Genomic DNA, 71,923 nt, shown 5'->3' with positions numbered 1-71,923 from the left:
AAGCATATATATAACATTATGTCAAAAAGATAATTATTTCCAGAAAGGCAATGCTTACATATGAAATACTCTAGTGTTTCATATAACAAGCAGTGGAATAATTGTCAATGCTGTACCTAATCAGAAAGTAACTGTCTCAGAAGGGGATAAAAGCAAAAAATTTTTTACTGGTGTCTTGAGAAAAAACATTTTTAAAAAAATATATAAATAATTTAAAAAATTATATATATATATATATATATGCACTTCAGCCTCCCTTTAGTTATTTTGGCGCATTTAATAATAGCATTTCATATTCTGTCAACATTAATCCAAACAGTTAACAGACGTTAATTGAGATCCATGGTCTCACACCTGTCATTTTGATGAGAGGTGGTGGAGTGGAAATGGAAGAAAAGCAAAGGGCCTGACGGCCAGAGAGGCGGGTGTCCCTCGGTGAACAGCATGCTGAGAGTCTGCCTGCAATGCCTTCCTGGTTCTGCCAGCTCTGGGAGCTTTACTGCAGGAGTCGCAGCTTTTGGTGTTTTCCTTGAAGATTCCCTATCTGAGGCCAAGTTATTATATTGCATTATTAGGAGACTTTCATAGTCAAAGAGACCAGCTTGGATGGGGGACTCCAAAGACTGAGAAATCAGAGTGTAAAAGAAGACAAATGCATTCTATTTCAAAACCCTGTAATTCTGAAGGACAACTTTATGTGGCCCAACGTGTGATTTCTGTGAGTGTGGGGCTGTTACGGTGGCTTCTCTGATCTGAATGGGCAGTCATGAATCTTGGCAGAGCACTAGCAGCTCCAGGTGCCTGCCTTTGACCCCATGCCACTGTGAGAGGCTGCCTGCACTGAAACTTCATGCGCCCAGCCAGGGTACGTGGGGCACCCTCCTGCGGCCATGGCTCATCTCAGGCGTTGCTACTGTGATTGCAACAAAGACCTCCCCCCCGCTGTCCTCAGAAATGTGGCAGAGCCAGGGCTGGCCAGCCTTAAGGGGCCGTGTATTTGTTCCATACAGTAAGCACAGATGAGGTGTCATTATTTCTATTATTGATTAGCTCTGTAGCTGCTCCATTAATCATTCAGGGGAATATACATTACAATTTTGCTCTGAATTTGGGAGCAGGCTCCAGACCCCATGTGTTTTCCCACCGAGACTGCCAGCCCAAGCCTGTGGGTCTTTGCTGGGTGGGTGAAGCTTTCAAGCTCCTGCTGGACCAACCCCCTGGTGACACACAGGTTGTTTGAAATCTCTTCTTAAATACTGTGCCTGTAGTGCTGGGGCACTAACCACCAGCTGTGAACGAACCTGGGGCATGGGCACTGGCATCTGAAAGAGCTCAAAGCTGTTTAAGAAGTTTGAGCTGTTTCAGCAATGGTTGCAGTGCTCCAACTGAACTCCCTGTTGAGACAGTAGCTCCTTCAACTTCTTATATATTCTTTTGCAAATGAACATCTGCCCAGCTCAAACTGTTTTCTGAAGCTTCCCTTGTGCTTCTGGAGGCAACCTGAAGCTGCAGGCACCTGGGATCCTGCCGGAGCCCTGGCTCATCTTAAGCCAGGAGGGTACTGCCATTGCAGCAGTGAGGCAGGTCAGGAGCCTTGCCAGGATGGCTTCTGTTCCAGACCTCAGGCTTGGCTCTAAATGGCAATCTAGACATGCCACAGAAAGCTGGATCTGTCTGCATTTGAAAGGTGATGCTGCAACACGGCTGGTGTAGGGCTGTGAGCTGTGATCAGGCAGCACGGCTACCTGGCGTTTTGTATCCGGCTGCAGCAATGGAGACATGTAGAATTGGTATAACATCCTTTCTTCATTTAATGGATTTGACAGAGTTGACAAAACTCCTTCTAAAAATACATGGAGCATGGCCACATGAACTACACCCCTCCCAAAGGCTAGCTGTGATCTCTGTAAGATCTGTGGTATCAGTAGAGATGACAGGTGGTACCAGGTAGCCTATAGTTGCCCTATACTTCTATATACATGTAAATCTGTAGTTGGGCTAACAGATTATAAATTAATTATATAAAAAATGTAAACACTCTATACTTTATTATTATATTATTCTAATACACTATTTATTAATTAAAATAAATACATGCACATATATATATAAAAAACAGATCGTATAAATAGTATACGGTTGGGCTAACATTATAAAAATAATGCTTGTCAGTCAGCCATAACCATTTTTAGGTGTGGATAGCAGGTATGATGTTTAGAGAACAGATGCTGCTTATGTTGAGTGAAGCTGTCTGTAAGTCTCTCCACAGTACAGATGGGCACAATCATCTGATTCAGTTGGGCTTAGGTCCATGTAATTTAGTATTGTAGAGAGAGATGAAAAGACTTTGGAGAGGGTGCTGCCTGTTAGTGGAAAGGATAAATTGGAAGTGCTGTTAAAAAGCTTTGGGTTTTACTTTTGGATACTGAGAAAGGACACTATAGAGGGAATTTACCCTGCAATCTCTGACTAGCAGAGGATTGGCCACCTGATGGAGAAAATGACAGTAAATAGGTGGTCGTTTAGTTACTGTTTTGTCAGCTGAGGTTATCTGGTTATCCAGATCCCACATGCATAGTCTTTCTGTTTCTAAAAGCTTTCCTTAAATAATGTAGCCAGGTAATCAAGCCTCACTCCAGGATAGAGCAATAGTCATATAGTTGTTTTTCTGTGGTTTATAGATTTGCCAAAATTTAAGAGTTTATATTTAAAACTTTTACTGTCAAAATGTGTGCACAATTTCTATTCTCTGAAATGATTTGGCTGTTTGCAAGAAAGAGATGACTGCCTCGCTCAAGTGTAAAAGCTCCAAACATTTTAGTACAGGTAGAGGTCTAGAGAAGGGCTGGAAAGCTGGGTGAGGAACCGGTCTGCTGTCAGGGTTTGCCCCTTAATCTCCCTGTGAAAATACCCCTGAAAGACTGTGGTTTCTGCTGTCTTATTTCATTCTGTGTGCAAGGGGCTGTGCATGCACACTCTGTGTGTGTCCACGGTGGAGAGGGACATGGGAGTGGATAAGGGATGGGTGGGAATGAGGAGGCAGGAGCAGGAGGCAGGACTGAGCTCTGCGGGCTGGGGTGGGGGCTCAGGTGGGGCTGAGCCAGAGGCATCAGGAGTCACAAGCTGCCAGGAGGGCTGAACCTGGCCAGAGGAATAGAAGAGGTCAGGGTAAGGGGTGCAAGGGTAAAAATTCACTTACTACCATTGCAGAATGGAGCTCTTTTCACTAAGAAACCAGAGTGGCCATTTCCTGTTGGCATCTTTGTGACACCTGAGCAGGGGATTATTCCTGCCTCGTCGGGCAGTCTGGGGCGGCAAGCATGCAACCTGGGAACTTCCTAGCCCCTTCCTCACTTGTCATGAGGGGTTGATTAAAGCATCAGAGGGAGACATGGGACAAGAAAAAAATAAAATCAGTTTCCAAGTTGCCTGTGCAAACCGGACTTTACTATTCTGAATGGTAGCAAGTGCAGTCTTGGGTTACCTGCTCAGACACAGCATTTTCCACAGCCTTGCGAGTAGTTCAGGGTACATGGGCCAGGGGATGTATCACAGCTACCAGGGGAAAGAGGCTGTCGCCTCCAGGACCTCTGCATTATTCACTGCAGGAACTGAGAAAGTGTGCGGTGAATAAGGTGGAACAAGGGAGTCTCCTGGGATGGGCTGTTAAATACTGCCCTGGAGAACTTGATTTTCTTCCTGATGCTGCCCAAATTTCACGGGGATTTAAATCACATCACTTCATTGACATTTTTCACAGGTGATGCCTGTGTGTTCTTCAATTTCTGGATTTCTTATCTGAGCCCTTCAGTCTGACTTGTTGAAATGAAATGAAGAACATTTTGAGTTTCCAGTGGAGACCAGGAGAGCTCTGCTTTGCTCTGGAGAAATATAATGCAATAGAATGCCAAGTTCCCTCAAAAAGTCAAACTGTAAGCGGTTCAAATGAGTTAGCCCTGTTGACATTAATATCTCTGTGCCTCTTGCCTCTTATTGTAAAATGGATGTAAGGAAGTCTCCTCATCTCACAGGACATTTGAGAGAACAAGGTCATTGCTTTTGGGAAAATGCTCATACGCTGAGGAGTACATAGGGAGATGGATAATTCTGCCTCTGCAATGGAGTTCGAGTAACTTGTAATAAGGGAGGAATTGGTGGAGCACTGAACAAAGATGGAAACAGTATAGGGAATTATCTCAGTGCTGGATGCTGTTTTGCCATTCCCACAGTGAGGAATATCAGGTGAGAAGTTATGCCTCATCTATTCTGTGTAAAAAGAGGAAGGACAGAAGTATTGTGGAGAGGATAGTGTATGACCAGGCAGTTAAAGGGTACCGCAACACACATGTGATGGAGCTAAGCTAGGTTTGCAAAGGCAGCCTTGCCTCAGAAGTCCTGTGCTCGGCACTGTCAGCTGCTCCTTGGGTTGTGGGTGTTCTGCACAACGCAGTGCTGAGCTAAAGGCACCGAAAGAAAGCTCAAGGAGGGCAACCGACAGAACGCCATGCAGTGCTGCTCACTTGCTTCTGCCAAGCAGTGCCAAGTGTCCTCTCCCTTCGGGGCTTTCTGCACTGAAATGCATTTGCCCAAAGGTGCTGGTGCACGTTAGAGATAGCAGCCACTGAGAGGTCAAGGTACTGGTAGGTACGCACATATGCGGCAGGGCTGAGCTAGAGAATTAATTTGCAATTCAAATGCAGTTACTGAGGTAGATAAATTTAATTATTTAGAGACATTCAAGCCAGATTTCTGAGTGCCACACTCATGTGTATTTGTCAAAAACGATCATTTGCTTCATTTACTCTGCAATGATTTTCATATTTTGAATTGTCACCTCAGCTCTTAAAGTTGTGATGTATGGCTGGCACCAAAATATCTAAGGAACTCCAGACAAAAAGTAAATGCTTGGGAATGTGGCTGAGGCTGTTTCTACTCCAGTATGACAACAAGCAGGCTTTATGGCTTAGTGCTTGCCTTCAGAGCTAATACACACCACCATCTGGCAGCTGTGCATGAAGAGAAAGCAGTGCATCAAAACATCAGATTATCATTGTGCCTAGGTGCGTAACCACGTGGAGGAGGCCAGGGACAGAAGCCTCAGCAGATGAATTCCCCATGAAGTAATGGGAAAATCTTGCTTGCCTTATTCACCTCGGTAATTTCACTGAGGTGAACTTGCATGAGAAAAGCAGGCAGGACCCAAGTAGGCCTGGTGAAAATACAGGAGGAGCACGCTTAAGACAGAGATCAAAATTACAATGCTTTGTTAGGGCAGAAATGGAAAGAAACTGGGAGCTGACATGCAATAAATTTTCTGAAAGCATTCAACTAATTTTACTCTTTTCAGATGCAACATTATGAACAGTACATAATTTTCAGCCCAAGCTGATCTGGCACTAGTATGTATTAGAGGCTTTTCATGTAGAGGTTTTTCAAGTGGTGCACTGCAGCTCCAGGCCCTCCATCCTCATGATTAATGTATCCTGCTTTCTGTGTATGAGAAACCTCAAGCTGCGCAGGTACATAACGGGCACGTAAACGGGAAGAATTCAAAAAGGGCTTTTCTCACAACCCCAGTGACTGAAAAATCCGGAGAATTTTGCTTATTCATTCCACCTGACCTTGTAGCTTTGGTGAACTCTATCCCTTTCTAAATAAGAAACCTGCTTGTTCTGTTTTTTGATGGATGATTCTGCTTTACTACCCAGCATTTTACAACTAATGCAGTATTTCTGGAAAGGCTCATACCGTGCAAATCAAAGATAAGCTTTTGCATCATAACCAAAAATATTATGGGACCCTGTCCTTAAAAATAATCTTTATTCACAATTTCTATTCTACCAAATTTGTTTTCTTGCCCTACCTACTGTACATCATTGTGACACATTCTTTTGCTAAAAGACTTCTAGAGGGAAATATTAAGTTTTCTTTCCTTCAATACTATGTGCTTGGGGACCTTGATTTTTAAAAGAGAGACAAATCCTTCTCTTGTTTTAGGGCCTAGATTTAGATATGTTTGACTGTATAGGCCACTCAGGAACATATCTGCATTTGTTCCCTTGCTTAGCTGTGGTCAGAATTCAAAACACACAGTACACAAGACTGTAAGTCACTCCTTCTGGCTAATTAACATGTTTGTATATTATCTGTCTTCCCATCCCAGATGAGACATATAGAGAAGCCTACAAGCCTGATGGCTCCCTACGGATTGTCATGGTTCTGGTATCTGGACTAATGTTAAAACGAAGATTCATTAGGCTTTTGCCTGACAAGATGGTCTTGAGGACATAAGGCCATTACATTTTGAGGCGTGCTCTCAAACATTAGTGTTTCTCACTCATACTGATGCATGGAGTGTAATGTGCTGATTTCCTTGTGTGCCAGCAGACAGGCAGGGTGATCAGGCAACCTGCTGGTAGTGGTGCCCACAGTGCCCCTGCCTGTCCCCTTCTCGGTGTGGAGCACCTGAGCTGATTTGGTGGAAACCATATGCCTGGGAGGAGGTGGGGCTCCTCTCCAGCAGCTGCACCATTTGGGTGGGGCAGTGCAAGGGCAGCCTGGCAGCCCGACCCCCTCCACTGGAGGGCACGGGTTGAGGGGGCTGCTGCTGTGCTCTGCCCCTATTACAGGCCAGAGCCCCAGCAGAGAGCTAAAAAGAGCTGGGAGATTGTGCGCCCACATCTGTGAGGTCAATGGGAAGGTGGGAAACAGGCATCCCCACAAACTCCAGAAACGCTTTGGCCACCTGCCAGCCCCTCCAGATTGCCATGGACCTCATCAGCTCCCTGGCTGTAGCCCCGGTGACTCGGTTTCCCCGTGTGTTTACCCACAGCCCTTGACCAACACCACCACCTGAGTTTCACCGCTGTCTGAAAGGAGACCTACTCACTCATTTGCTCTCATGATAGCGACATTCAGGTTTTGCCTAAACTACTGAGAAATCTTTGAACTGGTGCCACCAGTGAAACATGTCTCTGACTCTTATGGCACACTATTGCTACCTTGTCTGGTCCCTGTTTGCAGGTTGTCTTATCAGACCCATCAGGTGGATGGATGGAAACATTAACAGTCCAAATCATGTGGTCTCTATGATGACTCAAGCGTTTGAATACTCACTTTATGAGGTATGTTGTGGGCCTGAAGAGGATGAAATGATTGAGCAGATTTTGGTTACTCAAAAATTTTCTCAATGTCCCTTGCAAAGAGGGTGGGGGAGGCTAAGCAGGCCTGGGTGGCCGTTAACAGAAACAGCAAAATAAGAACTATTGATGGGTAGCGGAGAGGTGTTGGTTTACTCATTTATTTGATTTTCCTGTACCACTTCCTGGCTAGTTTGCATTAGGCCCAGTGTGGATTCATGAAATTTGAATGAAGTTACAATATTTTTCAGATAACAGCAGTCCTTGTGCAAAGGAAAAAAAAAAGGTAAGATGTAGTATTCAATTATGCAAGAATAGGGAGAAAGTACAGAGCAGCTGACTCAAGGCAAAAGAATGCTGCAGTGCTGCCGGTCTATCTTTTAATGATTATTTATTAAGAACAGACAATATGTGAGCTCTCCCTTTCTGGCTTCTTTTCAGCTGGATGCCATCAATAGAGGAAGGCTAACAACAGTGGTTTTGGGATAGACGTATATTAGAAGTGCGTTAGAGGTTAAAAAGAGATGGAAAAATGGTGCAGGTATGGAGAGAGTATTGTGTTTACATTTTCTGTGATGAAAACAACAGATTTTAATGCTCCTGTTCCTATTGATTCTCATTGACTTAATTGAGAAATGCATGCAGTCAGAGACACGGAGTTTGATTTTATGTGGCTAAACATTTAAGCAAAGCTGGCACTGGCTTTTCAAGGCAAAAATTCAATTACTGGGATTTTGACATCACTTTCTGTTTTCTCAGAATTATTTTAAGATATGGTATCATCCCGGCATTTTCCCAATATCCTTTTTTTTTTCTTCACCGTTTTTTCCTTTCTACTGAGGGCATCACTAAGGTATATTTTGCCTTCTTTTTCTGCTTTCTTTCCCATTCCACTTATTTCTTTGCCTCTCTTTTCCCCTTTTCTGTTAACCTCCTTTCTCTCCTTCCATACTTTCTGTTCTTGCATTTGCCCCCTTTTACCTCCACCATGCAAGCTTTCCCACATTTACGTTAATAGGTCAGCCACAAACAGTCAGCAGTCTTTTGCAGTAAAGAAAATCAGCCTTTCCATTTGTGAACAAAAATGTTCTTGATAACTTTGAGTGACTTCTTCTAGCAGTTTGAAATGGTGAAAGAGGAAGTCTGTGGTGGGCTTGTGAGGAAGATGATTCTGCAAAGGCAAATGCTGTGGTGTATATGACATTCTCCATTCTGAAAAAGTTAAAAGATGACATTCTTTAAGAAGGCATTTGATGGAGCCGAATGCATTAAACATCTAATACAGTGGGTCCTGCTCTCGAATGCTTCTTGCAACGCAAATATTTCAGAATGTTCAGTTACTGATCCCCTTAATTGTCTCCACTGACCTCACAGGGAAATTTACAGAACTACCTCCATGTAACACAATCATCAAAAGATCTGAGTACATCTGGAAAAACAACTGTAGTCCCATTTAAGCTTTCTTTCCTCTTTAAAATTGGATTGCTGAAGGACCTTGCCAGTCCTCTGCCATCTTCTGACATCCTCAGTGTGTTACACGACAGAAACAATGCCTGCTGTGTTAGCTGGTCTGGCTGGCTGGCTGGCACCCCTACATTTCATGACAGAGGTGGATTGAAAGTTCTCCACACAAGAATTTAATTCTTTGTTCCAAGAAGCAGAAGGAGAGTTCCTCCTGATGGTTCATGTGCTGTACCCTGTCATCCTCTTTGACCTGAAATGGGGGAGACTTCCAGTACAGTGGTAGTTTCCTTCAGATAAGGACTATTAAAATGGAATTAGAGACTAAGGTCATAATCCTTTTCCTACCACTTGTGTGCAAAGCAAGTGTAAACACAGACATAGTACATGGTTGGACCCAATGATCTTAAAGGTCTTTTCCAACCTAAATGATTCTATGATTCTATGATAATGGTGAATGAGAACAGCTCAGTCAAAACTATGGAAGATATGGGGGACGTAAGTGCACAAATGGGATGCCTGGAGGAGTGCTGCTTCTGTTTCCCTGGTTAATCTTGCTTCTCTTCAGCCAGCTAATTTGGAAAGTGGGAGCCCAAGAGAGTCCCTAGTTTCACACTGGCAGTAATTCCCACTGGCCAACTTAATGCAGATGCCTGCATCTAATTCAGATGCTCAAGTTAGGAGATTAATTCAGCTCGAATGAATCTTTGTGTCAAGGATAAAAGGCATCTGGTGGGACACTTGCCTCAGGTGGTCTGAATACTCAGTTGTGGAGCAAAGCAACTGCAGTGAAAACGCCCTCACCTAAAGCTGTGTTAACATAATTTTGAATAAGGAATATATGAGAGGAAGCTAATTTGCTTTTAGATATCATGCAAACAGAAAAAAATAATCAGATAAATTATTCATTGTGAATTATTTGCATAGGCCGATAGGAACTCATTAAACACCGAAAGACTGATTTGCAAGAAAGAAATGGAGACAGCCTTTAGTCTGGTATTTCTCTTCTCCTAGACTTCCAATAACTGCCTATCCAGCAAACGAATCTGTCTCTTTCTTCTGCTGTTATTCTGTACTTCCTGGACCATCCTTACTGAATGTTTTATGGCAGAGTTTTTCTGTGAGCCAAAGAGCTTGAATTTCACAGCTACATATTAAAGTGCATCAGAAAACAGTAGAAGACATCGCATTTTCCCCACTTACTTGTGGCTGAATTGCTACAAATTTTTAAATTGCCATACTTAAAAGTATTAGCTACAGATACATAAATCTCCCATTTGTTTAAAACTCATCCCAGCCTCTACAGGCCAAGAATTCAGCTTTTACAATAAGTAATATGACAAGCAATTCTAGGTGCCTCTGTTTCTGAATACCCAATCTGAGCCAATTTAAAGGGACATAGCTTGGGGCAACCTAAATCACTATACCATATTCAAGTTGGAAAATACTGGATTCTTGTAGAAAAAGGGCTGAATCAGTATCTAGGTTGTTTCCAGCAGTTTTTTGTGTAACCTGTTCTTTAAATCCTGCTAAAGGTTCTTCCACAGGCAGCCTAGGCAGCATATTCCCAGTGCATGCCTATTCTTGGAATTAGGATATGCAAATTGAATTATATTTGCTGCAAATTAAGCTGATTTTGTCTTGTCCCACCTTCAGGGGACATGAGAAACATTTGATACCTGTCTTATACATCCTTTTCATACAGAGAAGTGTTACTTTTTTTCAAATTCATCTCTCCTAGACTAAGTAGGCTTTCCTGCAGAAAGTGTATTTTCCTGATTCCTCATTCTCATTCAATTCTGTACTCTTTCCAAGTGTTATGCCCACAGCGTTCACCTGAAGACTCATCAGCTCCAAGGAGAACAGAGGAAAAAAGTCTTCCATGTCTTCTGTATGTTATTCTTCTAATAAATAGGGTGTGGGTTGTATGTGGTGGCTTTGTAGCACTGCCATAATTTTTACCGTTGGTGAAGCAGGGACAAAGTACAACCTCAGATACTCTTCTGCAGAACTGCTGTTTAATGAGTTTTTCCACATCTTGTGTTTCCACCACTGATTTCTCTTTCCTCTGTGGATTTGCTTTTTCTGAATTTCTTCCCATTCTTCCAATGGGTCAAGTGCATTTTGACTTCTGTTCTCAACCTTTGAAATTCTGCAGTCGTTCCTGGCTTAGACAGGTAATATTTTATTAATAGACTCTCCCTTCCACTATTCATGCTGGTAGTAGTGAAAATGTTGAACAGAGCTGGCCCTGCCTGGACAGCCCATGTGTGATCTCCCTTTCACGTGTCTGCTAAGGGTAACACTGAGTGCGCAAAACGTATGCGTACATACACACACGGAGTGCAAATGTGTAGCGATAGACTACAGAGATGGAGTTGAAATTTGACATGATAATTCCTATTGTGTGACAATAACTCTGGGATTTGAAAACAATTACATTTCATAGCCACTTTTTTCCCCCCCAAAATTTGACACTGTAATTTCTTTGTATTCAAGGCACAATCAAAACTGCTACCACAAAGAATACTATGATTCCGTAACCATTGAAAAAAATAATTATAAGGCCTCTCCATGTATGATTTAATTCTAGCACTCATTGTACTTACACTAGACTCACGGTACATTTTTTGTAAAAATTAGTAGTATGCTTGCCCCTTGCTCCCTCAGCAGTATTTTGGATATCAGTCGTTATATCATCTTTCTCTGTTTCTGTGGTTTAGTGAGGAACGCAGGAAGTTGTTCATTTTGCCAGAATTACAGATTGTTTTCCTTTGCCAATGGAAGTTGTATTGGCTTAAGCCGGAGGGGAATGGGCTGAGATCACCCTTTTGCAGTGGAATATCTTATGTGCATGTGTGTGAGATAAATGAGGATGAGAATAAATGAGGAAAGAGAAGGAGGATGGCAGTGCGGGCAGGCAAGATGCCAGGAAAATCTGTCTCTACAGAAAGACAGAGCTGTCTGGAAATGTGCATTGTCACTCCCAGAGGAGAGGGGGACAGTCCTGCTGGAGGTCTGTGAACCAGTGCCTTTGCGTGTCACGGAGGCTCGGTGGGACAGTTGGTGGATCCCTGGGCAAACGGGGAGGAGCCTGGCTTTCTGCAGAGCTGTGCATCACCTCCCTGTTTTTAGGGCATGCCGGAGATCTACCTTTTCTCCAACCACACGTGGAAGACTTCTCCCTTGGGCTTTGTGGCTGAGGAGAGACCCCAGGCTTTAGAAACCCTTCGGTGTTTCATTATGGCACAATGGGCCGTAAACACATTGCTGAAAAAATGCAGTCCTTTAAGCAGTGACCTAGTTAAAGCTCCTACATCTGCAGAAGTTTGGATTTCCCACCTAGGCAGCTCCTAGCTTACCCCTGGTAAGCTGTTCCTTTTCGCTCCCACTCTCTGGTAGGCTGTAGCTCTCTCTTCGCAGGTGTTATTCAATCAACCAGGCATTGCATATTCCTTGCTAGTCATTGCTTAGTCCCCCGGGCACGGACCGAGTCACTGCCTACCCACCGGCCTTGCCGGGAAGTTGCATAATGCTGCAGAGACACAATGGAGGAAGGGATATTTTTAAATGTGTGCTTTATTTTTTTTTTTAAACCTGTATAAATAAATACAAAATGACAAAGAGGTTCATGTTTACTAAACATTGCATTTGATTGTATGACATTACACAGTGTGTGTCACAATAGTTCACCTTGTAATTGTGTCCTTTTAGCTGTTGGTGCATAATTCTATAACTCATAGGATACAATTAGTCCTGAAGCTGCATCCAGCCACCGTTTTAGTGGAACCCCTGAGTGCTTACAATTGCAAGAGTGTATTAGGGGAGCGCTTGAGCCAATTGGCCAAAATTGGGGAATTTCATGAGAGGTCTGGCATAGCAAAAGAAGGAGCTAATGGGAGGGGTAGGATAGATTCTCGAGAAAAGAAAAAGCTTTGGAGCATTTTTATTTCTGATTTTCTTCCCCTTAGCGGTTAACAGAAATACATCTGAAGTAATCAAAGTCAGCAGAGATCACAGATTTGTTTAGGAATATGATTTTGTTTTCACGCTCACTGAGAGCAGGCAAATGGACAAATCTTGCATGATCAGTTTTTACCTGAAGAGTTGGTTCATATTTTGATAAGGGTAAAAATATACTCAACCACTTGATGAAATGCTAATTCTCCAAACCGCTTACCATCCTCACCCAGTGAAGGTCAACTGCCAAGGTTTTATAGACATAGTCAGGTCATGATTTGCTTGCTTGCTTGCTTCTTTAAATTGCACTCCATGTGCGTTTTCACACTCATTCTCTCTAACTCTCTTCAGAAGGCTTGAATAGAGCCATTTAACCTTCACATTTAGAGCTTATAAAAGTATTTCCTGGAAACAATTTTTGCATTCTGTTTGGTCTGTTTAAAGCAAATTGTTGTTCTCAGGTAGATTAGAATTTTCTACGGATTTCTTCCATTATTCTGTGAAATACGTATATTCCACATGTATTTCAGAAATGGGCGTAGCTGTAAAGGATGACCCTTGACTACCTGAGATCTATGATTGGCCACCTAAGTATGGTTTATATTTGCTCACTGGCTGACTTAAGGTATATTAATGGGAACTATGTCTAAAGAAACCATTATGGATTTGAATGATGTGTGAGCACCTGGGAACTGGTGACAATACATAAGCCATAGCAAGAAGTTAAAAGCTGTAGAGAGGTTTTGGACTTTGATGATATTTCCCTGACTTTATTTTTCCTGGATCAGGGGATTTTTTGGTAACATTTAGCTGATTCTGCACTCAGATCTTTGTTTCCATATGGGTACAGTGTTTCCTGTTGTTCGCTTTTGCTATTGTCTTCCTGTGAAGTGCTGCTTGCTTGCGGTTCATCTGCCCCATCTTCCCTGGCTGGTGGAGGTAGAGCTCAATAGCTTCCTTCCCTTCGGCAGCATTTTGAAATAAGCCTCGTGGGTATCTGCCTTACTGGGGAACTATTTACCACTTTACTGTACCATAGAAGAATTGTACCCAAACACAGGTAGCCCACTGCTTTGATACTGGGCATACTGCTGTTACCTGGGTCTGTGACAAGGCTGAGACATTCTAGAAGTAAGTCAGAAAATATATGTTTTTTCTCAGCTCACCTTCTGCCTCTCAACTCCTGCACAGAAGTTTTTATAAATGATTTTATGTGCTTCGAATTTGTCAGACTCAGTAAGACTTTCCTATCGGAACAAAGGTTAAAATGTGAACTTTTTTTTAAAATAAAACACGCTATTTTCTGCTGAAAATCTCAAATCCAGCAACTCTGTCCTCCTCCCCTTTCCAATGTTGTATCTCCACTGGTCAACATGTTTTGAAGCCAGCTGTTATACTCTGCTTGGACTATACTGAAACCCCATAGTTCTCCTGGCTTAGGAGTGGAATACTGAGCACCTTTTGAAAATTTGGTAGTGGAAAATGAGGCTCACAAAATCACTGGTAATTGAGCCTCATAAAATCAGCTGCCACTTAGCAAAAATAATGGGACTTTTACTTGCTATCCAATCCTCTCCTTCCTGCTGTGGCCACCTTCATTTCCAAATGTACTAACGGAGGACAGAGATGGCAGGCATGGAAAACCTTCTGGAGTGAATAAAACAGTTCACATTTAAAAAGATTTGTTTGAGCTAAACAAAGGCTCTTTCACCAAACAGTTATTTCAATAAAACCTGCAGTATGAATCTCAGATGGGCTGTGTGGCATGAAGCCAAAGGCTGAGGGCTACCAAGCACTGGAAAAGCACAAGCATAAGTATGCCTGGATGGCATCCATAGCATATCTACATTTTAGTGCATCAACAGAGTACCACAGAGGCCAATTTTTCTTATAAGCTTTTGAAAACATTACAAATATGAATGCCCTTTTTTGTATGTCTCTCTGGTGAAGGAGTAATAAAGCTTTGCCCTGCAGTGGCTTGGGTATGGGTTGTTTCCCATCGCACCTGTGCTGGCCCGTGCTCGCCTCTGTCCCCCAGGTCCTCGGTCACTTGAGTGGTGTCAGAAGGACCATCTGCCTTAAAAAGTGGACTGACTAAGTGAAACTCGGCCTTTGGCTTCAAGGGAAAGAGGAAAACAGTCGTCTGGAGTGTGACAGTCTGTGCTTTAACAAGTGTTATTAGCGATAACTCCTGTGAAGTCTATGGCGAGGTGCTGATGTAGACAAAAAGTACATCATTAAAGTATTTTTCCCATCATTTTTTCCATTTCTTCCTTACCCAGACTCCACAGTTTAAAGCTCTGTTGGTTGTAGTTGTCAATAATTTAAAACTTACCTTATTTTCAGCCTGGTGCTGGAAGAGACCACCTGAAGAGCTCTCCAGGGCTGTGAGAACATTTGGGAGTTTTTCTGTGTGGGTTTATATGAAGTTCTCTACAAAAAATGTAAGCATTTCTCACCTCAGTCAACTTTTTGTCTGCCTCAACTTTCCTGTTTTCAGTATGTGTTTGTCATTTCTACCTATGAAACATTCTCCATAAACTTATTATTTGCTTCTCACTGCAAATGTTTTGTATTCTGAGATCTTAGCTTTTGAAGCACACGCTGGGCAAAAAAAGGAGCTCACTGGTGTTAGCATTCCTTTCCGTAATTCTGAAGTCACGTACCTCAGCTCCAAATTTCCCCTTTCTAAGCCCAATTCTTTTAACCTTTTCCTGTAAATTAGATTCTTCAGGCTTGGTGTCACCACTGACTGTGAGGCAATAACTCTTCCTTTGATGGAGAGGTTTGGGTAGTGCCAAATGAGTAGTTTAAATGCTGTTTTCTCTCTCCCTCTCTCTTTACTCTCTCCATTTCTGCAACTTCTGTATTATAAATCTGCTGTATAGCATCCACACAGGTGGTGATATTAAATATAATGTGATGTTCTGACACTGAGCTTTGACTGTTTCTCCTTTCTAGATCTAATAATGTATGTTATGTCACTCATATATATCAAAGATATGTCAGAGCAGCAAAATGTTGTTGGCTTTCCTGTGGCAGCTGCTGTAGCCACCGTTAGAGTAAGATCCAAGCTATCGGCAGAAATGGGTCCCATGAGAGGGGCTAATGAGCAGGAATAATCCTGAAATTAGAAGTGGCCACCGCCTCTGTTGCCAACACCAGGAGAGGCTCAGCAGAATCCCACCTCTCCTGCAGACAGGGGTACGGTATAATGGTTGGTAAAATTATCAAACGGCAAGTCTGGAACAGCTTGCAATAGCATGCTGAGAGGAGAGAAAAGAGGGAACTTCAGTTGCAGATGTTCTTGGCACAGGAATCACCTTAAGAGAGCAGGTATTTCCTGCTTCCCACTGTAGGTAATGTGCCTGAAGGCTCACTTTGTCCAGAACGAAATTGATAGCGTCTTCAAAAGGAAAGAAAAAAAGCCCCTTCCAACACATGAGTATTTTATCAGGAAGGTATGGCTATTCCAGAAAGATTAAAAGTCAGCTGCTCTTCTCTAAGAATCGTAGTAAAAAAGAGTGAGGGTCCATTTGTTATTTTTCAGTAAGTTATGAGCCAGAATCTATCTGACTGATCTCTTTTTCTGTATGATATTGTATATATATCATGCTAAAGTCTTCAGCTCTGGGCTCCAGATTATATTACGAATGATATGTACCTTTTATTCCAAAGCAACGAAATACTGAATCTATTTTTGAACTCATGTAATTAGGCAGCTGTGAATTTTTATTTTCCGTACATGGACAGACCCTGTCTTTTATTACACAGCCTTAATACACATTGCAGCTGCAAATCTTACATACACCCATATAATTTTGCCCACTCTTCATTCTACCTTAGACCTTCCGTCCCTTTGCAACTCAGTTTTTATGTAAATTCTCTCGCATCCAACTGGCAAAATGAAAGCTGAATATTTTCCTTTCTCAACAGCTCTGCATTTCTGCAGCTAGCTTCTTTGTTCCTAAACTCCTTACCAACTTCTCTGTTGCTCCCCCCCACCCCCCCAGCTGATTCATTACTAATTTCAGGACAGCTAAACCATTCTTCCTACCAGCTTTGAACTATGTTTCTGGGTTGGCTTTTCCTCCTCTTTATATGGAGCCAAGTTGAGTTGGGCGTATAAAAACGCATAATTGGTATGGACATGTATGTGCTATATATATTAGTGGGGCATCTCATTTTTCTGATATAGCTGACATATAAAATCATTTTTACTTGTAGCATCAGTGAAGAGATTGTTTATTATGAAATATAATCAGTACGTGAAGGTATATTCTTTTGCAAATTTCCCATCGCACCTGTGTGTTTTCTGGCATCAGTTTGTTTTTATACATTTAAAATTTTGTTTCCAGCAAACTTCACCCGTGCAACTCAGTAATTTCTAAGAAGCTAAGTTTTAGTCTTGCTCAAAAGTATGTCTGTTCACAGACTAGATCATATTTAAGGGGACTGATGTGGCTGAAGAGAATCAGAACAGAATATCCTGCATTCATTTATAACATACTGTATTGTATATAGTCCATCTACCCAGCTACTAGGGTCTTCAACACGATTCTTACATTTCCCATAGCTATACATTTTCAAGCAGACTTTGATGGCCTGTTAGATGTCTTATTTCCCAGGTATTTCTAGCTAGGTGTGTGGCACATATCTCAGTTACTTTGCCAGTAAACTGAAATCAGCAGAACAAATCCAGTTCTCCTCTGTAAGTTCTATATTGCCATTAACCTTTACATGCTTAAGTGATGTTTACAGGATGAATTTAAATGTGAGCAAACTTCACTGTTTTGAGTCCATAATCTTGCCTAGTTCTGTGTGCAAATTAGTTGTACAGATAAGGAGATGTGGTATTTTTGAACGACAATATTCTGATTTGTATGCAGCAGTACAAGAACTGCGTGTGGAATTGACGTGCCATTCGTGAACATTTGTTGGGCTCAACTGTATTCCTTGATAACCTAAAAATCAGACTTAACACGCCTCTATTCTGAAGGTATTCATACAGATGAATTTTCAGAATAAAATGTACTGATTACACATTTGGAAAGCCTGATTTTTGTAAATTAGGTCTATGGAGAATTGCATGAACAGCTCTTACTAACGTAGACAAATGAGACACACCAGCCTCGTATGGGAATTTTACTCTTTGATTTCCTGTGTGATGCTTAGACGTAGCCTCTCTTACATTAGATTAGCAATTAAAAAACAGATACAATCTGATTTTCTGTTTCAGCTGGAATTTCTGCCAGCACTGCTTGTGGATCCTAAATTTATGGCAATGCAAAAACGAACAACTGGAAGGGACAAGGCCAGGGGTCGTAACAGGTGACAGAAGTCACCTTTAAATTGCAGACCCAAACTTCCCATTAAACTAAAGTGGCCAAAGCCCTTGGTGACCAATAGCCCACGGTGGCCAAAAGCCCACCAGCTCTCAGGCCTGCTGCTCTTTGCAGTGTCTCAGGCTTGGGTCTGGCTCACCTGCTTTTTGGACTAAATTGATTTTTATCTCATTGCTGCAACCAGGCATGACAGAGCAGCTGTAACTATCACCCTTGTCACTTGGTGCGGTGGTTTGCTTCACCACCAAAGCAGTTGGTCCAGGTGGGCCTATAGGGGTGCTGCTCCCCTTCCCCAAAGCATTGGGAAAAGGTGTAAATGGGTGGTCTACCTAGGTGTGGGAAGAGGATGACAGACTGCAGTCATTGGAAGACCCTGGGGTAGCAGCTGTGGTTCTGCTGGGGAGCAGGAGAGGTGGGTCTCTCAGTGATGATGGGGCCTCCTAACTTTGTGGATGCTAAGGTGTTTGTAAGAAAATTTTTAATAGTAATAATTCTTTTCAATAGTCGGGTCTACATGCCAGATCGCAGTAGGTCTAGTTCTTGTATGAGCAGATAACATTAGTTTTTGGTCAAATCCGTTCGAGATTTTACCTTAGCTGTTGCTTTGCCTCCTTGGGCTGGGGTACTGCTGCTGGATTAGCTAGGACACCCTCCCCATCCCCCCACCCGAAAAGGACTTGGATCTCAATAACAAGGAATTGAACAGATGTGAAGCGAATGCATTTCCCCTGTGCTTGCTGCTGAGCAGCGTGCAGCCTGGGACCAGAGGGGCTACTGGAGAAGCAGTGTGCCCTTTGTCTTTGGGATGTCGCTGGCTGCGTGCTGCAGCAGATGCCCCTGAACTGCTCTACCAGTCCTCTCTGATGGGAGTCAGGGAGGACACACAGCCTGATTATTTGGGTTAGGCCAGGTAAATCGGTTTGTTGGGTTGGTGATGGCACGGGACTTCTGTAGCAGTTTGGGAGCACAGGAAGCAAAGAGAGAGACAGCCGTTTTATTTTAGGCTTATGCTATACATTGAGATTCATTATACAATTTTTTTCCCTAAATTAATACAAAAATAGTAAAAATAGGTTAAAAAAAGCCCAAACAAAAACCCCTGACATCTTGCAAGCCATTTATTTGACGCACAGATTAAGACTTCTTGGAGTTTAAGTAATCTAGAATCATTTATGCTGACCCTTTTTTTTTTACCTTTTCCCAAATTAAAAAAAGGTGATGACTTGCAGAACCACAAGACCAGACCGATTCACGCCTGAGAAGTGGCTGCCCCAGGCAGCTGCAGGTGATGCTGAGGTGCCCTCTCTCCAGGCAGGAAGCTGTGCCAGGACCACGACGGGGCAAGTGGGAGCACATTGGGGCTTGCTGCTCTGTCCCAGCCTATGCGCCATGGGCAGGAACACATTTCTGAATCCCCTCCTGGGATGTCTTTGCCATGTTTTTCACAAAAAAAACCCCAAACACAAAAGTTCTCCCCTGCGCTTTCCTGGCAGCGGAGGGGTTTCACAAGGGCTCTCTGGGGACCTACCCCCGCCACAATTTGGAGTTAAAGCTCCCCCACATTCTCTAATGAGATTGGGAAAGGGGTGAGGGGGGATAAGGTTTCCCCTGCCATGGGCTGAGGTCCCTGGGGCTGACCTGCAGTGATGGTGTGGTGCCTGGCTGTGGGTGGAGGATGCCGCCTACCTTTGGGAGGGAAAGGGGCTCGCTTGTCTCCATGTCCCTTTCTCATCAGAGCTCTGTGTACCCCAGGAAGGCTTACTCATTTGAAAATATTTACAAGCAAATAAATGACAAGTAGTTTTTGTGATAAATGTAGCGATAAAACCATGGAAGAAATACTTTGTCCCTATGTAGCTCATTGTCCAGTTTGATTTGTATGGATCAAGGTTTTAATACCCATGAAGGCAGGGGCGGAAGAGGCTCTGGGTATTCCTTTCTGACCAGGGTCTTCCCAAAAGTGGCTTCCCACAGGGCTTGTGCTTTACCACATGAGCTCTGGTTCAGCAAAACCTGGCAGTGCTGCCATACTGTGACGCACGTGAGGAGCTAGCTGTGCATGCATGGCAGCTCGTGCATGCTGCAGGCTGTGCGCACCCCCGGGAGCCGCCGCGCCGGGCTGTGGGACAGCGACGTGAGAAGGGCCCCAGCCGCAGTGCCTGGTCTGGCATCTCCAACGCCTACGCAGCAGAGCCGCCCCTGCCCCTCCTGCGCTCCTGTCCTGCTGCCAGCTCCCAACCACGTGAGAGTAGTTACAGCAACTGGGGGATCACAGCGAACCCAAGGCTAACTCCTGTTAACTCTGCTTCCCTTCCCCGCATCTCCTTGAACATGCTATCTGCTTCCAAAATTAACAAATAAGAGAAATACCATTTTGCTCAGTTTTGAATCAACCAGTTCTCCCACAAAAACCACTTGCAAAAGAGATGTTCCTGGCTTTCGCAAGTGTTTTTAAGAGAAGTCATGGTTGTCTTCTGACTCTCCTGACCTCTGCCCGGTTGTGTCACCACTCTCTTTTGTTTTCTCTTTGAATAAAAATAAATAAGGTGTTGGTTGAGGTGGGATTTTGTGGCTCACAAGAGGACAGTCAGCCTAGAGAAAAGCATTTAGAAGTACACCTTTCAATTTACAGTACACATTTTACCTGCATTCAGAGCTGGCTCAGAAAGCTTCTGAGAGCAGATGCGAATCCTCACGTGGCTCAACGTAACCTAAGGCCACTTTGGTACTGTTTTCCCTCCAGGTTCATGCAGTTGACCATGATAAGTGTGTTTGCTTGTCTTTGGAAAAGAAGCTCTTTTTCTTTGCCAAACAGGTTTTTCTCAGTCTTCACAGCTCTAATTTTAATCTATCTAGAACATTTTCACTTAAATGTTTGGGCAGAAAATTCTGGCTTCGTCAATTAATTTTTATAGTGTAGTTATTCCAGCTACATCAACTTTTCTCTCTTCATTTTTTCCTCCAATTAGAGTACTTGTAAACTGAAAATGAACTTGTGCTAAGACATTATGAATTATGTTACAAGAAAACTGGATTGATCTTGATGGTCATATGCACTTAGGTTGGTTCTTTTTCCCCATGCTTACCCCATAGTAAAAATATACTGTACACCATACCTTACTGTATGGAAATTTTAATGTTTCTAGAAGATATATGTGCTCAGTGAGCCACAGTCCTATACAGTCTTGTTAGCCTTAAAATTTTTGCTGTTAGATTTTCATCAGTGCCTGACAGTGTATAATAATCTGTTATACTCACTGAATTAATACAAAAATTGGGTCATCTATATTGCAAACAAAACCACAGTGATACCTGGGCTAAAAAGCCACTTAGGAGTATGACAAAAAACTGCTTAAGCCTAGGTAGTCTTCCAAAATGGAGGTTCCCTAATAAGGGCAAAATCTTAAGCACAGTTAGCCACTGGGAGTGCTTTGGACTGAGAACAGAGCACAGCATCCCGCACCCATTAATCAATCAGCACAGCGAGGACCAATTGACTTTGGTGAAGATAGTTGTTCCAGAGGAAAATGTCAAAGGGGAGGAAGGCCAAAGTGCGTTAGCATAGTCTGAAACCTTGAAAACATGCCATTTCTGGTTCATGTTGAGGTATTCAAGCTATCTGTACAGAAGGAGTATTTGGTGCATCGCTCAGACACATCAGGATCCAGGCAGAAATCTCACCGACCTGGGCTGAGGACACCTTGGACATTTTCACGGTTTTAACTTGCCAAGCCTGGAAGTGGGGAGCGGAGTGGTGGCTTGAGGCGAGATACGGTGAAAAATGTACGTAAGTTGTTTTTGGCTCTGTTTTGGGTTTCCTCTGTTTCAGGGATGCTTCAGAGACTGTCTTCTGCCTGGCCTGTCCTTCCCTGTGCAGAGGGTCACAGCTCCTCTTCTCCCTCCCAGTCCCAGGCAGCCAGCAGGAGTTACTAGTTACTGGTGGGGTAACACAGCACTGGGGGGAACTGCTAGGGGAGGAATCTGTCCTTAAAAAGATTTTTAAGAACGGGCTGGACAAACATCCTTCAGAAATGATTTAGGGCACGGGAGTGGGCTGCATGACGTCTCACCCTGGCTTCTGTGGACACCATGCATATCCTGTGGCTCTTTGCCATAGGGGTGCCTCCACATCCTTTTTTATGACACGTTTGGAGATAGAGGAGTAATTTTATCACTTGTTTTATCACCTTCCTTGAAGATCTCTGAAGACTAAGGTTTAATGAGAGCTCTGTGAAACTACAAGCTTATCTTTGGACATCTCTTTAAAGACGCTCCTATCTATGCATTTCAATTAGACGCGAACAGGTTTACGGTAGCCATCTTTGCATTGGGTTTTCGCAAGTGATAGTGTGAGGGATAGCAGAGGTGTAAAAAATCAGTGTTTGCCATGCATTATTCTCTGCAGTGTACAAACAACTAACTTCACACACCTCCCATCTCCAGGTGTCCCACAAGCCCGTAGACTGCTGCTGCCAAAAGTCGTTTGTAATTCTTCCGTAACTCTCAACTAATTTGCTAATGCCCTCAGAAGTTTAAATGCCACTGCAGCTGCCTGCTGAACAGCCAGGAGATAGGGTGACTCTTATTTAAATGACATAATGACCATCACAGAAAATCTAGTGAAGTATATTTAAGGAATGATTTTTGGCTGGAAAACATAGCCCCAAGCCTGAGTCTAAAGAAAAGAAGGGAAAGATCTTTTCCCTAGCCTCACATTCATTTGGCTGTCTTCAAGGTGTCCGCCAGATTTCTGCCAAGGCTGAAGCTGTTGTTACAGCTTCCCAGCTGCTACCAGAGCAAATGTTGTTTGTTCAAGCAAAGAGCCTGTGCAGCACTGGAGACAGCTTCCTCTCCTTCTGGTCAGAGAAGGGACTTATCCAGGGGAAAGTAAACGGTGCCAGCTGCACTGCCAACTTGTTTTGCTAGCCAGTATGTAACATTTTGCTTCAGGGCAAAGTATCCGGTGCTTTTATTTTCTGCTAGGGAGGAAGCTTCAGAAGGATCTCTCTGCTGAAAATTAATATTCACTAGGTGGCTTTTGTGAGTTTTGCACAGGGAATTTGGGGGGTCACTGGGATTGGATACTAAAGAGAAGTTTCACGCAGTGAAGCACACCCTGGGTTTGTGACCACAGATGTGCTAATCATCGTGCAGGTAACACAGGCAGCCTCCCGAGGCATCGCGCTCCCAGTGGTCCAAGCCCCGTGGCTCCTGCAATATCCCTTCGCCCTCTCGATACCGTAACTGAGGCAAACACTGTGCCAGCTGCTGAAAACTTTTCAAGTACTCTTACTTTCTGGACGAGCTGTAAAAAGGAGTCCTGTTGCAATACAGTCACCTTGTACCACAAAGCAACAGTCTGTATATGCGTGAGACCACCCGGCACACCAGCCAGCTTCCTGCAACTGGGTTTTCACAGTCAATGTATAGTCAGAATACTTTCAGCAAAACCTACAGAATTGGCTTACGTATCCCCACTGGGGTTCAACCGCATGATAAAACCTTACAGTAATGAGCCTGTCGCTCTTAAGGGTGGAGGGGGTGGAGGAGGAAAGAGATGCTGCTTTATCTGTATAACTCCACATCACAGATGCTGACAGAATTATTGATTTAGAACTCACAGCTCCAAAAAGACTCAGTAATGTAATCTTCTAAAGTTTTTTTTTTCTTCCCTCAGATGTGATGCTTTCAATAGGCCCCTTAGATATGGGCTCTTTGCGGACGTTGGTAAACGTGCTGCTGCTAAACCGCAGTCCCAGCCTTCGGTTTGTTCCATACCACTCTCACAGTCTACTGTCTCTTGGAAGAGCCCATAGCTGCAAGGTCTATTGCTTTACAGGTACTCTCGGAAGATTGAGGGATTAAGTTATACATTACGTAAAACTACCCACTAATCCTCTTAGTGTGCATTACCAGTGAATGGCCTGAAATAGGCTCTCATTAAAAGAGCCCTAACATTCACTTTCTTGATGACATTTTAGTATTTGAGGTTTGTGTCATGGATTTTGGTGCTGAAATATTCAGTACACCATCTTCTGTCTGCTGCTAGCTCCACTTGCACGTGTTAGTAGACTGCTAACAAAATTACAGTTGGTAAAGCAGATTACGTGTTTAACTAGTAGCGAGACATGTATAAAACAGAATTACATCTTTTCTAGAGTGACAGAGTCACTGGGATTTTTTTGTTCTTTTTTTTTTTTTGTTCTTTTTTGTTTTTATAAGAAAAAGAAACAGCTATAAAACCATGATTAAAAATGTTACAAGGGATGATTTACATTTTAAAATTATATTTTTAGGAAAAAAAAAGTGATTTATAACATAAAAGTGTTTGGAAAGCGTTTGGTTGCTGTGTACTGCCTTCTTTCCCAGTACAGTTTGCTATCTGTTATACAGTCTTGCATAAATATTTAGATTAGGGGAGAAAAGAAAAATTAAATGTGATGGCTAAGACCTATAAGAGCTGACTCACTGACTTGAGTTATTGCTGTGCAGAAAGTTTGTAAAGCCTTTACATCCAGCGAACATTTAGTGCTACTTCAGCCTTGACAGTTGACCTTTCAATCTGATTGGGTTTAGCCACAATAATTGCAGCATCTGCAGTACTGGCGATGCAGACGGCTGCTTAGGAACCCAATTTCTTTCATTAGATCTTACTTCATGCGTCTAAAATTCAACCCCTCTTTGCAGGTGTGTGCAAATTCTCCCATAATACCTGTTACAGGAGCTGAGCAAGGTATATTCCCCCAGCTCTTTTTGTAAAAATCATTTTTGATTTCTCCCATAATTTTGAATACTCCTGGATTTAGATTAGAGGGGGGAGGGAAAACCTCCAAACCTCTTCCTCTCCCCAGATATTTAGTCAGTACTGGTTTCTTTTTTTTTTTTTTCCTCAGTAAGACCTAGTGTAAAAAAGCAACAAACAAACAAGTTAGACTGTTGTAATTTGGTCAACCACTCGGGTACTATCCATATCCACCATTTCAACACACTCTATTTCCTCACGGTTTTCAGGATTCTTCTTCTCTTTCCTCTTCTTCTTGGACGGTGGCAGGAAAGTCAGTATCACAGGTAAAATGGCAAAGCAGTGAAAGAAGGTGACTAATGCTATTAAAAACAAGCACCTGAACAGTGTACGGGTCAGATTTGAAGGCACAGCTGCAAGAGGAATCAGACCAACAATATAGCAGAGGTAGCTCTGCAAAATAGCTACCCCATGCACTTCCAGGGCATTTTTCACCCATTTAGTTCTTGTGAACTCTTTGCCCAGGACAAAGGTTGATAACAGTGGAGCACAGTTGTCAATTGTATAATTAATTCCGTAAATCAAGCACAACACAGAAATACAATCTAGTTCCACTTTCCACAGGGTCATAAAACCTATAACTCCAAACTCAACTGAGGCAACAGTTAGAGTGAGCCAGACATTGATCAGAGAGTCTGCCACCAGGAATGCAGAGAAGAAGAGCAGAAATAAAGCACTAATGCAGGAGTTTTGTAAGGGGGCTCCCACTGAAGAGGCATAACGATCCATGTACACAAACGATGGATTGAAAACGATGAATTTCACCTTGGAGGTGAGAGAGAGCTTCCTCAGGGTCTCCAGGAGGTCATAAAGTTCCTCCCTCTTGGTTTCCATTGTCTTGGCCACCAAGAACATCCTGGAGGCCACGACATCAATTTCATTGTTGTATTTCTTGGAAAAGATGATATCCTCTGAAAAATGGGCAAACTGAGGGGCCTTCAGGAAGGAGTTCCTCAACATATCAGTGAAGTTTTTCTTGGGCAACCCAGTGGATATGTTGAGTTTCCTAAGGTAATTTAAGTAGCTTTCAAACCAAGATATCCTCACAAAGCCCTTGGTATACTCCAGCACGTCCTCCTGGACACTGGTGTTCCAGTACTCAATTGACTCGTAGATGTAGAACCCAATCACCGGGCTGTAGTTACTGAAATACTTCTGCTGGGCAGTCGTATACTCAATGGTCCGTGTCGCAGTCGCTACGATGTTGCTCAGGTCTGACCCTTCACTGACCTGCAGGTAGCCCATTAAGGCAAAGGAAATATAAACAAGGTAAAAGAGAACTACAAAAGGCTTGACGTAAGTGTTTGTTATCCAGTCACAATAATAGCGTTTAAGGAACCACACCAGAAGATGACTCTCGTAAGTGTTCGTTTCCTCTGAATCCGCTGTGTCCTCGCTGAATTTGGCTGTCAGAAGAAACCTATACCATGCAGGCTTCTCTTGCAATACCTCTGGCTTTGGTACCTTTCTGCAGAAGATACTATGCTGGTAGTTGTTTTCTATGTAGCCAGTAAACACCAGGCTGGAACCATAAAAGGAGAGTACATAGAGGTAGTTGAAGAAAATTGCAATACAGGAATTGCAGCAGAAAATCCTGGCTGCTTCAATATTAGTGAAGGGACTGGCACCTATTCCAAAAGTGACCAGGTACATGGCAGTGGTGAGAGAAAACGAGAGCATGGAGTCTGCAAATACAGCTGCAGTCCTCTCTTTAACGTGTTGGTCTTCTCTAGTTTTTCTCCAGGAGGACAACATTTCAAAAGTCCCATATAACCCATGACCTACAATAGAGAACAAAGCGAGTGTTTAAAGTACTCGAATCAACACGCGGAAAAATGTAACGTGGACATGCTAAGAGACTCAAAGGAGACACAGCTCGCCATTATCACTGCTTGAAGTAAACGTCCTGCAGAAGAGAGAAATTATTATGGTGGTCTAAGCCACAGGAGCACATTCGCTACCTGACTAGCAAACCTTACTGCCACAGCTTGAGGAGAGCTCTGCGTCACTGGCGCAGGGTTGGTGGGTTAAAGAAAAAAGGATTTTTTTTTCTGGTTGGCTGTTTCATTTCATTATTTCAGAGTGCCTGTGATGGAAGATGCTTTGAAATTAGTTTTTCTTGGTGATGGAATCTGACCTGTGGTGAAAACAAAGAAATATGACCTTGAAATGCCTATACAGGAAGCAGAGCATTGGTTTGCTGCCTTGTAGAACATCTGTGAAAAAATGAAACCTTCATACAAGCTGAACATTTTCGAGTAAATCAGTCACTGGTTTCTCCACTTCCTATACAAAGTTTCCATCGGGAAAAAGAAGACCTAGAAATGGAACAAATGAAAAAAAGCGCAAATAAATTTTAGAGATGCAGAATGGTAGAACTGATACGGAACTGCTTAAGGCATTGGTCTTCTTACTTTAATATTCGTAAGGGCTTGTAAAACCAAATACAGCTCTATTTTCTTGGCAGTTCCTACATTTTGTAATGTATTTAATTAACTCCTAAAACGGATACAGCATTCAGGAAAGGAGATAAAGACCTGCAGACCTACAATCCTATGTTTAACCCCCAAAAGCAGGTAAATCAGAAAAAGTGCATGGTTTTATCTTAATCCCTGGTTGCTCATTTTCCTCTTACAGTTTCTTTTTTGTGATTGATAACCAAGGCGCATTTGGAGGACACAGACCTCTGCGCTCTCATACCAGACCTGAGCTGGGAATGCAGCCATCAACCAGCTATCAGATGAGAGTGGCTGAAATAAAAGTAGGTTGGTGTTTTACACAGAGACGAATGTGAAAATATAGTCTTTGTATCACACCTAAAATGTAAGACTTTAATATTTTCTCATAATAATTCATATCATGTTCATCTTTACTTAATAGCTCCTTTCTGTCTAATCCCACCCTCTTTGCTGCCTTTTGATTACTCCTCCTCCTTATTCTTTTGCTGGTTTTGCTGTCCCCTGTCTACTTCTCTGGCTCTTGCATTATCTGTAGAAATTCCCAAAAGCCAGTCAGTCCACAGTGTTTTGCTCTTACCCATTCCCTGATAACATTAGATAAAAATGATCAGTGCTGAATTAGTTGCTGATGACACTGAAGTGCAATCACTGGATTTTTGAAGCTGAAGCTCCAGTCAGGCAGGTCAAAGTAATTCAGAGGTCTTTGTTAGAAATTCAGGCTGGCTACAGAGTACCAAAATTGCTGTATCAGCTCTGTTCTCTCCACCTGTAGATGATGACCGCATTTGCCACAAGGTCTATGAATATTGGTCAAGAAGCCCCTGAACAAATGAGGTATTCTGAAGAACCAGAAATCCACAAAATATATTAGGGGGCTTGGAACTAGATGATCTTTAAGGTCCCTTCCAACCCAAACCATTCTATGATTCTATGGTTCTATGATCATATTTATTCTTAAATGCCTCATGTAGACTAAATATTTTAATTAATTTGACAAAATAACCCTTTTGTGGTCAGTAGCTTTCACTGTAGGGGCAGCTGTAGTTGATTCACTCCACCCTTCCTGCAAGGAATATCCTATCTACATTTTAACAGATGGCAGAGCTGATCACTCTGTTAATGCTGAAAAGAATAGGCATGGGGTATTTTATAAAGAATTCAAAATACAGAGCTCATAAGATGAGATAATAGAACAGCTGGTGTATCTCCTTATCACGGTCACCTGGCATTTAGAATAACAAAGTCCGTGCTCTCGTGTATAGCAGATACCCTACCTACATTGTTATGTGGAGTCACGGCATGGTCCACGACTGTCCAATTTGTAGCAATATTACGCTCCTGGTCTTGGTATGGCATTTGGCATTCATCTTAATTTTCCCAAACAATGTTTCACAGCTGCTTTCAGAGGCCAGGTCAAGACTGTCAATTTGATAACTAGCACCGTGGCCCCTCTTAAAGCTAATGGGGAATACTGGAACTCCCAGACGTAAAATCAAGCAAAAAGCACAATCAGTGACTGGCACCCCGTTGCTAATTATGCTTCAAATAGTTCTGTTCTAGGCTCAGTAGGGAAAGCTATTAAGCTTGCTTTCAGTGTGTTCTTTGTAAAGACAGACTGACCTTTATTTAAATGTAACTGATCACTTGCCAAAGCAGGGAGCGAGAGGTTTAATCCATTTACAGCTCCCATAAGTCCTGCAGACAGGCTCGTCTGAGAATTTCACATGGCATCATATGCATCAGTTTTGAGTGAGCAAAACAGTATAAAATGAGGTCACTGAATTTTACAAATTACTTCCATCATGAGCTTTAGCTATAGCATGTTTTTGTAAAAAAACATTCCAGCGTTAATAGGCTCTTGTCTAAAAATACTCAAATAGCTGCATTAATTTGGAAAGCTTTTGTCTTTGCAATGTATAAAAGAATTTAGAGCTAATTAAATATGATGCTGAGCATGACTTTTTAACAGGTTAACAAGATTTTGGATAATGTCTGATAACATGACTGCTGATACCATATACTTCCTTCAAGTAGGAAACACAAAAACACAATTTGCTCTTACATAATCTTTGAGACTACCCTAAAATGGACTTTGATTGCGAGAACTGCTCAAGTAAATGCACGAAGGGCATTACCGCAGGTGCTCCACAAAGCCAACACAAAAACTTTTACATACTCTTTTATTTTAGGATAGGTTCCTTTTGTCATTTGCTCCACAATCTGCATGCTAGGAACTGGTATTCTCCTTCAATTATACAATTTGTGATTCCTCTGTCCATTTGTATAATAGCTACAAAATTCTCATTTACCTTTAGGAAGACAAGCCTAAATGACAAACTTGCACACTTTTTGCATCAGTGGCATTACTGACCTGATCCAGTATCCTCTGAGAAGAAGATTAAGCCCAAACTCGTGCACAAATTAGGCATGGCAGTCCAGAGATTAGCCTTATTTAGCTAGAATGGGCTTTACTGAACCTAATTTACTCCTCTAAATACTGACTGCAAGCACAACTTGGGGTGACAATCTCCAACGTTTTCTAACTTGCTGATGCTTGTGTAAGTCTAAACCACAGAGATTAGGGCAGATAGCTCCATGGAAGCATTTTGTGAGACTTTCTTTCACTATTCTGTCATTTCAGAGTTTCCATTTTTTTGCATCCCTAACTGACTTGCACCGATTACCTCTATTTCTCTTGCTGGTGCTATGCTTTCTCTATATAATATTAACCAGAAGGCGGCAAATTTTTCCTTGCAAATAAATTCTGTAATTGCTTTAACTGATCTTCCCTTTTTACTAGAGGTTTAGCCACAGATCTGTAATGATTTAGAGCAACTTGTTCATTATTCACAGTCATTCAGTAAATAACAAATATGAACTCAAACAGCTAACGGGCTACTGGAGATCTTTTCCTGTTGGCGTTTGTTATTATGATGCACTGGTCGTACCCTGCAGTCAGGCTGTACAATCATGAGCTACGAAGGAGTACACAGGAAGATGGGACTTTTTTAACGAAAAGAGGTTCTGAGTGGGCAAAGGAAAATCTTAGAGGAATAGGAGAAAGGTATTGGAGAAAATGGGGAGCAAAATATTTTTTTCTTTATTCTCTTTTTCTAGTACTTTGCACTGTAGGAGATACTCCTACCACATGTCTTGGATGACTGAGGACAGAAATTCTGGCTTTTGTACCCAAAGAAAACGAAGAAGATGATAGTCACTGTTATTTCTGAGGCGCTTAAATTTTTTATGGGCTGAGGTGGGCTATCCCTAATTTTAGAAGCTAATAACAATGCCAGCTATAAAACCAATAAATTATGCCTAGCTTAAATACAGCACTTTTATGAGTAGCCTGAAAATGCTATAAAAAGTTTCATTCTCCTCCATCAGGATTAAATCTTGCAGTTACACATGCTCTGCAAAATCAATGCACAGCATGCATGAGAGGAAAAAAAGCACTTGTAGGAAGTTGTGAAAACTAAGGCAAAATTTTCTATTGCTTAAAATTATCAAATTATTTACCTCATTTTAAACACTAGTTATGTGCAGGCACTTAAACCATTCTTTTTAGTACCATTTAAAAATATCAATAGAGAAACGCATCCTTTCCCCTGCTAAGCGGTTGCTCAAGCAAGCGGCCTTTATGAATGGGCATCAGCAGCCTATGCTTAAAGTTGGCTCCGCTCCTGCCTAGCGAATGGCAGGACTGAAGCAGAGGGGTGAAGGGATTTAAAGCAGCCCCAGAGCCTGTGAGAGGGCAGCGAAGTGACCTCCTGGTTGCTGGAGTCACAGACCAGCTCTCTATTTTCTTGGCTTAATTGCTTCCCTAAAAAGGCTGCTGCCTGCTTTAATTGTTTAAAGGGTATGTTCAGTTTTGCACTAAAATCATGTGAGGTTTCGATCTTATCATGATAAGATAAGGTTTGGGTATTCAAATAGACGACTCCTGTAAGAGAAGGTAAAGGGAATGACTGACAACAAGGTTTGGTTCCTCTTCTTGCAGTTTTACCTGTCTATGAAAGCAGAAAACAACAGTACACTCTGGCTCTAGTATTTTTTGTTCTTACTGGTTGGAAGGTTGTGTGTGTGCGTGTGTGTGTTTGGTACTTGAGTACAATCTCCCTGAATAAAGTCTCACTTACAGGTTGTGAAGTTCCAGCCTTCTGTGTGGAAGCTAGTGTTTCAGGGGTAATTAATTTTATTCATCCCATTTTAATGCAGTGACACACAAAATGCTAATAATGATTGATCTCCACCTCAGCGAGACTGAATGCTGCACCAGTACGTATGTTGCCCGCTAACTGCCAGAATTAAGACTAATAAAGCACCAAACTGTCTTCCTAAGGGGGCAGACTCCTCTAGCAGCAAAGCTGGGTTAAGAGGTGTTTCCCCCTTTTCAAGCACTGCTTACCCTCCCCTACCAAAGTTTGCTGCTCCCTCATTGCTACTAATTCACCTGTTTCTAGTCTAAAATGGACTAAAGGAATGGTTGGGATTAGAAACATCAGTGACCTTTTTTTCTGTTTGAGGGTTACTTTTTAACCTGAAATCTCTTCCTGACACTGATGGCACAAAAGACCAGCGGAAATGGGAATGAGTTATGGTAGGAGGCCTGGGAGCCTTGTAAATGGGGTAGGCAAAAACCTGAAGTGGAAGCAAGCTCTGATGGAGTTACTGGGGTTAAGCCTGGATTTTGATTTAAGGTTTTTGCTTGTATTGTAATGGCTACATCCTTGTAACGCTATCCATTCAGCTGGACGAATGCTGTCTCAGGTTGATTTAAGCCTAAAATCATCCCACTGAACAGGAGCACTTGTCTGCAAGAGGAATTTAGAGTGCTGTGAAAAAGTGGGTGAATTTACAGAGGACTAGCTATGTTGCACCAGCTTTCTTTGTGGAAATCTGTGAAGGACAGCTTGATTCACATTCAAAGTGGAGTGGAATATCATCCACAGAGACAAACACTGGATGAATTAACACAGAATAGCTAGGATGCTACAAATTCGTATCCCAGCTTGCTGCCAATGCAGGCAAGGTCTCAAGAACTGCACTTGTGCAAAATTAGTACATGGGAGATCAGAATCATTCTGCAGGAATTGCCCTTTCCAAAACGATACCTGTAATAACATATGATATAATGAAGGTGCAATGAATTTTCCTAGCTGACAGTATTAAAAATAACAATGTACACTGCTCAACTCTGGGATTGCTTTCCACAGTAATGTCAACAAAGAGGCTGAGATAATTTCCCCTTGCTGACTTATTTTTTCCAGCTAGATCAGTGAGCTCATCAGCTCCCATCTTCTGAAAAGCCAAGTGAAACTGCTAATCCAGACTCCCTTTGTCACGGGAGTTGCAATCAACCAGTTGTTGACTAAATAGGTGACCTGCCTCATGCGGCCTCTCCCAGCAGGCACAATTTTAACTCGGAACATAGAGCAGGTTCAAAGTGCTACTGAATATGCAGGCAGAGCATGAGAATTTGCATCCAGTTGAAGCAAAAAACCTGGCTTCATACCTGTTCTCCACTAAAATAATAAAATACTAGAGCTAACCCAGATTCTTCAGCATGCAGACAGAATTAGCACCAAGCCTAACTTATATGACAGTTTTCACTGAGTTTATAGCAATTTAGTGGCATGGGTTGAGCTGAACTGTTAAATCTTCGTTAGCATGATGTTGCAACAAAATGTGGGTTACTCTAAACAATGTCCACCTTTGTGGTCCATACACAGTGCTGCAACCCTACAGTTTTGCTGTGCAAATGTCAGACCTCAAAGAGGGTGCATCTTACTGGACCTCCCACCATGTGCAGACATGTCTGTCCCAAACATTTCTGCTGAGTAAAGAAAATGCACTGCAAATTGTATTTGCTTTTCCTACACTTGCATGAGTATTTCTGGGAGCCCAGTTCACAGTGTAGAGTAATACCCTACAGGATACTAACACAGTTTGAGCAAATGGGTTTCCAGGCAGCAGTGTTCATCTCAGGGCAATTGTGGCAAAGGGAGTGAGGGCTGTAGAGAGTTGAGTAGTCTTAAATACATCCTCATTTGCAAAGTGAGTTAAGTCCCAGCCACCCAAGCACAGCCTGACTTCATTTCATACCTCTAAGCACAGGTTCAAAGGGCAAGTAAGCCTGAACGCTACATGCAGGCAGTACACGCTAAGAGTGATATGGGATGGGATGTACTGGTATAAGCATAGGCAGTACATTTTTGAAAGGTTTTCTTTACCTCCTGTCACACAGACCCTACATGTCTGTATTGTAACTGAATTACAGGTATGACAACATACCTCAAAAATATGATGACAATGCTGGCGGGTAGGCTCAGTCTTTGCAATTATTGTTTTAAAGACTACTAAATTCCACACGTGTATCACTAAGGTGTACAGTGCCTGCAGATGTTAACATCCGACTTGGGATCTTCCCAAAGAGAAACATACTGAAATCAGGTATGTCAGTCTGTTAGGCATCTGGAGGCATCTAGGCATGATACCAGCAGATCAGTCTCTGGGATTGCTTTTACATTTGAATATCAGCCACTGACCCTCAATTGCCAGGCTGATCTCTCCAACCTGCTTACAACAGCACTGGCCACCCCAGCCAGAAAGCCCCAGGCATGCCCATGTATTCCTCAACTTAATACCTGGATCAAAAACATGAGTGTCTTGGCGCATTCACACCAGTTCAAAACCTGCCTCAGTCTCCAGAGAGAGAGTTGTGTTTTGTGCTGTATCTGCTTGGCAACAAAATAAGAGAAACTGAAATGTTTAATAATATGCTCCCAGTATCTGCTGTGTTTCACAGCTGTGGGTGGCCGTGCCCACAGAAGCTCACCGCTGAAGAGAAAGTGTCCCTGTACAACACACTGTATTGGTTGGTGCATGCAGAGAAGAAATCTTCAACTGTTGCTCAGTGCTTCATGCTGTGAGACCACAATGTTATTTTTAGTTGTAGATCCTGCAGAAAGACTCTCTGGGCCGTTAAGCCTGCGCTCAAATTGCTTAATGCACAGGCAGGAAAACAGGGTGCGTCTGGAAATCCAGCACAAGGTTTATGCCTCATTTGGGTCTCAAGTAGCGCTGCCAAGCGCAGCATGAAAGGGGGCTAGGTGCCTCGTAAGACTCATATGGATCTGCTGCACCAGAGTCGTTTTGATCCCAGCCTTCCGGCAACGAATGTCTCCTGTAACATCCTGCGTTTTCTATGTTTCTCAACTTAACTTTCGGAAATGCAGCATAGGATTAGCTCTCTGTTCTCCTGTGAAACAGTCTGTTTTGGTCAGGCGTAGCCCTTTCTGAGTTTTACTAAAACGTACACATTTGCAGAAAGAATGCACTGACAAAAAGAAGTCACCCTCGTGCCCTCGGTCTCACCCTAAATGGCCAGGAAACAGTTACCAATGCCTGAGGTACACGATGCATCCCAATTATGAACTCCTCAGTACTATCTTTTATCGTGCCAAACAAGCAACAAGGAGCCGATATTTTAGAAAATGGTACAAATCACAAGCTAATTTTAAGACCATGTTCCACATATGACAATTGAAATGAAAATCAGTCTACATATAAATCCCTAGCTCTGAAAAAATAAACATACACAAGATACATGTAGACATTCCTGCCATTTTCCTACCTATATAAGGGGAAAAGAAAGAGAGAAGGATAGGTCTTTTAAATAAGTAGAATTAAACAATGCCTCAGTATTCATAGCCCTAGTCTTCACCACAATCCCTAATCAGCAATGGCAGTAACACAGCTTGCTGCTTTTCTTTTTCAGAGTATGTGTATTTTAAGGCTATGCATTATAAAAAAAAAAATCTTCTAATTTAATATTGCATTTTCAAATTATTTTTTAAAAATATACCAAATTAAATTCAAATTAATAGCCTCTTATGGTTATATGGGTAATTCATGGTTAATCTTGAATAGTCCCATTGATTTCAATAGAGTAAAAATTACTGGTTTAGGCTTTGGAAAAATGATGGTATTTTTTTGCTTGGATCACCCTTTTTTAGTATTGAACCAATGTAATGTTTGAGATTTTGTTGTTACAGTGATAGCAAGAATGTCAGTAAGCACCTTTTTAAAAAAGAAATACATTTGAGAGAAAACTTGAGTGGCTCTTTTATTTTGAGAAAGATAAGCAAAGCAAGTTATAGTTCAAAATCTACTTTTATATATAAAGTGAATATTTAATTCCACTTAAGAATTGGTAAAGGCTTGTTTTGGCATTTAAATAGCAGGCTGTCAACTCTAAACAAGTGCCTTGCTTTCCTCTGTTTTCATGAGCGACCTGGCAAAAGTTAAAAGTCGTATTTAGTTCAGCACAACAGGAGCTGAGCGTTAGCAAAATCTGGTTTTCGCTGCTGGAATATTTACGTCTGCACAGCGCGCTCATCTACTGACTATCCAGACCTTCTGCAGATCCAAAAAGAAAGCATTTGAGCCAAACCTGCGCTGTACGTGCAAGCCTGCAGTTCTGGGGCAAACAGCAGGGGAGCACCTAACTCCTGCTGGCCGTCAAAGGGTCTCCCTGCCCGGGAGCCCCCCACTCCTCCCAGTAATACTTCTCTGCTGTCCTTAACTTGGAAACATCAGAAACTCCCCCAGGAAGCACCGCACCCTGCCTAAGCTGTTATTTCAAAAGACAGGGAGAAAGGCTTAGCTTTGCGGCATGGAGGATGACAAGAGGAGGAGGGCACAGGGCTGTGGCTGCCTGCCACCGCTGGTGGTGCTGAGTACGGACCCCGGGGTGTGCGAGGGGAGCCGGGAGCACCCTGTGCACCAAGGGAGCCGCAAAGGACGGGAGAGCCCGATGCCAGGATAGTAAAGGAATGACAGATGTGGCTGGCAAGATGAATTTCCCCCATGATGCATGCACCTCAAGCCTCAGTAGTCAAGGATGTGGTTAGATGTAGAGTTAGTATGTTAAGTACACCGGGCTCATCTTGCACATGATGTGCTTAGATTCGTATCAGCAGACAAAACTGCAAACTGATTTTCCCCACAAAGTGAGTGTTTGACAGATTTTATGCACACTGTGTAAAAAAATTACTTAAACATAAATGAAAGCTACCTGCAATCACCTGTGAAAGGTTAATGTTTACTGTATTACAAAAGAGCCAAGTGACATACTGTACATGACAGCTCCTGAAGACAGAATAAGACACAGTGCGTATATCTGGGACAAAATCATGTTTTAAATCTGTTTTAATTTTCTAATGCCACAAGCCAAACTATCATTTGCTTCTAGGAGTGTTGTCCTAGTGGAATACGGGCCAGTGGAATATGGATTGGTTTACCACACTTCAGGTTCCTCCTTTCTGGTGAGAAAGTTGCACCAAAACATCTCAGGCATACCCTTACATTTTCCTGTTTAAGTGATGTTTGTCATTACTCTTACTCATAATATATAGACCAGCTGTACGTGAAACACAATGTTCAAAAAGTTAAAGCACATATGACTTATTATTTTTACTGATTAAAAAAAAGAAAAATAATTACAAGTTTGGACTCAGCTTGGCCTTTCCACCAAGCACCCAGACTTAACTTATTCCAATTTAACTTAGTCCATCTCTGCCAGCATCCTCTGCCAGAATGCAGAGGTCTCATGAGCTGAAAATGGCAGTCCCCCTCCCTTCCACGTGTGCCTCTCAACTCTTGCCTATTTTGGGGATGTCATTTATTAGAAGACCGAAATATGCACCATCTTTCTCACAGAAAGACCTAAAATGAAAAGTCAGGTCAGTTCCTGCTGACCTTCTCCGGGTCTTCATTGACCATCTGAGTCCAGTATGCAAAGCATACCACAAACGTATCCATCTATTTCCTACATCTATATCTAGAGATAGCAAAAGGTTTCTCCTCTCTAACCTCTGAACTTTCAATATATTTTCATGTATGTGGAAGTTTCTCTTGAGGGACTTTGCTACTTGAAGAAAATCAGGATGTCAGAGCCAAACTCCCAGTACCTTTGACTGTTTGGGACTTCTTTGACAAGGCCCTCCATTAAACCATCGCACGCACCGACTTCTCTGCAGTTAAAAGAATGCGGACAGTAAAAGTATAACGTCTTTCTGCTACTCTTTGCATAAATTAATGCTCATTAAATGTACTGCATCCCCTGTAACACACTTTTCATAAGAAACAAGTGTATACTGGAGCACCACCAGTCAAGAGGAAATGCCCGATCTTACTCAATGATTGTACAGCACTTGGTTTCAATATTAAACTGTTCTTTGGAGTGACTTCCTACAGACACAGCTCCTCTTTTGCAAAAAGCATATTTACTGAGTCATCGACACTCTTCTGAAGCCAAGAAGCATGTATCCGTGCAAGGCTTTCACTGGGGTCTGTGATGATGAGGGAGGAACATGGACACATACTGGCTGTGTTGCCATCACGTGTGGCTGGCTGCAAGCTCTACTTGCCAGTTTTGCACAGCATGGGAAAGGGCTGGTACAAGTGTCTAAAATACTCTGCCTCCATTTGTATTTTAAGCCTATTTCCTTCCCTTGCATTAGTGGCTTCTTGGTGTTCCGGTTCCTCAAGGGGCTTGGGGCATCATCCTACAGGAGAACTGGAGGGAGGGAGACCAGCAGGTGGGGGAGGTGGTTAACCACCTTGCCTTTGGGTGGAGAACACTGGCTTTGGTGAGAAGACTCATTGGTACATTGAGTGAGGAGGGTGGCCTGAGGGCCTACTTCTGCTTTTCTCCCTGAGGAACAGAAATGCCAGGTGATGCTTGAGGGACTGCAGGAGATGCATGGCTGCTCAGAGAGCTCAGGAAGAGATTAAGGGACTGAGGAGAGAAGGAAAGTGTTGTGCCTGGGATTCTGCTCAGGGTAGGTAAAACTGGATAATGTTATTTATTAGAAGAAGAATGAAAGGAACAAAACTCAGAATGTTTTAGGACTGTAACTGAGCTGTGCAGGGTTGAATTGGGAAAGCTGAGCAGATGGAGTGACAAAAAACCAACTGTACTTCCAGGGCACTCTTGGCGTCCTCTGGCAGTGTGAAAAAAAGCAAAGGATGAATGGTAGAAGTCACTGGGAAATCTGAAGCAGCTGAGATACAACTGCAGGGTATGGTATGGGCCTGTTTGGGAGCCAAGGAAGTTACTGAAGAATACAGGGAAAAGGGTAGGAGCAATGGGTCCTGCTGTAGCTGAGGAGAGGGGAGGATGGGAGAGAAAAGAAACTAAAAAATGGCAGAGGGGACACACTGGCAGGAGTGAGGAAAACACGACAAAAGATGAAGGAAGCTTAGGGAGACCAAAAGATGCTGAGAGCTGTGCAGGCATCAGGAAGGAGATGCCATGGCCTGGAGCTGGGAGAAGGGTGAGACCTGCTGGAGGAGGCTGCCAGAGATTGCAAATGAGATGGATGAGATGGAAGAAAGGAGCAGGGGGGCAGCAAGCTGAAGCAGGCACTGAGGCAGGACATGCTTCTTCCCGGCACAAGGAGACAGCAGAGGGGCAGCCAGACAGGAAGAGTAAGAAAGATTGGCTCAGGGAATAAAAACAAGAGAGACTCAGTAAGCTTCACATTTTTATTAACTGCCAACAGGAAAATAGTGGAAAAGTACTATACAAAGTCAAACAGTTATGTGTGTGTGTGCTACCTTTGTGTGTGGACGGAAGGGCACCAGGGACACCTGTGCAGGGGATGGTTCTCTCTCTTTGAAACTCTCTATATGTAACCAATGTTGACACTTCAGTTTTATTGAACATAGCAAACACTTGGGCGCTTGATAGGGAGGATAACGAATGCTTTTAGGGTGTACAAATCTGGCAAATGTTGCAATTCCCTACCAGCATGTTCTTCCAGAAAACTGAAGAAGGAGCTGGGCTGGGTGTCTTACTGGAACCAAGGGGCCACGTGTGCTGGCACAGGCTGGCCTGAGCACCCTTGTCCTCTCAGGGCTTTTGCATTGGTTGGTAGCTGCCTGTTGCCTTCATGGTCCCTAACCTTCAGCAATTCTCTCACTTGCCCTCCTGTGCTTTTCACTCCCATCATCAAACACACTGACCTCCCCTCTTCTTACGTTCCCTAACGTTTTCCTTCCAACCTTCTTTCCCAAAGGCCTCTGACCTCAGATCTCATCTTTGCTGCTCCAACATTTTGCATCTATAAAGCCCCTGTACAGATATCTCAGCTCACTCCTCCACCAGCATGGCTCTCCCCGAGGCAAGCCACATGGAAGGTGTGTCCAACAGATTTGTGTTTCTGAGAAGCGACTGGCACTTCTCTGCATCTGTGAGGTGCTCCTGTGAGCCCTGGTACCCCTGGGTACCTCCCCAAAGCATTCTGCACCTCTCCTGCTCCTGTGCCCCCTCCTGCCAGACGCAACCCTGTGCAGTCTCCTTCTCCCCCTGACTTTCTCCCCACCTGTGACTGAACCTCGGGAGGACTCTGCCTGGGTCCTGCCTGACACTTCCAGCTGCTCCTTCCCACTCGTCTCTCCCTGGACCTGGTCTGTTGACCATCTTCCCCTTCTCTCTTCCCAGAAAGGGCGTACCGACAGGACAGAACGTGATGGGAGGATGGACGGAGGCGGTAAGAAGAGGTATTTGCATTTGTCCCTGTTTTGCCAAGTTTCACTCAAGGCTGGCTATAGTTTCCGTTTACAGCAAGCTGCAAGCTCAAGCCGCTCTCATAACTGCTAACTGGTTTTCCCCTGCCAGCATTGGAGGCTAAATATAAGCCCGTGGAGCCGGCCCTGCATCCCTGCCCGTATCTGGCAGCGCCTGGCATTCCAGAGCCGATGCTTTTCACGAACTTGGCAGCTGAATAAAGCTGCCTCTCCCCGAATAAACTGTAGGAGTTTCTAGAGGAATACGAAACAGATTGCTAGTTTTCTCTTCAGTACAAAGGGCAATATTGCAATTTTCTTTTGAGTCCCTAAGTTAAATGCTGTGCTCCACCTCTGGGAAGTAAAAAAAGTCACGCCAAAAACTTGTTCAGCCAGTGCTGCTTGTTGTCCAATGGTTTGTTTGGTAACACTGTGTTTTTTTTGAGGAAACTGGTATATTTAAAGGATTGGCAGTTATTAAACAGCATTTAATGCGTAAGGGAAACTTATGATGAATACATTAGCATCTGTGCCAGACCAAACATCTGTAGTTTTTAATGGAGCAGGCAATAGGAAATAAGAATTTTAGTTCTGCTTTTCAGCTGACACTGTAAATCAGCTATTTTAAATTCAGCCAAATTGAAGAATTTAATTATTTGGTTCTTAGGGTCAAAAATCAATAGCCTTAGCTCAGCAAAGTATTCCACATGAACTAGGCATGTGAGTAATCTTGTCCTTAAATTATTTGTTTACACAAATGCAGATGATAGTTTTAAAAAACCGGGGAGGCATATGCTAATTCAAAATTCGCCCAGACGAATGGTGGGAGCCTGCCAAGTTTCACAGGTTTTAGGCTTCACTCTCACGTTACAAGTACCTGTATAAATCCAGCGCTGAAGAAGAAAAGTCCCCAGTTTGACTTGACAAGATATCCCTAGGGAAGAGAGAAGCTACAGCCAGCCTGCCTTCCTCTGCTAGCTTGCCCCCAGCGCAGCCCTTCTGTGGGGGCTTGGGCCAGCCCCAGGCAAGGCTCCTGCCTTGCTCTCACAGATGGACCTCTGGCGACGAAAGGGGACCCCTGCTCTTTCGGTACCTGCTAGGGAAGGAGGTCCCTGGCAACATCTCTCCTGGCTTTGATTTTGGCCATTCAGTTAGCAGTCAGTGAGAGCTAAAAAGAAACTTGCCATGACATAAAAATCGTCATGGTAGTGACATACTCAGGATATGTAAAGTTACCTGTGACTGAGTAATTCTGACTTGAGTTACTTTTTGTGAGCTGGGTTACAGCAACCTGCCTTAATTAAAGAGTAAAATAAATCAGAATAAACTATCATGAAGGTGGTTAAAACCAAAGCATGAGGTGTTTAAACCGGTATGTCATAATTTACAGGTGGGGTAGGCAAAAGATGTTCCTGCCTACACTTACACAGTCTGAGCTTGAGTGCAACTTGGTAAGCCACTGTAATTCAATAACTTAAAATTGTCCTATTGATGCAAAAGCTAAGGATTCAACACCTACAGAGGCTGGTACCCTTCACTAGAGCTTGTTTGTTCTTGGAAATGGCTGATGCTGAAGGTATGTTACTGCAAACAGGATGAATGAAATCTAGTACTGAAGAACACATGGAACAGATTATTTTGCAGACATATCGCCCAAATAATTAGAACAGGCTTGTGACTGGACAAAGTATTTAAACTACTTAAAAAGTTATTCTTGAAAGTACGAAAAAACAGATAATTGCAAAAATATTGCTGACCAACTTTAGTTAATGCATCTTGGAAGGGCAGTGATGGTATCAAGATGAATGTAATGAACAGGAGAAATGGTGTGAGATAAACAAGCTATAATTCAGCAAGGACAAGGCTAACCTTCTGTGTGTTGGTTGGAATAACTGATTGTGCAAACAGGGTAGAAAGTGACACGAAGGATCTGTGAATTATCATGTGCCACCAACCAAATGCCAACCGTTTCATACTGCTGAGAAAAAAACGAACGTCATATCGGGATGTATGAACAGGAGTGCCATATGCAAGATGTGCGAAATCATCCTCCTACTCTACTTGCTGCTGAAAGCCTCAGCCTGAATCCTGAGCCTGGATTTAGGCACCACACTCCAGAGAAGATGTGGAGCGGCCAAGAGCAAGAAGATTGCGGGAAGTCCGATAAGCATAGTCTGAGGAAACCTGGGATGAAATGGAAGAGGACTGGGCAAGCGAGAGTGGTCCCAAATACGCAAAGAAAAAGAAAAGAAATTGTTTTCCAGATGCAATGAATAAATAAGGAGGACAACTGAGTTACAAAGGGGAATTAAGGTTAGACATGATGCAAATGCTGTAGCGGTAGTGCAGCGAAACACAGGGGGAAGAGGCCCAAGTAGGAGACAAAGTGCAGACCGAGAAGTTTCTGTTAGGAAAGACGTAATCTTGTCCTGTGGCAGAGGGCAGATGATGTCTGGAGAGTGTTCCCCCCGGCTCTGCAATGCTGATGAAAAGTTAAAAATCCTCAGCTGCTATAAACTGGGGAAACTTCATTAATGATTTATACTAGTAAAGGAGCCTTGCCTGAAATGGGTCCAGTGTAATCATTTTTTCTATCTAATTTTTGCTTTTAGCCATGAGATTATGAGTAATAGCTATGGGGCTACACTGTTAGCGAGAAATCCTTTAGCTTTCTAAAGGTCAGTTAATCTATGATCTAATCTGATGGTCACTGAAATTAAGTGGAAGTAGTTTGGCGGGCTATAATGGGAGGGTGGTTTGTGTCTCTAGCTTTGTTACCTTGAATTGAATCATCCTTTATAAGCAAAACAACATATAGGCATGAAATAAATTCTGAAATGCATGCTGAATCTTTCTGTTGTACTGCAGGGGAAAAAAGGAAACCCCGCCTTTCTAGCAGTCTGCTGGTTTAAAACAGTCCTCATTAAAAACTCCAGAATGTCTTTAGTGCCTTCTGTTCACCTGTTGATATTCCTGTCCCTCGGGAGATTTTACGCAGCTGGGGAAGCAGGCAAGATTCACAAGAATTTGGCTGCTCTGTCTTGACTTGTTCGCAGTGAGAGCTGAGCTGCATGTTTGAAACTTACTCCTTTTAAGACTGGAATCCTTCAACTAAGCAAGACCCAAAAAAACAACCAGGAAAAAAAGGAAAAGAAAAGCAGAGTTGGCTATACAGCTCGGCAGTTAAAGGCGCACTAAAATAGAAGTGTGAAACTTTTCAGAGTTATCTGTAAGACTTCAAGTATTTCAAGTCTCAGCATAGTCACTATTAGTGAATTAAAGATCTGAAAGGTTGTCCCTGCAATCAGATGCTTTGATCCCTAAGCAGAGCTAATATTTCATATTTTTGAGTTGCTTTCCTCAGGTACTTTCATTTCTTATGACTGGACTTTAGACCGCTTTTCTACTGCTCTTGCAACACATCTGGAAATCCCCTCCTATGTAATATTATGTGTAATATACACTACTTAGTTTGAGGAATTGAATTTTATAATACACGCACAGGTGTAAAAACCCACAAAAGAACCAAAGACTCAGGTCAGAAAGCTAGCCTTCTTTTGACTGACTTTCTCGTGCTGCATTTCCTCTAGATTATGATACAGTTTAATTTTCATGGATGTCATTTGAAAATGAGAGCTGATGTAAGGTAGCTGAATTCTCTTTGTCACTGAATACATTCTGTACATTAACTGGTAGTGTGATGCACTGAAGCATAGTCTTTAATTAAAATGCAACAATACCACAGCTACAGTACGGGCATGGCATAGGAACCTGGTGCTGGATATAAAAATAGCTATGCTGAAATGTGTCATATCACTATACGATGTGACTAAGTCAGTGGAGACACTCTTACACTTGAAACCTGAAGTATTACTGAGCACTGATTTTCAGCTGGGGAAGCTGTGATCGAATCAATGCATGTATTGTTCTCCACAAATGAATAATGGCGTGAACGAGGACATATTAAACACCTACAGTGCACAAAGCTTTTCACACTGGTTATGAACCAAACACAAACAAAGAAGCTGTGAAGTCTCCAGAGCTCTTGTTTTGTCTCCCGTGAAGTCCTCCTGCCTGTTCGGATACAACACAGGGCATCCCTGCAAAACCCCTGGTGCCAACAGGAGAGGGCACTGATTTCGGGTCGGGAGCAAGCTGACTGCCCTTCTCGCCTCCTCTTTCCTACACTTGAGGAAAACAAAACAAAACGAAACCACCCTGTACGCCACAGTGAGTGAAGGTGGTACGAAAACTGGTGGCATGAAGACACCTCTGCTGGCACCAGAGCCAGGGAACGGCCAATGCTGCTTCCCTCTGTAACCCTCCGCCGCGGGATGTGCTAACTGGACGGGTCCGTCCCTGATTGGGGGAGGCAAAGCTCTCCACCCCAGGGCTGTGAAACCCTCCCTACGCTCAGCCAACATAGGGGCTTCAGGAGAAACGCAACCCAGAACTGACCACCATCCTTATCCCACGGACGGGTGCCCGCCGAGCCGGGACAGCACCGCTCTGCTCTCTGAAGGAGCCAGCATGCTCCAAATGCCCAACGCACGCAGCCCCTTTGATTTGCCAGCACAGCTGATGCTGTCATTGTGGCACGGGACCTCTGCAAAGGGTCCCCTCCAATGCCGGCCACCAAAACCAGAATCAAATGACCACAGAAAAGCAGCAGCCGGGCTCCCACCCTGCCCAAGGCGTGGCATTCGCACATCCTTGTTCTTCACTAGTGCACAGGCACCGCATCCTATGGCAGGGTGCTATGCCACACCGGAGCCCCAGGCATGATTTTAATGTCCCGGCGCAGTACAAACAGTTTAGGAAAAGAGGCTGTGTGGATTTGGCACGGGGCGGCGCTGCAGGGAGGAGGCACCGGGAGCCATGCAGTGATGCTTCTCTGCTTGCTGGGAAATGCGTCAGGGAGGCACAAACACACAAAAGAGAGAGGAGATAGGAGATAGTTACCTAACATGACGAAGGGGATTCCCAGGAAGGTGGAATTGTATTTCCCACCAGTGAGATTGATGATCCCAGCTGCAGTCAGGGTGGCAAGGGTCACGGTCAGCAATCCCAGCAGGCCAAGCCAGGGTTTGCTGCGGACACAATCCTGCATGGAGCAGCAGAGAATGGCCAAGGTGACCACAAGGACCAAGCTTGTGATCAGGTAGCGTTCTGACACCCTGCTCGTCTTCTGGAAATCCTCCTTCAGCGAAGAAGAAGTAAAAGGATACATTTTGACTTTCCTGTTGGATTTCTGGAAAAGTTCAACAGTGTCACAAAAAATGGATTCCCACTTTTCTGCTACCATGTCATTCAAGGAGTTGATTGCCTGCAAGTAGTAGGTGAGCTGAATGGCTTCTGCAGACTTCACCCGGTCTTTGCTGTGCACAGTAACCCCACCAAGCTGATGCCCGTTATACACTTCCCTGCCATCCTTTAAGTGAGTAATCGGATAAGTGATTGCAAAATTAGTTCGATTAGAAGAACGAGCAGCCTTTAATTCCTCCAGTACATGCACTATGTCGTCCACTATGCATGTCTTGTCATTGTTCAGGATACATATATGGGCAAACGTGTAATTGAAACCAGGTCTTTGAACTTGGATCCTGGTCACAGCAGAGTGCAACTACAAGGGAAAGAGAAATCACACACGTTATTCATCAGTTCATCTCGCATAGTAGCAGCCAGAACAACAGTGGCTCCTCACCTCTGTCCCTTTCCTATTTGATCTAAGCAACAACAACAAAAGTTCTGGTGACTGCAGTATTAATAGCACAGTCATTGCAAAAAAAGAAAACATGCATTAAAATAGCAGTATTATTCCTCTATGTCCTTTGCTGGTAACTTGGGTGTGCTGTGACTTGCATCTGTGCCATGTGCACCTGCAGTTTGGCCTCTCTAAACAAGCAAACTCGAAAAGCCTGGACCTCCACTTTCAAGTGATGTGGGCGAACATAAAAGGGAGAGCTACAGCCCGACCGTTTCCGGGGGTGCTGTCTTGCTCGGGGTTGCCAAATTACGTTCTCAACAGATAAACTGCAGGTACAGAAGGCAGAAAAGCAATGTGACCGGGGTGCCACCCACGCAGGATGCACCGACAGCCTGGCAGCTGGCAGCAGCAGGGGACTAGCACTCGCTCTGAGTAAAGGACAGGCCACAGCTGCATGTCCGAAGTGCAGAGATTGTTCGCGTAGCAGAAGTAAGATAGCTGGCATTAATTAATTTGCCCTCTTTTCCCCTCCCTCTTTCCCCTATCAAATCCTCAGCAAGTCTGAGAGCGGGAAGCAATGACAGAGAATGACACTGGTTTTCTCCTTCTCTCTCCGGGAGGTTCTGTTCATCAGGAAAGGCCTTAATTTTAGGGCCTGCAGGTTGTTACCGCTTATTGTTTGGTCTAGCAGCTCTTAGTGCAGCCTCCTTTGTAAGTTGTTTTGCATCCTTCTGAAATTTGCCATGCCTGAGCTCTGACCCAAAGTGCAATCAGTTATTTTTGAGGATCAGAAGGGCAGAAAAATTACTCTCTTTTCATGAAAAGGTATACAAAATTCTTGCTACCTTTTCTAAATCTGTTTTAGTCAACACAGAAGAAGCAAGAAACCCAAAAGATGGTAAGGGAATAGCCCTAATAGGCTGAGGTTACAATGTTTTTCAAAAGGAGAATATCGAGTTTGCTGATGTTGGGAGACTTAGCAAAGTGCAAGCTGTTTTTTTTGCATGTTCTTCTTGCAAAATGTGCAGGCCTCACCCACCACCATCACCAGTTAACTCCTCCTGTGCCGCTGTAGCTGTACAGAGAGTACTAAGACCTTCCGTAAGGATGCTGCTGAGGTCAAAGCGATGTTACGCACTGCCAGACAACTGAGCAGGCTTTACCTGCAGCTGTGATACCCTTCTTTGTGGGTAGCCACGAAGTTCAGGAAGGGAGTAGCTCTGCTCTTTCCAGCTGGCACAGGGGTACCCAAAATCCCAAATTCCGGGGAGCCCTACACACCTCTGCGTACATGATTTAAGCATGGCTCAGTGAGATATGTGATTATGTTGAGGTATCAGTGGGGACGATGCAGTCCCCTCGTGCTGCCTGGTCCCAGCGACCCCGTGGACGTGGCAGCCTGCACAGCCCAGTTGCTTGGGCAGCCATGGCTGCTGCCGTGGTGGGAGCAAATCCCTGGATCCACTCTAAAGCTGCATGGATTTATCCTTTGGTCCCTTTTACACTGAGGGAAACGGTCATAGGAGAACTGCAAAGATGTGGCAACACAACCAGGCCTGACAAAAATACAAGGAGAAGCCCTCCTTCACCTGCAAAGCGGGGAGAGCACAGCTCTTCCAGGGAGCTGAACAGCCAAATTAAAAATCACTATAATTTATTTTCCTTGAAGGGAGAATAGTTATTTTCTGCCTTCCGATTTTGAGCAAGACAATGAAAACTGGCTACAGGGAGATGATTCCTGTTTTTTTTTTTCTGCTTGCATATGCTGTTTCCCACTGCGATCCAAAGAGGGCAGGAGGCTCTTATGCCCAGTAAAGAGGCTGGGATTAGGTGATATTTAATGGAACTAGTTCCTTCTGAAGACAAACACTGATTAAGAAACTAGAAGACAGGGTACACAACAACAGTAGAGCTTATGTACTGGTGAGTAGAGCTTATGCATCTGGTGGCAATGGACAAGAAGTCTAATTATCATAGCTAAAATCCTGCTTCTGTTGAAGTTAGTCATAGTGACTTTTGTGTGGTATTTCAGACCTATTTGCAGGGAAAAAAACCCCATTTATACAATACTATGAATCTGACTGTTTTGTGATTACATTGCATAATCTGTGATGGGTATAAATTTAGTTACACTGCCTCTGTTCCTCAGGATGATATGACATCATATAGGGAAAGATTACAAAATTCCTATTATTCTCAACCTGTTTCTCTAGCAGCTTGGGGGTGTATTTTTCCACACTTGAGTAGTTTTCATTTTTGACAGACGAACAGTTCAATATTGAACTGGTTTTGAATTGAATTTTCAACAATATTGAAAGAGAGGTTTGAGAAATGAACTGAACTAACAAATCTTTTCATAGTACCGTGAGAACACAATACCTGGCCATGGTGAGAAGCCAAAATTCTCCATCGTGGTGGAAGAACAGATAACTGCCTGTGCAACAGATTAGGGGCTTTTACACAACTTTCTTATAAAATGAGACAAATTAAAAGATTTGCAGGAATGTGCCAAAGAAATGAGCCTGTATGGGGAATTCTTCCCATCCTTATAGTTTGCTTCTGCAAAGCTCCACTTTGCAAAAGCTGTTTTGGGGTGTGAATTCAAACGTATGTTGTTACAGTTTGGGGAAAATGCCCTGATTTATTGAGTCAAAGACAGATATCTGATTTTAAATATTTTACAATGGCAGCTACTATATGGTTTTCATTGACAACAGTTGTAAAATCAGATGTCATATAAAGAAGCACATCTGAGGACAACTAGGTGGAATAGAAGGAATTTCCTGCCTGTATTAGATTTACAATACAACTCCTTCAGAGAAGATCCATCAAGTGACACAATACAGAAAAAACTTAACTGTCATGCAACTTTTATCAAACAATGTGTCGCTATTTACCTACCCTGCCTCACTGCCACGTTTGCTTCCTTCTACATCTGAAGCACTCTCTTTTAATATTCAGTTTATAAAACAACCTCATCTGTCACAGCCGTTACTTCATCTTTAGCGAAAGGCTAGAAGCTAAATGTCATACCTAAAATACTCATTTCTTCTTGGAAATGATAATTTCAGGCCCAGGAGCCCGTTCTGTGGCAGTGGCCTGGTGCTTCCTGCAAGGCCATGCTGGGCTGGACCAGGTGTTGTGTGGAGGTGGACGTGCCCATCGCACCTCCCAGCGATGGGGCTTCAGGGAGGAGAGGGGAGCAGGCAGCTGAGCAGCCCCCAGAGCCAGCTGCAAGCTTGTGCAATGTAGAGCAGCTCTGAGACATACTCCAAGCTTTGCCGGTGGCCACGATGTTTGGTCTCACATTGGAGGCAAACAGCGAAAAAGGAGGAAAAACTGCCATTCCCTCCATCCTAGCAAAGTATGCTGAGCACCGCTGCAGCACGCCCAAGGATGCAGCTCCAGGAAGCCTGACTCAGACTTGCATCCTCAAGACAAACACATCACTTCACCTGCACTTTGCTTTTTCAGACCAGATCCTAGAAAAAAACCCTCCGTTGCCTCTGTGCAGGGCAGGGGTGTGCTGCAGCATGGCTGCAGGCTGTCTCTCTCCCTTTGCTTGACCGTGGCAGCCTGTGCCCTGTGGGGCTGCCGCCTCTTCCCTGCCAAGAACTGCAGTCCCACGGCACTCTCCTCTCTGCTGCCATGCTGGGAATTTAACTGTGGCCACGCAAATTTTTCCACTCGCATCCAAAGCCCACACCCATAGCTTCCAGTGACTGGCTTCCACAGAAAACAGAAGGTCCAAGAGGTTACAAGGGCATGTCCTAGGAGTTCAAGGGATTACACAGTCTGCAATTTGGCTTGCCTATGATACACCAGGAGGTCCCCCAGGAAGCTTTGGTTTGTTAACAGGAGATGGTAAAGGCCGTTGTGTGATGGGGACAACATTAGCAATATGCTAATGCATAATGCATATTGCACTCCTCAGTGCAGCAGATTTTAATAGCAAGGAACCATATTCCGAATAAACCTGGCACCTAGTAGTGGAACAAACGACTGACCACCAGATTCTCATTTATCCAGCTTTTTTCTTATCCTTAGCAATCCTATTAGGAGAAAGGGAGATTTAAAGGAATAACAAAAGCTGAATGACTGATTTTTCTTGAAGGGAGACATGCACTGCTTGCTCATCACTCACAGCTTTTTCAGCTAGCTAACAGTGCAAGGAACCAAAAAACAGTTTACTGCCGAGATGCCAGAGCACTGCAGCATGAGAACCGCACAGCATCACCTAAGCTCCCTTGCCACGGTGGCACACTGTCCCTGAAAGCACTCAGGCATGAAATAACAACTTCCACCTCCCCCCATCATTGCTGTTTAAACAGTGACCATCACTTTCAATTCCCCTATCCCTCCTGAATACAGTGTTTATATGTGTCCCGTACCACACCAGAGGTTTCTAGAACAGAGTTTTATCCTCCTCCAGCCTTTAGCCATTTGCATTTGGTAACATCTTGGTCTTTGTCTTTATTTACTCGAAGTCCCATGCTCACTCGGTTATTCATTTTAGACAGAAAGATGGCTTCAACCGGGAGACAAATCCCTTTCTGCAAATACGTCCGGTTGAGGGCTGTACTGGTCTCACACCTCCACACCAAACCACGTTTCAGCCCGTGGCACAGCTGACAGATGAGACGTGGCAAAATCGCACTGCGCTGCTGGCTGGCTTTGCCCGTGGGCCCAGGAGGGGATGCCAGGAGGCAAAACATAAAATCCCTCCACTTATCCTGAGCTAAACCATTTGCTCCAGTGCCTCAGCGAGCCATGGCTGCAAAGATTTCTGCAAGCTGTTTTTGGCTGCCGGTCCTCCCACCTCTGCCATCAGCACAGGAAGGCAGGAGCCAGGAACCAGAGCCCCCCCAGTAGGCTCGGCTTGTCTGTCCTGGGATGGCCAAGCTCCGCACCGGGCTCTGCGAGACAAATCTTCCCTGTATAGAGCTTGGCACAACTTTCAACAGTGGCAGCAAAGCTGGCCCTGAAGGCAAAGGGGTTGTACTTAGAGATGTATATTCAGAACAGAAAGAAAAGCTTGATTTTATTCTTAAATCCATGCAAAAGATGCAGGGAGCTATAAGAAGGGGCAAGGAAAACCTCTAGCCCCTTTGCTTTGCTGGGAAGTCCTTTCTTTAATTTAAAAGTGAGCAGGTATTACCAGAATTTTGTCAATTTAATCAGGTAACAAAAAAGTCTGCAGGCTCCCTGTGAAGCAAACAGATCTCATCCCAGCAGGGAGGGGTTAGAAACTGCTGATTCATTTGCAAAATGGTCCAATCCCTGAAATCCTTTAAGCCCACATTACATAATCTACTACCCCGATCAAAGCTATGGGCAAAGGGTACAAGGCACCAGGGCCCAGCGACGGCCACCGGTGTCCCACATGGGTCTCACCTCGCTGGCGGCACAGCTTTGCTCCCCGGGAAACTCCATGGTGAGAGCAACAGCAACATGCAATGGGACACTTCAGTCTTGCTAAACTCCTACTCCCACCTCATGGAAAGATATCCCAGCTCCTGTGGGAGCTGGACCAGAGTCGCAGCCACCATTTTAATATGAAGGATGTGTACAACTACCTCCTGCTTATCATATATACCGCAAAAATATGTTTGGTTTTGCTGCTGAGCGGTGACATGTGGTATTTTATAGGGGATGTCGCTCATCGTAAGGACTTGACTATGCTTTGTTACTTGACATACAATGAATGGCCAACTAGACAAAACTAGCTAGATATACGGATGTCCTCCTGTACTGCAAATGATCTGGCACAGAGAGAGACATGTTTTACTCACAGGAGTGAGATCTTCGCAATGCCATATTACTTTTGTTGTTGCTGTTGCTATTATTTGACTCCATTTAGTCTTTCAGTCTACGTCTGATAGTTTGAATTAAAAATAAGCTTCACTCTAGTCAGTGTTGCCAAATCTTACAATCTTTTTACTGTCATTTTGACCAAGTCTGTTTTTCCTCTGAGGCCTGGAACCTGAAGTATTGTGATTTTTTTTAAAAAACCTCAGCTTTCATTAAAAAAAAAAAAAAAGAATGTCTGATCTCATGGTTGTGGAGGAAAGCCTAAGAAGGCTCAGAAATAAAGTGAAGAATGAACACATTATGTATTACTGCTTAAAAACTCATCACTGTTTTGGGTTCAAGACTGAAAAACTAGAAAGCAGGATGAAGACAATGATTTTAAACATAGGCTTCATTTTCATGTGAAGCTGGTTTACTCTTCTGGTAATTTTTACAGGTTACTTGTGCCAAGGAAAATGAAGAAGAGAAGCCGCCTTTAATGGATAGCTATAAATTTATCCACTTTTTCTATGATCTCAGTAATCTCATATTTTTGCAGAGTGCTTTTTCTATTCTCTGCAAGAGATGGCCTCAGTCAAAATGTAAAAGGGGTATGAGAGGGAAAAGACTTGCACAGCTCCCAGCTTAATTCCTGAACAAAAACACCGTGGACTCTGCAAACATGGGCAGAATTAAACCACTAAGAGTGTATTTTTATCAGAAGAAGGTGCACAGAGGGAAGGCAAGGAAGCCCCCAAACAAGGCTATGCCCTGCTCTCAGTCTGAGACCATAGGTCCAGGGCAGAGGTTCAAAGGGGGCTGGTGGGCAGCAGCCTCCTGCCCAAGCGAGTCTGGCCAAGGGATGGAGAGCGTGCGCACAGCCGATGGAGGAAGCCAACAGATCCTAACGGCTCAGAATAAACATTAGAAATTGCAGCTGGAGAGCGTGCAGTGAGGATCACTATGGGTAGCTGGGCTCTTTTTCTAGCAGTCCTACAATCAGGTTTCCTGAAAAGATGTGAAGATACTAATTATGCAAGCCATGTATTTTTGCAACTAATTTTTTTAGCCGTCCAAAACAGGGTGAATTATATTTTCTCCAAACAATTTTCATGTAAATAGAATCTAAAAATTGTTAAAACTACAAGTCATCAACTGAGGGACAACTATTAGTGCTCAAAGTGGCAGATGTGTGTGCATTTACATTTCCATCTGTCTTCTTGGTAGCTACAGAAAATTGCTAGATATGATTTTTCTTTTCTGATCTGAAGTGGAGAAGCTTTTCTAATCAAAACCATCTTAATTCTGACAATCGCCCAGATAATTCTGCCTGAATTTGTCCCATTGAGAGAAGCCCACTCCCATTTTTCAGGCTGACTGCTGCCGGAGGACGGAACGCCTGGGCAGCAGCAACCCCTCTGCGCAGCTTGGTGTGTGGCTGAGAATGATTTTTCACGGTGAGGAAAACAAGATGAAAACTTTGCTCCTGCAGCTAACCTTGCATCAGCTCTACCACCAGTGGCCTTCTCCATGTGTCCCAGAGCTCTCCATAACGCCCCCTCCATCCTTACACTGCTTCTCTGGGACACACAGTGCAGGCTCTTGTCATGGGCTCCTCCAGCAGAAGTGTGACCAATGGCCCCTTCCTGGCTGCAGGGAAACCTCAATAGTTGCAAGTTCACATTGTGTTAATAACGACTCGGCTTCTCACTCTCCCTTCCAACAGGAGAGAGGGGGTTCTCCTGCTGTAAAACCCAACTTAAAGGCAGGGCCCAGTCACAGCTTTTGGGAAGGCGCAAACATGGTCGCTGGGGAGCCCCGGCAGCTCTCCTCAAGCCTTGCAGTGCTGCCTGGCGGTGCCGATGGCCTGGCCTTGGTGGCTGTGACACATGGAAGTCCCCGGCCTCTGACGCCTGCCCTGCCTGCTTGCTGTGCTTTCCCAGAGGGTCACCTGGAGGGGTGACACTCCCTGTCACACACGTCCAGCCATGTACTGAGAAAATCCGTTCCCCATGAGCTCTGTTAGACAGGAGGTGAGGTCTGACCTTCCAAGGCAGGAAGGGTGATGCACATGGGGCACGGGGCATTCCTAGCACACGCTGCCTGGCTGGCAGCAGCTTGGGGCGCAGAGCCACAGGGGAGCATCGCACTATGGCGTGAGGCGGGAGGGAGAGCGGAGGGGCCCCATCCGGGCTGGTGCTGCTAAAGCAGGGCAGGGGGGTGGCAGGTACCACGAGATGTGGTCGTCCTCCCAGGCACGGGCAACTTCAGGACTTCTGCTCCAGCTGCTGGCCAGTGCCTGCGGGAGTGCTCAAACCCTCTCGCCTGCAGGAACCACGCCGAGGAGCTGCTGCTGCGGACACTGGGAGCTCAGAGGGGTTTCTGCACACACTTCCACGCCGTCCTTGCAGCATGCTGTTTATCTTCCTTGTTCCTGGCTGTGCCCAGATCTTACCTGCGTATCTTAATTCTCATCTGTTTTCGCATAAGATACATTTTAGCCCTGCAGCATTGTGCTGCTATGACAACAGGCTTGCACTTCTGCTGCTTTCACACCCTTGTTTTTCTTGTATTAGGACTCTTCCCCTGATCTTACAGCCTTGCTCTAAAGACATGACTTCATCCTTTTTTTTTTTTTTTTTTGTTGAGCAGAATCCACTATTTGTTCTGTTGACTGTTTCCATAGAAGTGTTTTTAGTGCCGGAGCTACCTAGAGAAGGTGGAGACCTACTATATCCACTGCTAGACCCACAGTTGACCGCCTGTGTCCAGGCATGCAGAAGTAATTTAAGTTTTGAAATAAACGGTACCTTGCATTAGCCTGGATCATGACAGACGCAGCTTTTGGCTCTGCTGAACAACCAGAACCCACTCCCACTGACTCTGAAAATAATGGCTTAAGCATGCCATATCTGTACAGCAAAGCAATTGGAAACAACACAGACATGGGGACATATATATGATTATTTCCTTCAAGAGTTTCCTCACATGTAGAAAATAAGTGGGGAAATCCAGGAAGACCATAGCCAGAGCATGCAGGCACCCGCATTAACAGGAACATTAATAATTAAGGAGCAGAGACAGGAGATAAAACCCCAAGAAATATGAGGTCTACAAAATTTTGAAGTTAAACTATTTTGTTCTGCAGTAATCAGAAGTTATGCAGCTCTTAAATAAATGTGTCCTCAGACAGAAATACCTAATTTTACTATTTGCTTGCGTGTTCAAATAGATATTTAATAATCAGTTATCTAGATCTATTTATGGCTACTTTATATGAGAGGGGTGATATATAAGCACTATCTGAAAACAAGTAGTTAGGAGAGGTTTCTTTAAAAAAAACCCTCATCTACAGATTTTCATAGAGGCAAACTGCAAATACAGTCTCCTTCAGAAAGGCATGTTACATTTCAATCCCTTTTCATCTTTGCGTCTTGTCATCTTAAGTGGAGTTTTTGCCAAAAAATATTAGTACTGTGTTATTGTTATAAACACAATAACGTAAGTGGAAGAGAGGATATTCTTCTGCAAAAAAGGAAACCTTTCATTTAAAAAAAAGAAGTCTTTTGTAGTATAACACAGTTAACTCACTCTAAGTATAGGGGAACGAACAAGCTCAAAAGGATGGGTGTCTCAAATTCTGGGTAGATCAGAATATATTTTCTGGGATTCAAAAATCTGGCTAGGTCTGTATTTCCAGTGAGTCCGTACGCCTTCAACCTACCTAATTGCTAGCTGCAAGTGGAAATACCGCCATGAAATGGCAGGGGGCTGCTCTAACACTATTTTTAGGTGGGATTCTATGCTTAGATGATTTCTACATACTTTACATGATCATCTGAACTTCTGCACGATGGTCCACACCAAATATCCCAATTATGTTTGTTTCTCCAAGCACTTCTTGGAAATACAGGGGTAAAAAGCACACTTTCTTCAGTCAGGTGGTTTTATTTCCTACCTCTCTCTCTCTCTCAAGGGTGAGATCTTGAGGAATAAAGGTCCCGCACACCAACAGCACAGGATGCCCGTGCCCAGCTATAGAGCAGGTACAGCAGCGAGTAAAATTTCATTACTGCCCTCCCACAGTATCTCAGTCTCAGGATACATCTCTTGCATATCTGAGACTCCACTGAGGCTTTTTGTTGGATCATCTACTCAAGGCCAGAGATTCAGGATACGTTTAGGTTTCTCCCTTTCTTCTTCAAAACACTATGTTAGCTGGAAGCACAACATTGGGATGGCAGGCCTAGAATGGTTTAAGCATTTATGGGGAGTTATGAGAACTATGGATGGAGATTTATACGGAAATAATAATAATAAAAAAAGGGTTCTCAGCATCATCTCCAAGTCGAAACTATTATATAAGGCAGCCACATGCCTCCCTGCTAATGAGCAGGAGAGACCTTGTGTGGAGCAGCTTGCGTATTCAGCAAGACCTGCCACTGTCATGTGAGCAGCCAGCGTCGCGCTGGCAGATGCATGCTGTCAGCGGGGAGCCCCACGGCAGCTCCTGCTCTGGGAGCACTGCTTGAGATCCGGGCCCGAGACAATCGTGAGGCTGAACCCTTCCCTAAATCTCTTCCCAGCCAGCCAACAGGGTATCGTGCAGGCATGGTAACAGCGAGTTTCTCGGGCTGATAATACGGCCACGAGGAATTGCACTTAGCTGTTTCAGAGTATTTTTGAGATGCCACCAAAGAAGTTACTTCATTAGCTAATTAATTGATTAGGATGTTAGAGTTATTAAATTTTGACAGTGCCAGTTATGTTTCAATTTCAACTACTCAGACCCAAAACTTTGCATCCCTTTACTATGGGAACAGTAATGGAAGCTGACTTCTTCCTCTGCTGAAACCAGAGGAAATCTTCTCCTTCCTTTGCCATGTGACTAGGGTAGCTGTAGCTGTTCAAGGCTCATTCCTTTGCCTCCCTGGCTGATGAGGTGGGATACGGCAGGTAAGGAAACCAGAAAGAGGCGCTGCAAGAGCAACCAGCACGTGCCCCGGGGCAGCCATCCTCCTGGGTCTCCCATCATCCTGCTAGTGGGTGGAGATGCAGCAACAACCATGCAGGAGGAGCCAGTGCCCAACCTGACGCCTCTGCTAAAGCAAAACCTCTCCCTCTGGGAGGTCATCCTTCTCCAGGCAAGGAAAGATAAGCAAACGCTGCCGTGTCTACTGTGCCTACGCGGCAGCATTTTCAGGAACGTAGGTGGGATTACTCCATGGTTTCACCCAGGACACTTATTTACAAGCACAGCACTTTGAGTTAGTTGGCTCTGGACTGGGGCTGGGGCTGCCTTTGCTCCCTTCCCTTCATGCAACTGCATATAAATATATATATAAGTATATATGAAAACCTTGATGGCCACCTTTCCCTTTCTCGTTCCCTTGGTAAGCCCTGTGGACACAAAATGATGTAGTCCTGCATCACCACAGATAACAATACTGGGAGCTAGGAGCCCTCCCTCCTGTTTTGCTGTGCTTTGACCCACGGGGCCGTCCGCAGGGTTGGACAGGCAGCTGCCTGAGCCTGGCTCTGCCCACAAACAGAAAAATAATCAGTTCAAAGGACATAAGCTGTTCTGCACAAGACATACTGGAATTAATTAGATAAGTAAAGAGTTGGAAATAATGCATCAAATACACCTGACAATGTCAGATTTACAGTAAGATTAAACAGTCAAATAGCAATGGTGTTCATTATCTCACTAAATGAAAAAAAATCATTTTGTTAGCAAATTCTGTCTATTAAAAATGAGGCAGTGTTAAATACTGACAGAACTTTCTAAGTTATAGCTCTCTCGCTGATGTGATAAATCTTATGCAGAAGTTTGCTTGCGGAAAGATTCTGAGTACCATTTATTTGTGTGTCAGTATGTTATTGATAAAACTACAGATCTCTAGAGAAAACAGTACTGAGAAAAAAATCCATTATCATTATTATCCTATGACTGAGTAAATGTGCACACACTGGATGCGAATGCAATTCATGGTACAAGAAAATGAAGGAATAAAAATCGTCTCTCTGGAGTTTTCTCGTTCGCCAGTAACATTCCTGTTACTGTACTTTGTGAGTCAATGCTCATTCAATCTGTTTGCTGATTAATATGTCAACAGGAAAAAAGGAAAACATAAAATACCGAGTGGCTCTGTACCGTAGTTCTGTATGTGTCTACAGAGGAAATAAAATATAAATAAATTCACTGTAACAATTATTTCCTTGTTTAGCAATGAGCGAGGTCTCCCCAAAGTCTCTTACAATAGGTATTTGCATCTATTTTCTCATTTTAGAAGGGACACTCCCTGAAGCGATTAAAGAGAATTAACATTGGCTTTCATATGGGCTGACAGTTTGACATTCGGGGGGAGGGGGGTGGTGTGGGTGGGTAAAAAAAGCCACGCTGAGTCTGTGGGATTTCCACAAGGCAACAGTGAGAACGTGCAGGATTGAGCTAGCCACACCTCTGGTTATTTGTAAATGTTCCTTTCCTTTTTCTTGGGTGAACTTGGCCCTCTTAACACGCAGTTTCTGCATCTGTCCTCCCTGTTTTTCCTTCCAAGATTTTTCGAAACCTCGGGGGTGTAAACTAGAGTACCAGCTTCAACAAAAGCAGACTTCCGACATGTTATGACATACGGTACGGCGAGATGTCCTGTTAGATTGCGACTCGCGCGCTCCGTGCCACTCAAGTGACAGGGAAAGATGCTGCCCGCTCTAACTTGAACCGGCAGCGCAGGCTGCACCATGCCTGCAATGTACAGCTCAGCCGGCTTTTTCTTCGTCTACGAAACCAGCATTTTCTGTGATGGTGGGTTGGGAGCGGAGGGGAAGAAAATACTACCCGCTAAAAATAATCAGCTGAGTTATGTCGTTTGCCTTCACGAGCAGTGAGAAGGAGGTTTTGCGCTACCCCTCTCCAGGCAGAAGTGCAGTCCAGGCACAGCAGCGGCCCCCAAAAGCATTCTCGGCAGCTCGGTGCCTAACTGTTTTTGAAGTTTGAGTTTACCATAGCCCGTGTCGCCTTAACTCGCGAGCACGACTGCAAGGCGAGTACAGAGGCACCGAAAAATTATTTAAGCAAGCAGCCTGCCCTTCTCGCTCGGCCCAAGCAAATACAACCGAAAGAGGGAAAAAAAGATTTTAAAAATTTACAAGGGGGTTGGGGGGGACGGCGGAGCCCGGCGGCGCGGGCAGGGAGCGCGGTGTCGGCTCCCCGCGGCGGGCTGGCATCCCAACTGTTGCAGGGAGGTGACCGGGTGGCTGCGGTGGCAGCGCCGGTGGCAGCGCCGGTGGCGGCCGGGCGGGGCGGGGGGGGGGGCAGAGGCCGGGCTCGGGGCTGGCGGGGAGCGGGGCGGGATGCGGGGCGCCGGGCCAGGCGGGGTGGCGGTGCCCGGGGCCGGGGACCCGCCGCGGTTACCTTGAGGATGAGATCGGTGTGGTGCTGGTCCAGCATGTTGGCCTTGCGGAAGGAGGTGATGATCACCCTGCCGTACCTCCCCGGCGTCTGCAGGTCGGAGTAGAGCCGGTGCTTGGAGCGGTTCACCGGGAAGAGGCTGTCCACCAGGTTCCTCTCGATCTTGGCCAGGCTGTGCGTGGGGGCCAGGAGGTGCTCCACGCTCTCCTCCACCTGGTAGCGGCTGAAGCTGGCGCCCAGCAGGATGGAGATGAGCACGGGCGCCGAGGCGAAGAACACCGGGTGGCTGGCGACGAAGTGGCCGAGCCGGGAGAAGGACGTCCCCAGCCCCCTGTGCAAGACCTGCCGCAACATCCTAGTGCGGAGGGCGCGCAGGAGGGCGAGCGCCGCGCCGGGGCCCCCGCAGCTCCCCCACGGCCCCCGCAAGACCATGGGGCAGCCCCGCCGGGCGCCGCCTCCCCGCCGGCCGCGGCTGCGGGGGGCCGGGGGCCGCCGCCGCGCGTGTGCGTGTGCGTGCGGTGAGTGTGTGTGTGTATGTGTGCGCGCCCGCCCGCCCGTGTGCGTGTGCGTGCGCGGGGCGGCTCGGGCGCCCGTCCTCCTGCAACGCCGCCGTGCCCGAGAGGAGTTTCCCGGCGCCTCGTTGCCTCACTTGCCAACCCGCCGCCCCTCGCCGCGGCCGCGGAGCGGCGGCGCGGACCGCTGGGGGCGGGGGGGGGGAAGGCGGGGGGGCAGCCCCGCCGCCGCCGCCCCACCGCCCCTCGCCGCGGGAAAGGGGAAGGGGCAGGCGCCGCTCCCCGCCCCCACCGCAGAGTTTGCGCGGGAGCGGGGCTGCCCGCAGACTGCTGACTAATCCCCCGGCCGCGGCAGGCGGGGCGGGCGCGGAAAGCCCTCCGCGGCGCCCCCGCCGCCGCCGCCCTCCGCCCAGGGGCGCGGGGCCGGGCCGGGCAGCGCCTAGCACGGGGCGGCGGGGCGCAGCGCGCCGCCTCCCGCCGGGGCCGCCCCGCGGGCCGCGCTCGGGACGCCGCCGCGGCGCGCCCCGCCCCGCCCCGCCCCGCCCGGCTGCCGGCCGGCTCCGCCCGCTGCCGCCGGCACCGCCGCGCCGCCACATCCCCGCCCCGCCCGGGCCGCCGCCCCCGGGACGGACGGGTAGCGCATGCTGCCCGCGCCCCCGACGGACGGACGGACGGACGGGCGAGTGGGGGACGCGGAGCGGGCACGCCTCCGCCCCGCCGTGGAGGGGGAGTTGGGTGTGTTTCGTGGGGGGCTTTGTCCCGGGGACCCGCCGCCTGAACCGTCTGGGCGCTTGCCCCGGGGGCGGCCCGGGGTGCCCGCCGTCGCGCCCCCGCCCCGCAGCCCGCCGCGGCGGCGGCACCCCCCGCGCAGAGCGGCGCGGCGCGGCACGGCACGGCACGGCACGGCACAGCCCGCCGGCCCCGCGCCGCCCCAGTGGGCATGTGCGGGCGGCGCTACCTCGCACATGCCCATTAGGGAAGCCCGGCGCCGGCGGCGGGGTTGCCCGTGCCCGCCTGGCGCTCCCCGGCCGCACGGCATCGTCCCCGGAGGCGCCCCGGCCGCCCGCCGGCCCCACCGCTGCTGCCGGGACCGTGCCCTGCCCCGCCGCGCCGCGGGAGCCCGCTGCCGCCCCCCTAATCTCAAGCCGGTAACCCCGGCGGCGTTGTGGCTGAGAGGGCTGCCCACCTGTGCATAGGTACACGCCGTCCCCGCGGGGCGCGATGGCAGGGGGCGGCCTCGTTTTTAAACACAAAATGCAATGAAATAACAGAAACGAGCAGAAATGCTGGTGCTGGCCGTGCCAGCTCTGCCTGTTGGCGTATTCGGGCACGCCGCTTCCCACCGCTTGTCAGCAGTACCCTCGCCGATCCTTCTCAAACCAGAGGTGTGGGTGCTGGGAGTCCAGTTACTGCCCAGGCCAGTGGTTTTACAAATCGGTGAAAGGGAAGTTTCTGTTTGACAGCGTTACACCTGTTGCTGCATGAAACGGCAGCAGATCCTTGTTTCGGTTATTGAAAGGCTGGCAGTCATCCTTCCTTTTACATTTCAGTAGTGTCTGACCTAAGCTAATGTTTTGTCACGGGCGCTTCACGCACAAAACCTCCTTGACATCGTTCCCGTCTCCTCACTCGCAGCTAGGACGCACAGCTTGAATGATAAACTCTTCCCACGTTTCACCGCCTCTCGTGGCGAGCGAGGGGGTGGCTCGACTGAGCAGCAGCGGGGTTCCCGGCGTCCCCGGGTTCTTCTGGGGTTTGCGCCCAAGTCCCAGAAGCGCTCCAGGCGCTTCTCTGCCTGCAGGGCCAGCGCGGCGGCACCTCGAGCGCCCACTCCAGCGATGCTGGGGCTTGTAATACGATCGTGCCCCTGCTCGGTTCCACTCCCTCAGAGGTGGGTCCCCACTGCTCGTGTCAGTCCTCCATCGGTTTAAGAAAAAAAAATGAATTGCAGTATGATTTGAAGAAAACCTCCAAGATGGAGATGGAAGCAGAGGCACAGACATGGGAGAGGATTGGGCCCAAGTTTGGGTGAAGTCTGGTATCAGGCCAGGCCTCAGAGCCCACGTCCCTTGTCTCCCAGCCCAGTGCTCTCCCCGCGCTGCCCGTGTCCAGCCGTACACAGATCATAGCTTAGTCGCGTTATTGCATGTTAGGGGAGACATCAGGATGCGCCTGGTGCTTTACGTCATTAGCAGCAACTAAAGAGCTTTTGTCATTGCTGCTGACAGTATCATCTGTGCTGATATATATTTTTTCTTAGTCTCAATTAAATATATTTTATTGTTATTAAAAATGAAGGGGATTATTAATTATTTCAGTAACCATCCAGTGGCTGATTCGCAGTTCTGCAGCGTACCTCAGGAAAAATAATTTGAGGACCTGACATCCAGCCCAGTTCTCAGCACATTACCACTGGGTAAGCTATAGGTGACCCCAGGAAGAATATGTCCATTTTGCAGGGGCAGGGAGGAAAAATGATGTATCAGCAGTTCTGCTGGATGGTGCTCCGTCTTCCCGGACCAGCGTCTTTTTTATTGCCTGCTGTAACCAGCATCAGACTGCACTGTTAACTGCGGTAGAAATTATATCTTTCCAGAGGTAGCCGTGGGTTGTCACCCCACAAAATTCTGCCTCTCCTTGGCCCAGGGAATTGCTCTGCCTTTGTCTGTGAGGTTGCCCAAAGGGGCGGGACATCTACGGGTGGGATGTGAGGCAGCTCGACATGTGCTGCTGGAAACACAGCTCAGCTGTGCGTGCTGTAACGGTACCGAGCGAGAATTTTACAACACCGCCAGCGTCCTATGGATGTTAGCAAACCAGAAGGGAAACGTCCTGCGTACTCCTGACTCTGAAGATAGTGGAGTCACCTTGTTACTGACCGTCCCTGCTCTGACACTCCAAAAATTGCCATCAAAACATGTTCTGTGCTAATATGGTTGTCGGGAGCGGAGCAGCTGGAGGCCTCCCACAGTGCTCTGTGAGGAGCAAAGCATGGTTGAGCTCTCGCCTCTGTTGTAGGGGAAAGCTCCAGTAACTGGAGCTCTTGCTGGTAACGCGCGCCGGGCAGTGCACATTAACCTGCTGAGCATTACCTAGCTCTGCCTATCTTTTGGAGGAAATGGAAGGGTAGGATTTCTATCACGTGTACGTGCTACTCTGCTACAGCTCTGAATGGCGTTTTACAAAATAGATAATGATGTCTCATTGCTCTAGAGAGTTTCCAAACTAAATTAAGATGAGAACGATGGGAAGAGATGGCCATACAATGAGGTGCAGATGCTGAGAATAGGGATAATGAGGGGGAGGACAATATGATTATGTCCTTTCAAAGCAAACGCCTCAGGGCAGCTACTTGTGGGGACAGAGTGTAAAAGGGAGATGGAGAAGATGTGACTCACAAAGATGGCATCTGCACAGGGTTCAAGTCTGCTCTCAAGAGCAGGTGTGTCCGCTGTGAAACAGACCTGTGCAAAGAGACTGCCTCGACCCACTCAGGAGCTCTCAAGGCCAAAGAGGTCTGGTGGCTTAGCATGAGGCCATGCTGTTGTCTCCAGGGTCTGCAAGGCCTGGATGGGTCAAGCACCCCACAGCCCAGGCCACAGGCCTTTAGCTCTTTGCAAGCACAAGCAGGACGGTTTGAATGTCCAGAATTGAGTATCTCTCTATGCATCAGCTCAAACCTTGTTACGACGGCAATTTTTAAAACTAATGTGAGAGGAAGAAGTGGACAAGGTTTTATTTAAAATAACCTCTTCCTCCTACCTCCCCAAAAGGGATGCAATGAAAGAAAAAGCTGAGGGACGTGTTGGAGGGGGGATTCCTGATGAGTAACTTCAGATGAGTGAAGAGGGCCTAGGGGAAAGGGAAGGTGGCAGGAGCAGCTGGGATGGCTGTAGGAGGTATGCAGAGAATCAGGATTTTGCGTTGTTTAGTTAGGCATGAGGAACCAGAGAAGATATTTTAGGAGTGTGTGCAGGCGATTTAGTGCTGCGAATGGGGAATGATTTTTGCAACAGAGCACTGAGCAATGTGTGATGCAGGTTCCAGCTGGAGCTTGAGGAGAATGAGGTTACCCACAGTGAGGAAATGGGTAACAAAGACTTTGTGTTTTTTAAAGGGAACTAAAAAAAAAAATCAAGGAGAGTTTAATAATTACAGCTAGATTCTTAAGGGATGCAAAACCTTTTCCACTGAAGTTCTCTTTGTTACACTCATTTATACCTGCTGGAAGTCTGGCTGGTGATGTGGAAAGACATTGTGCTTTGTGCCAAGGGATCAAAACGACATGTAGCCATCCCAGGATGGCTGGGGAGAGCGGTAGCTCTCATTGCATCACCCAACCAAGCTCTGCTCTGTATTTCTTGGCCTTTGGTCTGGGACCTGGGCCAATGCTGATTAAATTGGTGAGGGCACAGACAAGGTTAATGACAAAGTTAATCTCCCATTGCTGATTGGTGAGGGAACCTCACAACTTGTAGCTTTTTTCTGTTTGCATTTAACAGAGAAGCAAAGCAGAAGGAGGCTTCCTCCTTATTTCCAGCCTGGGTCCCATCACTGTAGGAAGATTACCCCAAAGTATCACTCTTTTCACTGATATATGCAGCACTTCTCCCCCAGGGATGACAATTTGCTTATCCTGAAAAGGGCTTTCTAGAAGCAGCCATGGGAAATTGTAAGGTGGTCTCAGTGCAGTTAATAGTTTATATTTAATCAACTAAACTGTTCACTTTTCTGTTTTTGTCTCCTCCGTCCCATCTTCTCTTGGCTGGCACCAAAGAATGGGGCATCATGGGCATGAACAGCATGATCAGAGTTTGAGAACCCTAAAACTAAGGTGATTTTTTAAACTCTGCAACCAGAAAAAGCAGGAATGAAATAGAGGATCAAAGCAGAATTTTTGGCATGTGTGATCTCTCTCAGAACAAGTCCTTCGGGGCATGAAGGATGGGGCTATCTGAACAACGGCTGCCTTCTTAACCCAGTGTAGAATCCATGAAGCGATACCCTGCCAAGGGATGGCCACGCATTTTGCAGTCTCCATCCACAGGTTTCATTGCCAGAGGTTTCGTTGCCAGAATTCAAGATGGCTGATTTCTTACCTCCCAAAACAGGCTACTGCCAAAATCAATTGTGTTGAAATTTTCCCTTCAGCACATGTAAGCCCCTAGTGTTCACCAGGCAGAATGGAAGAGAGAGGGAAAGATGAAGTAAAGCTGTGGCTGTGCAAGCACTTTGGCATTGCACTCCCCAGTGCCCTGATGTTCTGCCACCCGTGATGGGACATACATACCCGAATTGGACTTGCTAATGCAGATCTTGGGAGAAGTCACAGGAACTGGAGTATCTTTTTGCATCAGCTAAAAGGCAAGAAATCCTCCCTCCTGCTCCTGCATGACAACATCTCCTTTTTGCGGCCTGTCCTGTAAAATGCAAATACGTAAATTTTGCTCCTTGCTGGCCTCTCCCTCTTACTGAATAGAGAGATACATAAAAAGAATGTAAATCACCAAGAAATACTTTGACAGCTGGCACCTGATTCTTTCCTGAGTGCCCTGATGGTCACTCTTCGGCAGCTCTTTGCTGATTCATGAGGACTGCTACGAGAAAGCGTGTGTGACTTATCTTTTATGGAGTGTAATAAAAAGAGGGAAGTGCCCTGTGTCGCTGGAACCGCAGTTCTGTGGTCTGTCTCTGAGATGCTCCATTAGCCTGCTGCTGGCAGTGATGACACAAAAATTGGAGATCCCCAATTGTACCATTAACATGAACAGATTGAAAAAACAAACCAGAACGTAACAGGGAGCCTGTGCTTGTTTTCTCTGCTTGTATGAAAACTCAGTAGAGGAGAAGGATGGTTCTGTTCCCTCACATATTGGCATAGGCTGCACAAAAACACAGCTCTGCTTTTATTAGGGTTCTCCCATGTTATGTTAGATTTAGACTTGCTTCTTAACCTGAAGCCTTTGAACCATCACTCTCTGGATATATTTTTTGGCTAGGCCATCCAATATTTGTGATCCCAGGGAAGTGGTTAACTTGGCCACGTTGGACACCTTCAAGAGTCGGCTGGACAGGGTGCTGGGCCGTCTTGTTTAGACTCTGCTCTTCCCAGAAAGGTTGGACTAGATGATCCCTGAGGTCCCTTCCAACCCGTGATTCTGTGATTCTGTGAACAGATTATTAGTCGTGGCCTCTCACCTGTGTATTTTAGGACAGTGACTGCTGACAGTTCTGCCAGCCTTAGGGAAGGGTCTTTTGTTTGCCATAAACAGTTATGGCCTGAAAAAAATAAAGTCCTTCCTTGCAGAAAGATGGATTAAGTCCTTATTTTGAAATGCAGTCTAAATGGTCCTGATGTACTGAAATGTTACAGCTAATATAAGCAGACGAGTCAATTTACAGCTTTCATACTACATTTTAAGATACAAAACAAGCAGACAAGACAGCACAATAAATCTGCTTGGTGTCCCAGTCTGGTTGTTAATTGAATGCAGTTGTATCAGATAACCGGTTGATGCAGCTTCCTAAAAAAATAGGAAATGCACGAATTTTGTCAAGATCATGAACTTGTCCAAAGAAGCAGAGGACAGACTTAAACAATATATCCTTTGGGAAAAAAGTCTGTGAGCCAATGAAGAAGCACAGCTATGGATGTGCTATCTTGTGTACACAATACAAAGTTCATATTAGAATAACCCTGATGATACTAGAAAACAGGATTCAAGGGAGCAAAAGAAGAAAGAGGTATCATTTGTAGATAAATGATTTTAGAAAAATAGGAATTTACAATTTAACTATCACAGTTAAGAGTATAAAATATATGGCTTCTTTGCTTTAAGATTAAAGCACTGCTTTAAGAGACAAACAAGTTTTAGTATAAAACAAAACATTAACTGGGAGTTCAGTAATGTGTCTGGAGACACTGGGGTTTTGGCAGAGTGTAACTCCTAGAATAGTGTGAATGTTTTGGGTTTTTTTTTTCTGTTTATGTGTCTTCATGCAAAACTGGACAAAAAAGTAAGTTGCAAGTGAAAGCAGAAGAAAACATGTGGACCTATTGAAATAGATTAGGATCTGATTTCAAATTTAGGAATAAGTGCATACATACGCACACATATATACACACATCTATGTGAATGCACACTACATGTACACCATTTATATATACATGGCACATACGTAAATGCTTATATATATATTTACATAGACAGGCTTAAATGAAAGAAAGGGACATTTAAGTCAGATACTAGCAATACTTTCTAACAGTAACGTCTTTCTAATATTAATGTGGAGCACTAGGGTCACCTGGGAAGGGTGAAGGCTCTCCAGTATTGGAGGATTTTAAAAGCAAGCTGGATGAATGTGTAAGGTGGGAAGTAAGTATTGCTAATCCCACCTTGGGGTAGAAAAACAGACTAGGTGTCCTTGAGGTCTCTGTCAGCCAGCACTCTTTCCTGTGACTCTGGCATATCGCCAAAAGATAGGTTAGGTGTTACGCATCCACATCTGATGAAGTATAAGAAAAATAGCGTGCGATCTGCAGATGCAGAGACACCTATTGCTGAGCACGGAGGACAGCTCCTCCCTAGCTCACCTACAGGAAGAGAAAACATGGGCCTGGTGGTAGTCCCTGGCAGAGCAGCCAAACTGTATAGACAGGGCTGATCAGCCTTTTTCTCCCCCGCCTTACTGCTTCACATTTCTGACTTATGTCCCCTTTATAGCCTTTGGCTAGGCTTTGTGTCTCTAAAGCTGTTAGTAAAGACAATTATCTAAATATAAATTACAGATGTACAGCTTTGGGACAGCACAGTCTGACTCAGAATCGTCTTCGTACTGCTCTGTCACGTTCTTCCACCTGCATCTAGATTGCCTATTGAGTCATATTGACAGTGTAGTTGGCTAAAAAGTAAGAGACCTTCAGTAAAGGACATTTAAGAAAAAAAATCTTAATTTTTCTCTGGTCTTTCAGAATATGAGTATGAACTGCTATCAGATCGACTAGATTTTAGACAATATCATAGAGGTTTTGCATCATTTACAGGATGCCGCACAGATCATGGACCAAGGACTGAAAGCTGCAGGAATGCAATACAATGAAAAGTAAAGGGGAAGTGGGTTTTCAATGCTCTTTAACCAGCCCATTTTCAGCTTCCTGCAAAAAAATGGATCCCATACAGCCATTTTCACAGCCCTGCCCCAGTGCTTTCTCAACATATGCCAGGAAATTGCACCAGTACATGCTTGACAAGAGTTTGGATGTACGTTCGTGCTGTTTCTCTGCTGTGCCTTGAGCTGCTGCTGCTGTCCTTTCTGTCTGTCACAAACATGTCTTTCCCCTGCATTGCTCTAAGTACCCATGAATTAAATCAGGGACTGGCTACAACCAGGAGAAAATAGTAGAAGAGGACCAGTTAGGACCTTTAATTAGCAAAACAAACAAACAAAACAAAACAGCCACATTTTTTTAAAGCAGTGATTGGCCATTCAAACATCTCATATGTTACATGTGATCCACTAAAAAATCACCATAGCCGTATTTGAATAGCACTTAAAAGTGTCCTGTTACTTGCTTACCCCATGTTGCCATGCAAAGAATATGCAGGACAGTAGCTGAAGATTTCTTTGAGGACTGTGTTTAGGATAAGACAACAGACTGCCAGATTTTATTTTTAAGCACTAAAGATCTCCCATGACAAAGCACGGAATGTGCAGTGCTGGAAGAAACCCACTGCAGTAAGTCACAGGTGTGCATTTTATGAGCAGGTGAAATGCATGCAGCATTTGATAGAACTTATTCGTAAGGCGTACATTTTCAGGTCAGAAGCATTAGATATTTAAGCAGGTGTGTATTCAAAGTAAGAAAACATCAGATTCCTTTTTCTCTTACATGCTTTTCATAGGAGTGGCTTGATTTTCCAATTGTTCCTGATGTTCCTGAGATAAAAACAGAAGCAGGGAATTATCCTACTGTATAACATACATTTGATCTTTATAGGGTTTTCGGGTTTGCTTTCTGTGAAAGCTGCATTCCAAACAGCGCTTCCTGCTCATGAATATGGAATTATATTATTACTGCGAATGTAACATGTTATTTTACATTTTAATCGAGGAGCTGGTTTTCTACCCGGGTAAGTGCCCATCAGCATTAGATGACACACAATTAAAGCAGAGTGTCAAAACCTAATTTTCTAAGGCAAATGTTTAAAATCGCATATGTGCCTATTTTTGGATCAAAACCCCTTATCAAGCCATACACTGGTTTTCCTAGCAAATACGAACGTGCAGACCAAGGCAGTATGAATCATCAGCTTGCCTCTGATCAGAATTCAGGGTATATTCTGGTTTGTGTATAATACTAATTGAGTTTGGCTTTGCACCTGAAAGCACACACTTTATTTTGACTGCATGAGAATATCATACAAGGAAAGACTGTTACTGTACATTTGAGGAAATCATTAAGAGTATTTTTTTTCCTCAAGGCTGCTGCAAGCTTACATTTTGGTTCACGGGAGATGAATGCTATTCCTAAGACTAAAAATGGTATTTCATTATTCTGTAATATTTATGTCACAGTAGTACTTAGAGCCTCCTCTTGCTGTTCCTGTAAAATTCTTCCCAAAATCACTAAATCATAATAATCTCAAAAGTCACTATTTGCACGTGCTTAGCAGATGGTTCCTAAGAGATGGCTGCTTAAGCCACCCGGTATTTAGCATGCTCAGTCTGGGGCTTTGCAATTGCTTTTTTTGGAAGCCAGGGGCTGCTCTGGTCCCTGGCAATTCTGCTAAGTTCAGGGAGATAGTCTTCCTAGGTTTTTTTGCTGCATCCTCCTCTGATGTCATGGAAGATGAATTAATCTGACTGGAATGGAGAGGAACAGAGGGTCCATGGAGATACAAAAATCTTAGGAAGCTGATGGGGCATAATGCTGCAGAAGGGAACTGGGACCAGCAGGTGGGATATATCAGCAAGAGAGTGAATCCCAGGCTTGGGGAACACATTACATACAGGAGTGGAAAATGAACAGGGAGATGTGTCTATAACCACCACCATACACCCCCCACTTTGTATTCCTGGCTCTCTCCTGTTGCCAGAGAAGAGTAAAAACAATCACAGTAAAGGGAGTCTTTCATCCTCCCTTGGAAAGTTTCCCTCTCGGCTTGTGAGGTCAAAGTCTGTCCATGAAGAGTTCAGGTCTGCCAATGGGTCCTCTGAGACAATACTTCATGCAGGAATTCATGTGGAGGAGGGGAAGGCATTTGCTTTAAAAACACCCCCCCCAGCCCTGTTCTAGAATTTCTATACAGATATATATATTTAAAGAGCATTCAGGTTGCAGAGTCAAGCACTGAAATGTTCAGAAACACCTAATTTGAGATGCCAATATGACTTTAATTTGGCCTCAGTGTGCACACATATTTTATTTACATGGTAATGCATTAGCTTTTTTTTAGGATGAAGCCCTTTCTTTTTAGGTGTCCAGGATCAATTAGGGAAGGAGTCAGAGTCGCATATGGAATGAGTCTGTTCCCTGGAGGCCAGACCTTGCATCATTTGCTGTAGGTGCTAGAAGGAAGCTGTGATTGGAAAGAATAGGAAAGAGGACAAGAAGAGGAAAGATTCATGAGTTATGTAGCTGTATATCCTCTTGCAAATCAGATTTTGTCCTTGCTTATCACTGCTATGTCTGACTGCCTGGGGACTATTATACTTGAGAGCTGGGAAGCATGATTTTGCCTGGGTAAAAGTATGGCAGGAAAGGGCTTGAGCAGGGAAGAGCTGCAGTAAGGTGGGTGAACTCAGCCTTAGCTTCTGAAATGTGTTATCTGTCTTCTTGTCAAGGCTGGGACATCCTCTGAGTGAAAGAGAAAATGAAGATAAGTGACACTAATCCCTGGGTCACTGATCTGTAGCCGGAGGTCCAGGTGGCTTGGAATGGCCCGGACAGAGGTGAAACCAGCTGCAGCTTGAGAGAGGAGGAAAGGGAGCAGGATATGAGGAATGGCCAGGCTTTGGCACAATCAAGCTCACAGGTATGAGAAAAAAGGTAATGAGAAATGGAAACCTTCAGTAAGGTGGAGTTCAGGGTCGAGAGAGATTGCTAAACTCCACTGTCTCTTGGTAAAGCGTTGTAATTTCTTCCCATTTGCCATTGCTGAGGCTCTGCTGCTTTCAGCAGTCATTGGGGATGCCACCAGCCCGATGATGCATCAGCCGCCACAGGCTGTAAACACAGAGGATTACCTGGAAAAAAATGTCGATTAGTTCTTGCAAAGAAAACAGTGCCTTCCATTTACACTGACTGCGATGTTGTAGATTCCCCTCGCCTCCAGTTCTTGGAAGGAGCCTGCGAAGGAGCTCAGCAGTGCACTGCTGACCTGCGGGGCCAAATCCTGGCCCTGTGTTGAGGCAACATCCCTGCTTCTTCTGGGCAGGTGCACAAGGCGTTGTGATGCCCTATTTCTACATCAGATCCTGAGTTTTCTGCTATTCCTTGTTCTCCTTTACTCTGTCCTCAGTTTCCCTCTCCTCCTCCCCCCCGACACCTCCTTCCCCCCTACCCCCCCTCAGACCCTGCTGTGGGCTCCCACCGCCTCTGCCCGCGGGCCGTACCCGCCATCCCCACAGACAGTGGGGAGCCCCGCGCCCTTCCCTTCAGGGGGGAGATAAAAAGGCAAAAAAGGGATGTCGGGGAGGGAAGGCGCGGGGAGCGCCCGAGGAGGCCGCGGAGGGCGGCCTGGCGGCGGCGGCGGCGGCGGCCACGGGGCGGCGGTGTTGCGCAGCGCTCCCGCGGGCTTGGCGGGGCCGGGCGGGGGCCGGGCGGGGGCCGGGGCTGCCGCCCGCGCCCGTGCCCGTGGCGGTGCTGTGTGGCTCGGCGGTCGGCCCTGAGGGCGCTGCCCGCCCGCCTTGGCCCGCCGGTGGGTGGCACGGCGGAGGGGCCGGCGCCTGGAGGCCTCGCCGGGCCCAGCAGCCATTTCGTGGCCGCTGGTGGCGCCTCCTGTGGTGCCCCGGCCCCGCAGCGTGGGCCGAGCTGGTGGCCAAGGTGTCGGCCCCCACTTTGCATTGACGGGCATTGAAGTTATTCCCGATGTAGAGGCGCGGAGGAGCGCTGGCTGCCGGGCCGTGCCTTCCTGCCCGCGAAGGGCCGCCGGAGATCGGCTGGGGACCAAGCGTGGCCTCAGCGGCAGGCTGCGGCGGGAGCGCGGCTGTCGGGCGTCGTGTGTCGTTTCGGGAAAACAAGTTAAAAATCTCTGAATTGGACCTTTCAGCTCCTTAGCTGCAAAAAGCCACTGGTGTTGCTCTGTGAGGGTGCATTAAGCATGTGAGTGCCACCCAGCCAGCATATCAAATACGAAGCAATACAATATTTCTACCCAAAATAAATGGTCAGGCTCTATTTTTTGTTTGGTTTTGTTTTGGTTTTTTTTTCACCTTCCAGATACAGGTGGATACTGCTGCAGAGCAGAAAGGCAAATCCAATGCCGTGGGAAAGCAAGACAGAAGGTGTGAGCAGCTAGGGACAGCCCTTGTTCGGTACTGAAGTGTGGGAAGTCAAAGCATTTCTGAGCAGCGGCAGCAGCAGCCGCTGCCGCCGAGTGTCTCTGAGCAAGTGTCAGAGTGTCTTGGCAACAGTACAAGATGTCTGCAACTTTCCTTCACTTATGCAGAAAACGCGTCATGTAGGCAGTGCAGTGGTGCGTGAACACAGCAGTGTAGGCTTGGTTTTGAAATATTTGCATTGAGAGCAAAGG

General features: G+C 45.2%; 1 protein-coding gene across 1 annotated transcript; it reads right to left on the bottom strand.

Moving 5' to 3' along the window:
* Positions 1 to 18,885: 18,885 nt before the first annotated feature.
* On the bottom strand, positions 18,886 to 59,646 carry PTCHD1 (patched domain containing 1). The gene is made up of 3 exons (XM_075097017.1): positions 58,660 to 59,646; positions 44,705 to 45,365; positions 18,886 to 26,488 (listed from the first exon to the last, which is right to left on the bottom strand). Exons 1-3 carry the CDS (start codon positions 59,086 to 59,088, stop codon positions 24,834 to 24,836), a joined length of 2,745 nt encoding a protein of 914 aa, XP_074953118.1. The 5' UTR covers positions 59,089 to 59,646; the 3' UTR covers positions 18,886 to 24,833.
* Positions 59,647 to 71,923: the final 12,277 nt, after the last annotated feature.

Source organism: Phalacrocorax aristotelis, chromosome 1 (genome assembly GCF_949628215.1).
Source record: "Phalacrocorax aristotelis chromosome 1, bGulAri2.1, whole genome shotgun sequence".
Classification (NCBI taxonomy): Eukaryota; Metazoa; Chordata; class Aves; order Suliformes; family Phalacrocoracidae; genus Phalacrocorax; species Phalacrocorax aristotelis.
This window is presented reverse-complemented; position numbering and strand designations above follow the sequence as displayed.

Coding starts and splice junctions, on each gene's coding strand:
- PTCHD1 (XM_075097017.1), bottom strand. CDS start 59,088: ATGGTCTTGCGGGGGCCGTGGGGGAGCTGCGGGGGCCCCGGCGCGGCG. Junction 45,366..58,659: donor ACACCGATCTCATCCTCAAG/GTAACCGCGGCG, acceptor TTTCCCTTGTAG/TTGCACTCTGCTGTGACCAG. Junction 26,489..44,704: donor AATCCCCTTCGTCATGTTAG/GTAACTATCTCC, acceptor TCTCTATTGTAG/GTCATGGGTTATATGGGACT.